The sequence below is a fragment of the Chroicocephalus ridibundus genome, chromosome 1 (assembly GCF_963924245.1).
Source record: "Chroicocephalus ridibundus chromosome 1, bChrRid1.1, whole genome shotgun sequence".
Classification (NCBI taxonomy): domain Eukaryota; kingdom Metazoa; phylum Chordata; class Aves; order Charadriiformes; family Laridae; genus Chroicocephalus; species Chroicocephalus ridibundus.
Genome location: NC_086284.1, coordinates 212,132,182 through 212,183,392, shown reverse-complemented (window position 1 = coordinate 212,183,392; position 51,211 = coordinate 212,132,182). Strand labels below are relative to the sequence as shown.

The 51,211-nt window shown below is 44.5% G+C and overlaps 2 protein-coding genes across 3 annotated transcripts; one reads left to right on the top strand and one right to left on the bottom strand.

Moving 5' to 3' along the window:
- Positions 1-7,109: 7,109 nt before the first annotated feature.
- On the top strand, positions 7,110-17,658 carry TMEM243 (transmembrane protein 243). Its single transcript, XM_063323576.1, has 4 exons — positions 7,110-7,290; positions 14,769-14,819; positions 15,690-15,794; positions 17,032-17,658. Exons 1-4 carry the CDS (start codon positions 7,213-7,215, stop codon positions 17,152-17,154), a joined length of 357 nt encoding a protein of 118 aa, XP_063179646.1. The 5' UTR covers positions 7,110-7,212; the 3' UTR covers positions 17,155-17,658.
- Positions 17,659-17,908: 250 nt separating this feature from the next.
- DMTF1 (cyclin D binding myb like transcription factor 1) lies at positions 17,909-48,430 on the bottom strand. Of its 2 annotated transcripts, XM_063323573.1 has the most exons (17): positions 48,226-48,430; positions 42,120-42,236; positions 41,486-41,605; positions 40,423-40,517; positions 39,550-39,664; positions 36,416-36,492; positions 34,826-34,983; positions 33,974-34,006; positions 32,725-32,834; positions 31,640-31,868; positions 29,771-29,922; positions 27,088-27,303; positions 24,616-24,701; positions 23,789-23,947; positions 22,670-23,053; positions 19,720-19,867; positions 17,909-18,918 (listed from the first exon to the last, which is right to left on the bottom strand). In XM_063323573.1, the coding sequence occupies exons 2-17, from the start codon at positions 42,226-42,228 to the stop codon at positions 18,809-18,811; spliced, it is 2,301 nt and encodes a 766-aa protein (XP_063179643.1). In that variant the 5' UTR covers positions 42,229-42,236; positions 48,226-48,430; the 3' UTR covers positions 17,909-18,808. The 2 variants fall into 2 exon arrangements, with proteins under 2 accessions (XP_063179643.1, XP_063179645.1); XM_063323575.1 differs by lacking the exons at positions 42,120-42,236; positions 48,226-48,430 and adding an exon at positions 42,043-42,048 and having other exon boundaries at positions 41,486-41,606.
- Positions 48,431-51,211: the final 2,781 nt, after the last annotated feature.

Below are 51,211 nucleotides of genomic sequence, written 5' to 3'. Positions count from 1 at the left end.
ATGTGTGAATCCGTGTTTAAGGGAAAATCTCTGAAAGCTCTAAGGCAGAGACTCAAAAAAGTTGCTATAAGCTGAAAGCAGCAAGCAGGGACTCTTGCCTAGATCACTAGTTACAGCTGGAGTACGCTTGAAATATTTTTTGCTGAATTTTGATTTTGGTTTTTTTGTTGGTTTTTGGTTTTGTTTTGTTTTTTTTTTCAGTTTGAATACATCTGTAACACCACTTGGTATCAGTTTAAAAATCTCTGGGTCCTTACAGGCAGCTACCGAGTAAAACTGACCGTGGGAACTGCAAAACATAAAGGTTTTGGTTTCTCTTCTCTTTTCACACGCAATCCTCAGAGACCCCGTGACCCCGCAGCAGAGCACGTTCCCCTGGCACAGGCAAGCAACGTCCAATCTCAGCATTGCAGGATTAATTGGAAAAAATCACGCCCCTTGCTCTGGAATGGAGAAGCAATGCTGGAAGTCCACAAGCTGGTTTCCCATTGAGGGTCTGCCAGGGTCGGGTGACTCTTTCCGTAGAGGATGACAAACACAACTCTTCTGGGAGGACAGAGAGGGATCTCAGTGTTGTATAAATATCTTGTCAATTTTTTTCCTATTCCAGAGCATTTCCTCAGGTTGGGAGCTGTTTGATGATTTGTTAGGACAGCGATGAGTTTAAAGTCCGTCGTAACGAAGCAAGTTTGTTAATCAGTCTCCCTTTGGACTTAAAAATGCAGGTGAAAATAGCTCCTGGGTCTTCCAGGAACTTGGGCTGTGGAAGCTTTGTTAGGAAGCTCCGAAGAAAATCGTACCCTTTCAAAATAAACCATGCCAAATAGAATAGCCAAAGGGCCATCACACTGGGGGCTGAAGGCTGACTTAATGGTGCAAAAACCAATTACCAGGCTGTAATCACTAACGGCTGTGTTGGGAAGCTGAAATCGCTACAGGGAAGGAGACAGGAGAGCAGCGGCTGCCGTTGCTGGAGCTGCGACTAAGATAAATTGCAGCAGAAAGGCAGCACTAACAAAGAGTTACGGAATAAATTGATGCATTAGAAAACCCGGCGCATTAGATCACTTGAAAGGACACGCAGAGCATCGGGGAGCCGGGTCGGTGGAGAGGTAAAGACAGCGTTGCCTGCACAGATGAGTTACTGACCTCCACCGTGGGACTTGGACAGCCAGCTGATGAGTTATGGAGGCAGCGGCATCAGTGACAATGATATATAATTAGCCTTGGGATATATTAAAATTTTCATATATGTGCTGAATTAAATCTTCGCCCAGAGTACAGGAAAAACCACATGATGGCCTTTAGAATAAATAAAATATTAGACAGGAGAGAGCATATATTTTTTTTACGAGTCTACGGTGCTGACGTTCTGAAGAGACTCCAAAGCTCTCTGCAATTTATGGGCCAAATCTATTTCTCGGAAGCAGTGCCAGGACTATTTTTTGAGAAAGGAGAGCTCAAGCTCAGCATGTAAACCTTGGAACTGCTCTAACACTTAGAGGCAGCCAGCTATGATAAATGTACAGTGCGCTAAACAAGAACAAGGGAAGGCAAGTTGCGTCCCACCTGAGCAGAACAAACCTTTGCAGTGTTAAGCCACCTGAGATTTCTTTTTATATTATTTCCCCCACTAAAAAACAGGTTGTTTTTTATTTCAGACCTGAAAAGCATACGTACTTTTCACTGAAGGTTGATATACACACTTTAAATTGTAGAAAGAAGCGAGTCAGTGTTATGGGGCATCAAAATTATGGCAGTCATGGATGCTGACATCAAGTTCGTAACAAGCGCATCCATGTGATGACTGAAAAGTTTGAGACGTATATTTTGAGTACTAACATAATATTTCTCAGGGGAGATTTCAGAGGTTTGATGAGCTCTGAAATATGAACTCAGTGGATCCTGTATCCTGAGTCCTGTGTATCAGCCTCTTGATGTCAGCAGGGTTTCTGCTGGAGCTCTGGCTGCAGGAGAGGGACTGCACCATAGAATCATAGAATGGTTTGGGTTGGAAGGGACCTTAAAGACCATTTAATCCAACCCCCGGCCACAGGCATGGTCTTCCACTAGACCAGGTTGCCCAAAGTCCCATCCAGCCTGGCCTTGAACACCTCCAGGGATGGGGCAGCCACAGCTTCTCTGGGCAACCTGGGCCAGTGTCTCACCACCCTCACAGTAAAGAATTTCTTCCTGATATCTCATCTAAGTCTTCCCTCCTTCAGTTTAATACCATTCCCCCTCGTCCTGTCACTCCACTCCCTGATCAAGAGTCCCTCCCCATCTCTCCTGTAGCCCCTTTAGGTACTGGGAGGGGCTCTAAGGTCTCCCCGGAGCCTTCTCTTCTCCAGGCTGAACAACCCCAACTCTCTCAGCCTGTCCTCACAGCAGAGGGGCTCCAGCCCTCTGAGCATCAAAATGCATCCTAGTCCATGGACGGAGTAGGATCTGCTGCCAAATTGAAAAAGAAATGGGAAAAAAATGGAAAAAGGACTTCAGCTTGGAAAGGATGGCTGATTTCCAGCGCCAACCCCCTTCCCCCACTTTATACTGTTTTTCACAAGTTGATCAAACTCCATCTGTAAAGCAGTGTGATTCTCTGCTCCCCAGAACCCTGCCTGAAATGTTGTCCTAGAGCTGCTCTCCTTCCATTAACTGAAATCCCCCAGCCAGGACGGGATGCTACAGGTGGATCTTTCGGAGCCATTTGCTCTCATGCCAACATAACCCATTATCTTAAACATTTTGTCTCCCTCCTTAGCATTTATTCCTTCCCAAAACCTGCAGTTTTCCTTCTTGGCCTCCCTTTTGCGGGACTAACCAAGCCAAGCTTTTCAGTTTTCTCTTGGAGGATGGGCCCTTGTGCTGATCATCCCACCGCCGAGTTCCTCCCAGTGCCTGCTGCAGAGCAGAATGGTCTCTCCCGAGCCAAAACGACGAGCAGACTCCAGATGGGATCTCACTGGTACCTGGTACCGTGGCAGAAATCACTCCTTTTTCCTGTAGAAATTCCTCTCCCTTGATCACATGAGCCTGCGCTGCTGTTACACCACATTGGTTCATGGATATCGTATGACCGGCACCAAAAGCTTTCTTCTCCTTCTCCATTTCTGATGGAGGAAATCCCAGCTTAGGGCAGAAATTCCTGTTTGTCTCCAAGCGACCCGTGAGTCTTGACACATCCGCACCCCGCTCGCTGCTGTTGTTCCTGTATAACCTCCGACAAATGATCTCTCAGAGAAACTTTTCTCTTAGCTTGTTTCTTCCCTTCCCTGAGGACTACTGCTACAAAGAGTTATTCATTCCCATGCTCTGAAGGAATTCAGCTGCACCGTGCGCTGACAGGGAGAACGAAACTCGTGGCCGGGACCACGTGCACAAGCAGCGGTCTGGCTGAGATACTTGCTGCCGGGGACCATCATCTCTCGGATGAAGTGGACCGCCTCCCACAGGACGTTTCTCACCTAATGATCCAAGCGTGTCTCCTACGGAGAAAGAGGACTCAGCTCCACTAGACACACCATGTGCTGAACAAACGTTGTCATCCACTGGAGGAGACACGATTGGTCACACCATTTGTAAACTGACAACAGACGCTTGGACAAGTCAGCTGCTAAATCCGCGACGTTGTCTCTTGCGTCCGATACGTTAATGGCTCAATCAGGTTCTCACTCATCAAATTAGAGTTGGCGCCTACTCACTGAACCTGTCACCCAGAGAAGCACTTGGACGCACAAGCAAGTGGTCCAGGCAGGAGATGCAGATCGGTTAAATGGAGAAGACATGTAGCATTTAAAAAATGAGATACTGCAGCAAAGCATGGGCTGAGTTAACTCCCCCATTCTGCTCTCAGCATGGACACCCAAGCACTTTGTCCCCTCCAAGATGTGTTTGGCTGGTCCCAGGGCCAGGAGACAGCCCGCAGGGGCCAGGTTGTCCCACACCGCCACCGAGGCCCAGCTGTGATCTCAGTGCTGCCATGGCACCAGCTCACTGGGGCTGTGACCCATCTCTGAAGACCACAGGCCCCTGCATCCTGGAGGTCAAACTAATGGCTATTGTCTAGTGAAATTCAAGAACAGAAAATATTATTCTAGAGATCTAAGGATGAAGTCTGGTCTTTTTACTCCTGGGCAGTCTAAGAGACACCTTTTGTACCAGAGCTTCAAGTGTTGGAGGTGCTTCTGATGGAGAAGGAAGGAAGCAATAGAAAGGGAGTTTTTGTCAGTTGATGTCCTAAAGAGGTTGAGACAAGCACAACCCACCCTCCTTGGCCAGAAAGACGAAAGGAGTCTCGAAATGAGCTACGCAAGTGAAACTCCTGGTGAAACAACAGATAAATCATAGAATCATAGAATGGTTTAGGTTGGAAGGGACCTTAAAGATCATCTAGTTCCAACTCCTCTCACTAGACCAGGTTGCTCAAAGCCCCATCCAGCCTGGCCTTGAACACCTCCAGGGATGGGGATGGGGCATCCACAGCTTCTCTGGGCAGAGTGGATAAATAAATGGTTTTTATTTGTCTTAAGAAACCCACCTAGCACTGGTTGGCATCTTCATCTCATCTATTAACTGTTTATTGGTGCTATTTATGTTCAAGTAATGGGTTTTCATCAGGTTTTGCCTGTGTTTTGCATCTGTTCTTAATTACTGGTAATTAGGCAATAGCTGCTGAAGCAGGTTGTGTCCCTTTGTCCCATTTGAGACCTAACTCCAAGCACAATCGCAGTACGCGACGCAGGGGACTCCCACAGTAGCTCCCCTCCAGCTCCCCTGGCCCCCACCAGACCCAACGCAACCCTCAGGATTTAACTTGGGCAGAGCCCGAGCCCACTCAGGAGTAAAATATATAAAGGCTGAAAAACAAACGTGAAACTGGCTGTAAGGTCTCTGTAGGTCAAGAGCACCTGTGTGTCAGGAAGCCACGTCCTTCACCCCATGGGATTTTTTTATTCCGAGCGGCTCAAGATGCCATGAAGAGTCTTTCCACTGAGTCCTGGAGACCCTTCTTCACCAAGCAGCAAGCGTGGGAACAAATGCTGGAGGGTTCCAGGAGGTTTTCCCAACTTTCCACCCGGTACTTCAGCTCAGGACAAAGTCAAGCTCGTCAAAAGCTTGATAATTTTCTGGCCTTGCTTGAATTTAACGCCTTTCATCTTTGAAGTTGCGGTGCTTTGGTCTTCAAGCGCTTCGACCGCGGAGGCCAAGTGGAGATCAAGTGGACCTGGAGCCCTGTGTACACAGCACCTGCCCCGAGGCCAAGCCAATTCCCCCACCGCTTTTCACTTGAAACGACCCAAATGTTTCTCAAGAAAAGTGACTGGTTTTACTGGACTTGTTCAAGAGTTGGGGTGCTCCTGGGCGCCGTGGGCAAGGGCCTGAAGGTGGGGCCTGGGGGTGAGCAGGAACCGACCCCCAACCGAACAACCGCACAGACAATGAGTATTTACAGCTGGTTTTCTTCTTTCTGGTCTTTTTTCGCTGCAGATCAGGCCTCTAAAGCTTTTCTGTCCAGCAAGAAGGAAATGCCCATCGTATTTCTACTAGATTTCATTGGTATTTACTGGAATTTCTCGTTCAGGGCAAGAAACCTCCTGGGAAGTTGTGGGGAGGTGTGTGATGGGGGAGAACAGGGTTGGGAGGAAACATCAGAACCAGTTTGAACAAAAAAAACTAAAATCTGTCCTGGGAGATGTGACATTTAGTGCATCTTCAGTGGTATCTATTCATCCCGAAATGCACTTGGAGGAACGTTGTAGCTACGAGGGGCTGGGGACATCCGCGAGGAGAGATACTTTGTGAGACCAAGTGCTGGGGTTAGAAAAAGTGAAATTAAGAAAAAGTAAAATATAAAGTAAATTAATAAAAATAAACTAATAAAAAGAAATAAATAAAAAAATCAATCAAATAAAAATAATAAAAATGTCAATTAATAAAAACAAGAGTAATTAAAAGGAATAAAAATTAATTATAAATCACCAGGCTTTCACGCATGCTAAACCCACCTTGGGCTCTGACAAAGCAGCAGCAGCTTTCGGCAACGCGGAGGCAGCGCAGGGGGTGTCCCTTGGTGAAGCCGAGCGAAACCTTCGGCTCTTGTACAGGGCAAAAATACTGCACCGCCGCCGGTCCCAGCTCCGGGGATAATCGCTCCCTTTTGTCTGATTTATGTAGGTGACAGATGCAGGCGACTGGGAAGACTGTGCAAGTTCATTTTTCAGCTCTGCCAGTGTCAGGTGTATAAAGTAAATTAAAATAACCTAAAATAAAAAAAACCACAATAGAAAATAAAATAAAATGAAATAAACAAACTAAATAAAAAATAAAGTGAAAAATAAAACAAAAAATAAAATAAAAATAAAAAATTAAAAAATTAAAAAATAAACAAAACTAAACTAATAAAATAAAAACCAAAATAAAAAATAACATAGAATAAATAAAAGAAATAAAAATAAAATACAAAAAGTAAAATAAAAATAAAATAGAAAAAGTAAAATAAAAATAAAAAATAAAATAATAAATAAAACTCCAAGTAAACTAGAAAATAAAATACAATAAACGAATTAAATAAAAATGAAATAAAAATAAAAAAGTAAAAGAAAAATAAAAAATAAAAAACCCCAAATAAAACAGAAAATAAAATCTAAAATAAAATAACAAAAACAAAATAACAAAAAAAACCCCAGAAAACCCCCAAAATAAACTAACAATCCCCCACGCAAAATAACAAGCAAACAAAAAAATAACTAAAAATAAAACAAACAAAAATAAAAGCTTGATGTCTCCAAACCCCAATATCGCCATCAATAATGAGATTTGTTTAAATAACAGCTTTGTTGGATAACAAATAAATATAACAACTAATAGACACGGTGACCGCAACTCCTCTCCCACCCCCCGACCCCCCCCTGCCCCCCACCCGACCCCGGGCCGGCGCTGGCGACTCTGTAGCCGCGCAGTTCCCGCGGATCCGCTCCGCGCCCGCGTAATTCCCGGCACCACCACCCCCCCGTGCGCCGACAGACACGCGTATAACCTCCCCCCCCCCATCCATCCCCTCCGCAGCCCCCCCGGGGGCGGGGCGGGGCGGGGCGTGCCGGGGGGGCGGGGGGGGGCGTGTCGGGTCGCGGAGCGGCGCGGCGGGTCGCGGAGCGGCGCGGAGCGGGGGCGCAGCATGAGGGCGAGCCCCCCCGTCCCCGCCGGCCCCGCGCCATGGAGGGATTCGCCGCCCGCGGGTACGGCACCGGCGGGGCCGACAACCGGCCGCTCTTCGGGGAGACCTCGGCCAGGGTAAGGGCGGCGGGGGGGGGCGGGGGGGGGGAAACACCGCCCGGAGCCCGCATGGGGACCCCCAACACCCCCCGCAACGGCAAAATTAACCCCCGCCAAGAAAACGCTGCTGAAACCAACCCCAACGAAAATACCCCCCCCAGGAACGAAGGATTCCCTCCCCTCCTCTTCCCCCCCCCCCCCCCCCCCCCGAGTAACGGCAGCTCCCGGGCTCGGGAGAAGCAGCACCGGGTACCGCAGGCAGGAGAACGCCGGGCGGGAACCTGCCCAAATCCGGCGAATAATAACAATAATAATTAAAAAAAAAAAAATAAAAAAAAATTCATATTTCTCCCCCCCCGCAAAAAAAACCCCAAACAAAACCAGCAGTAAAAATTAGTAGAGCAACAACAACAAAGCTGCGGCCCAAGGGGAAAATATAAAAGGAGCGCCCCCCCCCCCCAAAAAAAAAAAAAAAAAAATTGCAAAAGAAAGCAAGCCTGTCAAATTAGCAGGAAAAAAAAAATATATATAACACCGTAAAAAAATATAAACCAAAAAATAAATAAAAAAATAAAAACAAACCCCTCCTCATCAGCGCCTCAAAACAAAAATAATCCATCAAAAACACCCCAAACAAGCAAAAAAAAAACCACCCCCAAATTTAAAAAAAAAACCCAAATTTAAAAAAAACAACCCAGACCAACGCAATCCCCCAAAGCCAGAGCCCCTCCCCGAGTAAACTCCCAAAACAGCCCCCTGTCAAAGAAATAAACTTCCAAATGACACCCCCCCCCCCCCCCCCCGCCGTGGCGGGGAGCGGGGGCTCGGGGTGCAGAGACCCCCGGGGTCGGGGGGACCCTCTGGTTTGGGCACGGGGGGGTGGTGGTGTCATCCCAGCCAGGGTGCCCCAACCAGCCACGCGTGGCCCCGCAGCCCCCCCAAAATGGGGTTCAGGGCTGCAGCCCCCCCCAGCCCTGAGCTGCATCCCGCCCGGTTTTGGGGGGGGTCTTTGCTGGGGATGGGGATGGGGGGGAGCCGCTTTTGGGAGTTTCGTTTTAATTACCCTCCTGGGAATTAATTTTTTTCCCCGTGGTGGTGACTCTTCAGGTGTCAATCCCCCGTAGTGCCGCTCGGCTTTTGGGGGATGGGGGGGGGGAGCTGCGCTGGGGAGGGGGCTCCCCGGCATTGGGATCCCTCGGGAATGGCCAGAACCCGGCGCTGCCCACCCGTTTCCAGCTGGGTGGGGGGCGGTTGGGGGCTTAGGGTTTGTCCCCTGGTAGGACCCATCGACGTGGGTTTGGAGGGGTGAAATCGTGCGGAGTTAGTCACAAAAGTGTATGAAATTCATCAGCCCCCCGCCCCCCCCCCTTAATACTTGGAAATGCTGCTGAAATTATAACGATTAATGACAATATAAATAAAGTGATAGCAGCTAAATTTTGGGGGGAAAAAAGAATGGTATGGGATAGGAGGAGGACATCGAAGAGGGGGGACATGAGTGGAGGACATCCATGAATTGAGGGGGGATGGGTCGTCTCCCCCCCCCGCGCCCGCCAGCGGGCGCCAGCCTTGATGGGGAGCGCTGGCGACGAGGGGACCGTCACCACTGTGCCCTGCGCGGGGTCGCGGTGGATGGTCCTTGGCCGGGGATTTTGGGAAGCCTCCAGAGGTGGGGGCTTCTGGGGACTGGGCTGTGCCGTTGGAGCCAGGCAGTGATCCCGGTGGGCAAACCCCGAATTTTCCAGCCCAGGCCAAGCCTTCCATCCCTGACCCCCGCGTCTCCTTCTGGTTGAGGCTCCACTCGCGGTAAATCATCAACACGGGGTGCTAATTGCAGTTCCTGGGCTTGAACGGGGGTCCAGTGTCCTGCACATCACCCCCCGCCCATCTCCTGTGGCTGTTTTTGTGATCCATCCTATGGGACCGGCGGTGGCTCATGGTGTCTCGCTGCCGTAGCCATGTCTGACGGACACAGGATCGCTGGACTGGGCTGGGGTGGTTTCCTCCGTGATTCTGGGGTTGCTGGTGAAGTCCGGAGCTGGAAATGTTCTGTCTTGGAAACGGTGAAGCTAAAGTTTGCCTTAAAATGGGAGCAAGTCTGCCGGGAGAAGCGCATCTGCCCATGCCCTGGTTCTGCTTTTGGATCTCCAAGTGATGGCTGGTTCCAGCAAACTGGGACCTTCTGCTCGGACTGGACATGAGGCCTCAGGGAGGGACAACGCTTGTGCCCCAGGAAGCCCCATGCGCAAATCAGGGGCCTTGCACCCTTGCCGGCGGTTGGCGATGGATGTGGAGGTGGGGATGGGGATGCCCTCTTCTTATGCTTTCCTGGTCTCCAAGCTGGTGGCTTTGAGGCTAAAGCCACCCTGTGGGGACGAGAGAGCTGAGCAGCAGCGTTGGTCTTTTTCCCCTGCCGTGGTCCAGCTGCTCCTGCCACGCTTGCCCTCCTGTGTCAGCTGCTGAGCAGAGGCTGGGGACAAGCTGGTACCAAAGAGGTCTCTGGTGGGAAGGGCGAGCAGAGCAAGACAAGGCTGGTGGATTGAGCTGTGGTTCCTGGGGATGCAGCGCTGGCAGCCAGCGGGTAGGAGATGATGCAAAGCAAAGGCATGAGCAGTCAGGTGATGAAGAGGAGACAGAGCCTCACAGATGCAGGACTTCTTGGGTAGGAAGTTGAAAGTAGAAGCTGCTCGGGTTCCTCCGCCATGGGAGCGTTTCAGTACAAGCGCGTGAGCGTTAACTGCTGTGGGTTGGAAGCAGAAGGCAGGGGAAGGAGGCTGAGCACCCCAAGACGGGAACGAGGAGCTGCTGAGGGCACAACAGCCTTTCTCTCTGTCTTGAAGTGGGAGGGTGGCCAGCGTGGCAGTGAGCACAGCTCTTCTCGTGTACTGCGATATACTGTCCGCTGCTCCGCGTAGTTTAATCCGGCACTAGGCTGAGGTGTCCCCTCCGGCCGCAACGGGCTGCAATTGCTGCGACCATCTGGACTTGCTGATGTAAGGCATAAAAATGGCTTTTCTGTCATGCCTGCAGAGATGCCACCAGCTACCCACCCTCCGGGGGACCAGCCTGTTCCCCCGTCCTGGCCAAGCCTCTGCCGGGAGCTTGTTCCCCATGGGCTCAGCCCAAAAGCCCCTGACTTGGAGGACCGAAGCATAGAATAGAAAATCATAGAATCGTCTAGGTTGGAAGGGACCTTTAAGATCATCGAGTCCAACCATCAACCTCACAGAGCCAAACCCACCACTAACCCATGTCCCTCAGCACCAAGTCTACCCATCTTTTAAATACCTCCAGGGATGGCGATTCCACCACTTCCCTGGGCAGCCTCTTCCAATCTTTGATAACCCTTTTGGTGAAGAAATTTTTCCTAATATCCAATCTATGCAAGGTGCCAAGCTGGAATGGGGTGAAGAGCAAGGCTGTCACTCTGTCAAAGCCCGTGCTGCGGATACACCGTCAGTCCTGCCTCAGTTTCCCTCTTGCTCGAAGTAACCCTGACCCAAACCCTGAAGGATCTTGGATTGTGCTCTCCTGCTTTGAAAGGACTTGATCCTTCCTCACCTCATCTCCTGACGCAGAGGCAGCTGGAGGGAGACCTCTGTGCCGCAGCAGCTCCCTGGGGCCGGCTGGGTGCCTCCAGGCCCTGCAGCACCCTCCCCGGAGTCGGAGGAGAGGCCAGAAACCCTCCTGTTTTGAAATGCAGCTTGTGCAGTGCCGAACTGTGGGATTCATTGCCCTTCTGGGGAACCAGCTGCTGGCTGAACGGGGAGCAGCCACGAGGAGAAGGATTTGGGGGTGCTGGTGGATGAGAAGCTCAACACCCACCAGCAACGTGCGCCCACAGCCCAGAAAGCCACCCGCATCCTGGGCTGCATCCCCGGCAGCGTGGCCAGCAGGGCCAGGGGGGGATTCTGCCCCTCTGCTCCGCTCTGGTGAGACCCCACCTGCAGTGCTGCCTCCAGCTCTGGAGCCCTCAGCACAGGAAGGACATGGACCTGTTGGAGCAGGTCCAGAGGAGGCCACAAAGATGCTCAGAGGGCTGGAGCCCCTCTGCTGTGAGGACAGGCTGAGAGAGTTGGGGTTGTTCAGCCTGGAGAAGAGAAGGCTCCAGGGAGACCTTACAGCCCCTTCCAGTACCTAAAGGGGCTCCAGGAGAGATGGGGAGGGACTCTTGATCAGGGAGTGGAGTGATAGGACGATAGGTAGTGGTTTTAAACTGAAAGAGGGAGATTTAGATGAGATATCAGGAAGAAATTCTTTACTGTGAGGGTGGTGAGACACTGGCCCAGGTTGCCCAGAGAAGCTGTGGCTGCCCCATCCCTGGAGGTGTTCAAGGCCAGGCTGGATGGGGCTTTGAGCAGCCTGGTCTAGTGGGAGGTGTCCCTGCCCATGGCAGGGGGGTGGAACTAGATGGTCTTTAAGGTTCCTTCCAACCCAAACCCCTCAGTGATTCTATGATTCTATCACACGCTGCTGAGCTGTCTCAGGAGTTAGTGTCCGTGTCCAAGTGCCCTGTGCCGGTGCAGGTGCCCTCCCAGCAGCGCCGGCCAGGCAGGGAGCAGCACACGTGCTCATCCTCTTTTTGTTTTGTTTTGTTTTTTTTTTTCTTTGTAATCTTTTTACTCCAGCCGCTCTCAGAGCCAGGGAATACATAGTGATGCGGGAGAAAAATCCTCCCTGCCTCAGCCGTGCTGGTGGCAGGAGCTGGCTGTGTCACCTGGCTGCCGCGGCTTGTGGGACACAGGGCTCATTCCAGCCCGTTTCTGCCGTGCCCGGTCGGTGTCCACCAGCGGCTGCGCGCTCGGACGCGGCGTGGAGGTGAAAGGCTCCGTCATCCCCAATCCCTTTAGCCGTCTCGGCCTCTGCTTGTGTATTTTTAACCTTTTTGCTGTGCTAAGCTGCCTGGGGCTGAGGTGTCAGCGGGCACCGGGGAATACAGCCTCTCGCCGCTTTGCCAAGCCTGGGATTTCAGGATCAGTGGCTGTAATCCGCGGATCCTGAAATACCTTCTTCTGCCGGTGTCGCATTTGGAAAATTTTAGTGACCGCGGGTTTGACCGTGGGGAAGGGGATGCCCTGACCCGCAGGGAATGGCTGCCACGTGGCAAAGCCGCTCCGCTGCCGGCGTCCGTACCGGATCTGGCTGTCGCTGTGATGTCCGTCACTCGGTGGCGTGAGATGAGAGATCCCTGTGCTGGGGGGACGCTGTCTCCTGCACCCCGTACAACAGGCGGAGAGAAATGCTCCGTGGTCACCGCCGAGGCCGACCCCCTCGTTTTCTCCCGGCAGAACAGTCTCTGTCCTGGCAAAACGGGTGAATTCTTCCCATCTGGAAATTGCCGCCCTCCAAGTCTGTAGTTAATTAGGAGAAAACTAATCATGCCTGAGTTTCTGGATGGCGTCTCCTGTCCGCAGGTGTGTGGCCGTGTGTCCGTCCCTGCCGGGCTGTCTGCAGGGAGCAGGCTGTGGCTGTGCCCTTGCTGGGGTAGCTGTATGGGATGGCTCCGCAGCCGGCCCCTCGGCTTTCCCGTCCCTGTTCGAAACCCATCTCCCCACGGCACAAAGGGAGAAGGGATCCAGCTGCTCGCCTCCGGCCACCCCTTTGGTCCATGGGGAGCTGAGCCCAAATGCAAGCTCCGGTCCCCCTCTGTAAAACCACCTTGGTGGGCTCAGATGGGTCTGCAGGGCCAGGCAGAGCAAAACCGCCGTCCTCTCCCGGCAGGGCCCGATACCGGAGCTGCTGTGGGGGTAGGGACCCCTCCGCGTACCATCTACCTTAAATCAGCTAAAGAACTCAACACTACCTTTAGCTTGGGTGGAGGAGCCCAGCCGAGGCGCCGCAGTGTGCTCTCCTGGAGGGAGCGCGCTTGCATTCCGCCCTCTCGCTTATTTACCTGGAGTTATTTCTCTTGGCTCCGTTTTCGGGTGGGTGGTGGGTACCTCGTGGATGGCTCCCAGAGGCTGCCGTCGCGTCGCCGACACCGCGTGGGTGAACGCCGGTGAGGAGAAGGGGTTTGTGCCTGGTTGGAGGAGGACCTTTGTGCAGAGGGTGCTGGTGACCATGCCCTGTGGAGGTGGGTCACCTCCCGCTGCCGCAGCCACCGCCATGCCCCCAGGGTTGGCACCTCTGAGCTGTAGGAGCACAACGGGGCTGGTTTTACATTGAGGAGCCAGGGGCTAATAGAAGGTTTTAAAACTCATCTTGCTGTGGCCTTTTCCCTCGGGGCTTGGAGGGACCCAACAGCCACCGGCCAGGCACCGGCACCCGAGCTCCACCGAGCCTCGGGTCAGGGCTGGTGGTCTTCTGCCTTCTCCTCTGCGTGCTCTGCTCTCTCCTCCTGCCCCGCTGCTGCCACGCGGTACTTCTTCACAACCTGGGCCTTCTCCCTGAACAGATCAGCTTCCAAAATTTAATGCCAGGAGCGGAAGGAAGGGTGCAAGACCAGGTGGAGGGAAACCTGGGTTGTCCTGCCCGCTGGCTGGGATGTCTTTGGACAAGATGCTGCCTCAGCTCTCACCAGTGACTCTCCTTTTCTCACTTTCTTTTAATCGTACCTGTTTAATGACTCTCAGTATAATTAATTGAATTTTGGGTTTTTCCTCTGCGCATCTTTCCTGCTGCTCTTCCAGCATTTACCCGGGGAGCCAGCCCTAGGGGGGGGTTACCCCTGGCTGCACACAACCCAGTCCGACTTGGGCGATAGACGTTTATACTCAGAGCAGCGCCCTGAAGAAAGGGGGGAGGCAGCTATCCCGGCGGGGATGGGAACGGTCTCCTTTTGCATCAAATCGTTTCTTCCTCCAGCGAGCGCGTCAGTACCGGGGTGCTGCCCTGGGCGCTCCCCTGAGCCCGGCGTCACTGCTGGTCCTTGCCCTGATGCCATCTGGGGTGGGATTGTGATGCTGACACCGAGGGATACCTCTTCCCAGGTGCCACAGGGTTGCCCCCTCCCAGCCAAGCGTTTGATACGGATGGGGAGTAGCAGAAAGAAGTGGGGGGGAATATCTGTCCATCCAAGCAGAGCCGCCCCCAGGCGTGCTCAGGTCTGGTGGTGTCTGGGGGGCAGGGCTGGGGCGGGGGGGGACACTTCACCTCCTTGCCAGAACGAAGACACCATTGAGTTCACTCTCAGGCGCTGAGGCTAAACCAAGCTTTTTCTGACAACCTCCGCCGGCGCACTCCCACTTCTTAAAATGTTTTTTAAAAGGATTTGCACAACTGTAACCGATGCGGCTGTAGCGAAGGAACCAGCGGCAGGGGAGCAAACCCGCTGCCCAAGGACGCAGCCGGTACAACCTCCCTGAGGTCCGTGGACTCAGGGAGAGCCCTCCCGCCTGGCAGAGCTGGCCCGGGAGCCTCGATGGCGCTGCTGGGGATGACGTGGGGCCTGGCCGATGTGCTGCTCTCGGCAGTCTCCAGTACCGTTCTGTTTTATGTGGGTTTTGAGGTATTTTTTTTGGCAAGGCGTGCGTGTAACTGTCCTCTCTCTTCTGCAGGACAGAGTCATCAATCTAGTCGTTGGCGGCTTAACGTCCTTGCTGCTTGTAGTAAGTATCCCCTGTTCGATCCCGCGGTTCGCACCTCCCTTAGGTGACGGGGTGAAAACCAGAATTTTTCCCCAAAACGGGTGGTGAAGCTTCACTGACCGAACAGGCTGCAGTTTGGGGCCCAGGTAGTCACTTTGGGGCGCATCTGTCTTTCAAAACTCTTTGAGGAGAGGGGAAGGAGAATACCTTTCTTCAAGCCATCTTTTAAGTTCCGGTTGTGCAATAAAAAGCCCCAAGTCCGTGGGCAGATTGTCCCTCCCGGCTGAGCGTGAGGCTGGGTGAGATGACAATGTGCTTGTGATCCAGGAGAACGTGTTCGCCTCTCTTTATTTCCTTCTATTTATGATTTATTTCCCTCTATTTATGGCTTATAGGAGTTTTACCAAAGTTTTCATTTTGTCTCGAGCTATGCCTTCCCCAAGCTTTAAAGATGAACCCAACGCCATCACGACTGGAGAGCATCAGTCCTGTGGTGGCACCATCGTCGGCAAGGCGAGGTGCAGGGAGGCGTTAGGGACAGCCAAGGTTCCAGCTGGTGGAAAGCTTGGCTGAAGGGATGGTCCTACACGGGCAGCGTGTCCCCCCGCGCCTGCTGGCTCTCCGGGTATCTGGAGGATGGTTTCCAGCAACAAGCCAGAGGAGCAAAGCTTTCATTTTTTCCCCACCCCTTAAGTCTGCAGTTGTGTCAAAGCAGTTTTCCTCCAGAATTTTACATTTCCCTCCACCTCTCCTCACCGTGGGAGCGGAAGAGCAGGGAGGGGCGTGCGGAGGTGGGCGCGAGCGCTGCGGTTCACCGGCTGCCAGGGAGAGCCTCTTCTCCTGGCAGCTCTGGAGAGAGCGAAGTCTTCACCTTTGTTTTCCTCCATACAGGTCACACTAATCAGTGCTTTTGTCTTCCCGCAACTACCTCCAAAACCTGTGAATATATTTTTCGCTTTCTGCATCTCCTTGTGTTGCATTTCTGCCGGCATACTTGTAAGTACCGCCACGGCTGCCGTGCAAGCTTTTGAGTGCGTGACTGAGGGTGAAATCCGAGTAAAATCTGCTTTACGTGGCGCCGCCTCCTTTTTTACGCTCTCCTAGAGAAGCTTTCCTGCCTCCATAGAACAAGTTGACAATGAAGGAGTGGTGAGCAGTTTCGCGTTCACGGCAGAGCAAGCGTGTGAACTAAGCCAACGCCTGCAGACCAGCTGTGATGCCAGACTTGTCACCTCTGTGACAGTGTCACCTGTAGCTGCCAGTGGAGACATAAAGTAGGAACCCGGAGAGCAGAGCAGTGAGATGGGAATGCAGAGATGGATTGCCCTGCAGAAGACTAGGGGTGGAGCAAAACGCTCCCCACTCAACGGTGGGGACAGCTGGGCACTTGTAGAAGTCAGTGGCCTTTCAGGCACAGGGGATGAGTTGGTGAGAAGCAAGAGGTGGTGAGAAGCTACAGCAGGTGGCATTTCATCTGGGTAGTGGCAGAGGTTTCTCTACTCAACAGCTGCAGCATCCCAAGAGAGCTGGTCCCAAGCGTTGGCCAAGGGAAGGGGCAGGTCGGAGTTCTCAGTGGCTCCCTCCTCTGCTGTAGCTTTTCTTACCCAGAGTGTTCTCCTTCCTCCAGCTGTGACCTGAACGGTCCCGGCCCCTCACTGCTGGGTAAGCTGGGAAGGTGCTCTGCGTTGCCCAGTCAGTACTAGTTTCTGATTCTACAGCTGGTAGCCATGACTCTGCCCAAGGTAGACCATGCAGTGCAAAACCTGACGTGTGTCGTCATCAACCAGCGTGTAGACAGTTTTGAATATTTAAAAGCAAAACCAACCAACCCACCCTCTTCAACAAAGCTGACAAGATAACCCATGTCTTCGTAGCCAATGTGGCACCCTAGTTTCACGAACAGCCTTGTTTGGTTGGACGAGATGACCTTTAAAGGTCTCTTCCAACCCAAACTATGCTATGGTTTTGGGTAGGAAACACCTTGCCAAATTCGTGTTTGTGTATTCCACAAGCATGTTAAGAAAACGTAGGTGGTATTTCTTAATTGTTAAGAAAATTCGCTGGACTCTACACCCAAGTCTTCTCTAATCAGATGAAGCTGGGCTGTTTTACCGAAAAAGAAATAATCCCCAAACCACAAACCAACTTCTGGAAGCTGGTGTTTCAGTTACTATAGAAAGTTTCCTCAGAAGAAGGACCTGGCCTTTTAATACAAACTCCTCCTCTTTTCTAGATCTACTGGTATCGACAAGGAGACCTGGAACCTAAATTTAGGAACCTAATTTACTATATATTATTTTCTATCGTCATGTTATGTATATGTGCCAACCTGTACTTCCATGAAGTGGGCAAATGATGGACATTGGGAATACCCAGCAACGATGCTGCTGTGTCAGACTGCTTTCAGCTCAGCTCTCAGCGCTACCCAAGACGTTTAAGTGAGGACAATCAGCCTGAGAGGAGAGAAGCGGGTTGTGCAAGGAGAAATCAGTACATGATTTTCATGTAAATGTATATGTAATGTCCCTCTTGTTGGGGAGAATTATTGCCATAAGACGTGACATTCTGCTTTTTTTTGAAGAGCTACTGTTGCACTTAATGAACATTCCAGTTGTACTGATGTTTCAGAATGGCACAAGCTTTTTCATTTTGGAAAAAACTGCATTTTTTTATTACTGTACAAATAAACTGCAGCATTGCAAGGATCTGTAGCAGTATAAATAAATGGCATCTTACAGTTACGTAAGACAAATACTCTTTATTTCGTTTAAACTGAATATACAATTATTTCTGTTCCCTAGGCAACCATTTGAAACTACAACTTATTTTTCACATTAACAAAAACCACAGACTGAAAAAGACCAACTCTTGATTATGAAGAGCTAATTACAGAAATAAATAAAATAATTTATACATGAGTCTTTAGTTTCTATAGCTTTTTCTCTCAATCCCTAGCTAACAGGCTGCTGCTCAGCCTAGTGTCTGTTTCAACCCTTGAATGTAGGAATTAATTGGCTTCCTTTGCCTCGGGGCGCTGTGCCCAAATTCTCACAGAGCTTTTTTTTTTTCCAAGACTTTGCCACCTCCACACCCACCCACCCCCCCCCCCATTTACTGACTTGCTGCATAAATCACCTCTGGAGAGGTGGCTGGTAGTGTCGTGTAAACAGTGAGAGAGTCAAATGTTCCCGCCTTACTCACAACAATCAAAGAAGTTACGAGCTTGTGGGGGCGAGGCTGGCGGGTCCCAGTAGCTTCCCTTTCTCATAGCCCTTCCCTTTTTATTAGCTTGCTGTAGTGATGAAAGAAAAGAAAATAAAAAATAAAAAAAGAATTCCACAAGTGATCTTTCTGAGCTCCATCCGTTGCCAGCAACGGACTCCTCAGGAATGAGCAGACCAGGCAAGTCCCATAAACATCTGTGTCTTCTTCCTATGCTGTAGACGTACTAACAAGCCAGATGAGATGGGAACACAGGCCATTCCTCCATGATGCTGCCCACGCTCCCTGAAGTCTTTGATGGAATACATTTCTTCCTGAAATGTAACAGTCTCTTACTCCATGTATTACAAGAGTCAGTAAGTGCAGAAATCCTCACCCATTCTTCATGAAACATGTGCAAACTCGTTCTTGCTGCGGCACTAAGAGGCTACGGTCCACAATCCTTGACTTCTGCCCAGTTTTTCCAGATGTGCGGTTCTGCACACCAGTAACAAGTCAGATCAGAGTTGACCACGTGGATCCCAGCAGTGAGCACTGCAACAGATTTCTTTAAAACACTGAAACACCCTGGCTGAGACGCGGTACGTCAGGCTTCGGTTGGCTGCTCTGTAACCCTTTACAAATGAGGTAAATAGCCTGAGCAGAGAAAGTGCACCGTACTCATTTCAAACTGAAAGTTTCTGGTTAAAAACACGGACCGACTGCTTTCTTTGGAAATGTGGCACAGGGGTTGTACTAATTTTACAATGCAAACATGGTCAATAGAAAACGGACACGATGACTGCTTCTCAGTGACAGCTCACTAAATCTTCAACATCCTTTGAATCTTCTGAGTCGGGACTGCCCAACGATGAGCCGATAATGTGTGACCCGTCTCCGTGATGCTGCAGGATGGGATCTGTCAAGAGACATAGCACGTTAGAGCTATTACTTACTGTGCCATTATAACAAGACATAAAATACTGAGGAGACAGAAAGTGCAGTCTGGAATTTTAACCAATTTTAAGCGATGTTGCTCAAATGAAACTAGTCATTTCTCAATTTCTAGTTTCAAGGTAGGCTATGACTATGACTCGCAACTGGCACGAGTCACATTTGTATTCATCAGGTATTCCTGTATCGGGCCCAGTGCTGACCCTCAGATGGCTTGGCTCTGCAAGGAGATCCCTTCCTCTGGAAAGGAGTACTTGTTAGGTGCAGCAGTGAGAGAATATCTCTGTGCTGCTTCCAAGTCCGAGATGACTCTTGGCACTGGGAAGCGTGGCACAAGCTAGCGAGCCTTTCTAGGCGAGTGCTGTGCAAACACGCCCCTAAACAGCCCAGCCCCTCACCATGAGAGGCATCGAGTACATTTCTGATGCTTCTGGTTTTCTCTCAAATAACAAATTTCATTCAAGCACCAGGCACGAAGAAATGCACACTAAAGAAAGAGTTACTTATTAGCCTATGTGTACTAATTCAAGGCTCAAGGGTGATGGAAACAGTTCAGAAGTGATGAAGCAGCTGCTGTTCTAATGCTTTTCCCACAAGATTAAGTGGGACTTTCTTCCACTTCTACTGATATGAGTGTGGAAACCAACTTGCTTCAAGTTTCATAGCAATGACCTGGAAAATTATTTAAGAGAAAGCGAGGATCTATGAAGTGGTGTTTACAGGAACTCAAAAGTGCAGCCTCAACCGTATGAAGGGACTGATGTACCTGTTAGAGTTGTCAGGGGCAAGACTGATTCGCTGTCTATATCATCCGTTGTCTGGATGAAACCATGAGAAGAAGGAACAATAAGCACAGTCTCATCATCTATTGTAGGCTGATCAACTTCTTCTTCTATCGTTGGAGAACCCAGGTCCTGCACAACACAGAAGAACAGGACGCGATGCTGTATTCTTGGTAGCATAAACAGAAAAACCTGCTTTGGTCAGCCATCCTCCATAATATGCAGTAGACTCCCTGGATGGGTTTTATCTCATTAAATTGAAATGTCAGCATCTGAGCTAGTTTACTTACGCATTTATAGGGCACGTTTCATCCTAGTGCAGGCATCTGAAAACGAGATGAGAAGAATTCTACCCTGTGAGGAGTATGAGGGCAGGGGGAGAGGAAGGAGAGACTGCAAGGTGGTGATAAAATGTTCTCTTGTGCATCAAGCATTTTGTCTATAAAGAGGAATAATTAAGCTTTTTCACTACTTGCTGTCTAGATGTTCTGAGACACTGAAGCAATACCTTTACAGTACTTACGAGCCCCACAAACACAATAGCTTTACCTGAACTTAATACTTAGTTTCACATCTCCTGCTTCTGTGTCAAGTTTTAACTACTGGACACAAAGCTCAAAAGACCCATTTTAATGCTATGCCTTGCTTGCCCTGTAACTTGCTGACTGTAGGGTGGCTCCAAACTTTATTAGCTGCGTGTCATTATACCAACAACTTGGCAACACACTGATTCCTGCCAGGTGTCAATTCCCCCACCCTCTTTCAGTTCCATAACAGCTGCTGCTGCCGCCTCTTCGCTGGCTCTTGCAGTGCTAGCACTGAAATGGCAGTAATACATCTGGCTTACTCACTGTCACAACACACTCCAGCAGAGTGAAAAGACATCCGAAATAGTACTGCCAGAATAAGCAGAGATATCTGGATTCCAGTTTGTGTGTGTAACATGCATAAGGTTTGTTCAAGCTTCAGGAATCACTGATGCAGAATGCTAGGCAAATGTCGCTGCCAGAATGGAAGGTACCTGGATTTATCCCTGTTTTCAGAGGGAGCAGGAAATGTTTGGGAGAGGTTACAGCTCTCTCTGTTCAAGAAAATCGTGAAGTTCCTCCACCTAGGTTTTCAGGAAAACTTGCTTCCCTACATAGTTTCACAATGTTTTTTTGCAAAGGCAACTGCCTGAAAACCCCTTCCCTGGTGCTGCTGAAGAGAAGCTGACTACCTGTGCTGCAGCTCAGTGAATGAGACTTGGTCCACGCGTGTACCCGTTCCTGCAAAGCACGGTACACCTCATCTGCAAAAGCAGCTTTCTGCAGAGATCACGGCTGAACCTGCCCGTGATAAGCAGTATGTCGCAAGGCTTGAAACTGGGAAAAGGAGGCGTGAAAAAACTAAAGAAACCATTGTGGCAAATGGGCACCTTTCCCAGCCAGAAATAATAAAACCCTGCAGCATGACTGCCTGCTTCTCACTACCCACACCCACACCGACAATACAATACTGGCAAATGCATAAAAATAACACTGACTTAAAGAAAGCAAAATTTAGGGATGTCTTTCTAGATTTAAGAATCATTCACAGACAGTTCACTATTTCCTAGAATTTAAATACACGTCAAACTTGAATCTGACTGGAAGTGTAAGGCAAATTAGAATTACAAACTCAGTTTGTTTTTCTGTACAGAAAAAAAGTTTAGTACCTCTTTATATCCTGCTACCCATAAGTGATTTCTACAAAGTTTAATTAGGAACTAGGTTTGTATCAAAGGTTTACTAACTCTACCTTGAGAAGCTGAAATTTTAAACAGAGTAGAAAGCTGATGGGCTGCCTAAACTGTTGAGAATCTTATCACAACCACGTCAACCATGAGACAAGAAGAATAATTCCGAGCTTCAGATGTGTTCAGAATCCAAATACTTCTGCAGTAGCAGACTGTTAATACGTACAAAGATCCTCCTCTTAGGAAGAGCATAATGGATAAGCACTGTCTATTAACTTTTTCAAAGACAAAGCCTAACAAAGTCCAAGCATATCAACAATGGATTTGCAAGACTGACAAAGCAGAATTACAGCAACTGCAGACCACGGTGTTTTAGAGAACAGGATGGGGTATTTGAATCTAACTCATTATCCTTCCACAGTCTAGCCTAATCAAGCTTCTAAGGAAAGAGGTATTTTCTACCCACTGAAGAGAACTGTCTTCTTTTTAACATCTGTCTTCTTTGACTTACTCATCATGATAGCTCCAGGAACTGAAAGATGGAGGACTTTAGTATAAACAATCCAAATGCCTGAAATGATTTGGATAAACTAATTTCTGCATCTCAGCTGTTGGAGCTGCACAAAACTGAGGCCAGAGACAGCGATGGCTTAAACACTTCAAATTCCAATTTAACAGATACTTAACAGGAGTACTATGTTTAATAGAAGTCCTCAAAAATAGAAACTGTGGTGCTCCTAGAAATATGTTATTAGAACCATAGAGCAAAAGCTAAATACTCTACCTCACCTCCCTTGCTCAGCAGCCTATCAAACTATCAACATAAAGTATGCGTGTTGGACAATTAACAGCCTAGTTTAAAGCAACAACATCAAATAGTAATCAGATGAAGGTAATCGTTTGGTTCCACTAATATTCCTGCTTTCTACAGTCATCATGCAAAAGTACCCTGAGCAGTGAAGCAGCTAGTGAGGTATTCAATGCTCCAGATGAAGCCAAATACACTCAGTTCCAAATTAAATCCTAACACTTTTACACCCATAACATATTAACAAAGCTCAAGGATAGAGGATCTCAACAAAATGCTCTACAAACTATGATATAGATGAAATCACAGATATATTCATACAAATAGCTTAACATAAAGGTGAAAGATGCCATGAAATCTTTCTCCTTGCAGCAATGTGGAAAACACCAAGTATCATGCACACCCTTACCTCGGTAACGTAAGTGCTGGGTAAATCAGAGTGAGAATCCTCTTCCTGTTTCAGGCTGGCATCTGAAATCTCCTCCTCGGTTCTTACCATAACTCCATCCATCAGTTCACTACTATTCCTGCTGCTGAATTTGGAGGCATCTTCATTGTAGGTTGACTGCTCTTCGTCACTCAGCTTGGACTGATGGATATCATCTGGAAAAGTATTTGTTCCAAGGGTATCAGGAGGATCCGTCAGGTCGGCCGACTGAATGTCTGAATCAACGGTAAGTTCTGTCTGAGTGACAGAGGAGGAGATGTCTTCAGCAGCAACGGTGCGGATTATGACACTTGGCGTGTGGCACTGCACTGTAACATTGTCGCTTGTGTTTAACAAGTGCTCTGGCTGCAAGCAGCATTTGCAAAAACAGACACAAACAAAAAACGTGAGACACTTTCTTCCAAGTATCTTCAAATCTTTCAGCAAACAAAAGCAAAAGGATTCAAAGAACTCATTACTAAGTGTAATTTAGAGTCTTACGTATATAGTGTGTCAGCCCAGATCATCTGTTGACCTTTCCTGTCCTTAAATGATGAATTACTAGGCTGAATTTGGTGCCAACTGTTCTGTAATTCACAAATGAAGTAAGTATGTAATATGAAACAGAAGCAACTGTTCAGGTGAGGATTGCTGTAGATTCAAAAGATCAGAGTGGTTTTTCCTTAATTTTGCATCACTTTTGTTATTCAGTCTCCAGTTGGCTTCCCCTTTCCTCCCTCTAATAAGAAGTAGTACTTTCACTACTACAAAAGTTTTGTGAACACCAGCATTCATCTGTGAGAATAACATCAGGAAACCATAGTGTTTTGTTTTGGTGGGACAAGCCACTAGATGGAGACATCATGTTCAGCCACAGTAAGAACTAAGTTGCTTACTAAGCCGTTTTCAACCAAGTTGAAGCTGCTTTTTGGAACAGCACAGAAAAATAAATTCTCACTCTCAGTATTTTAAGCAAAGTAACATGGCTATGACCTAAGAACTGCTTTACAAATTTAACATGCACATATAGGGGCCTGCATTATTATGCTCCCCTACCCCAACTGCCCAAACTCCAGGCTTTTCATTGCTCAAAATACATACTGATAAGGCATGAACTATGATCTGTTCTGGGGAGGCTGGAGCAGCAGCAGCTGTCAGGGTCATGGTAGGACTAGTCGTCAGCGTTAAAGGAAGGCCTTGGCTTGAGCTTGTCTGTAGTAAGTACGTGCCCGGTGTTCCGGTCGGCTGGAGATGGAAAGACTACAAAAGACAACACCAGTTTAATACCCAAATTCACTGCCTTCCTGGTCCACACCGAGCGCTCAGAGCATCCTTAATTACATGAACTAGCCTAACTGTAACTCCCCTGGAAAACAGACAAACAAATCCAATCTCTGCTGTACCGATTGCTGTACTGCACTCAAGAAGTAGAAAGAAACTTATCTACAGCCTTAGGCTACCACGACAAGTATTAAGGCTAAGAGTCAAGCAGGACTGTATTATGCTGTACAACAGCAGCTAAAAAAGGAACAAATTCAACTTACTCTTAGCATTGAGACGAAAAAGAAAATGTTCTATAAATTACAGTACAATGGAACTGGGAGAATCTTTATTTGCTGGGAGCTTCCTCTGGTTCCGTTATGTCAGATTTCAACAAAAAAAAAAAAAAAAAACCAAGCACAAAGGAAGACTTGATAACACTAAGGCACTAAGACAGATTTAAAGCATTTAACTGTAATTCACATTTTACTCCACAGCCCTAATGAATTACACCTTGAGAAATACAGTTTACTTTGAACTTTTAAGTTTTAGATCTCTTAACTTCCTCTTTCCACTTGGGAACTGTTTTTCTGGGAAATGCACAGTTGCATAGTCTAAGAAGTGCTTAAAAAAAAAGTGGTAACAAATAACAGTTCTCTGTTACTTACTGGAAGAATCTCAAAGGTCTGTAGTGTTCCACTGTTTAGTGTTATTGTCTCAGAGTCAACAGTAGCAGCAGGGGAATCGGTTGAGGCTGCAAAAGGAAGAAAAGAAGAAAAAAATAACTATGTAAACCAAAATGTTTCAGTCCTGCAGAGAGCATAACATACTATAATTACTACATGGTGGGGTACTGTTAATTCCAATAATAAGAAAAAGAAAACTGGCTGGAATCCTAATGACAAGGTTCTCTAATTGGTACCCAAGATCTGATACTATTTAAAGAGGGCATTCTATAATCCAAAAGAGCAAAAGAAAGGAAGTATGGGTTTAGTGTACAGGGATAAAAGTAGACAAATAAAAGTTATCTGACGTGATCTAATTGCTTTTTGTAATGAGATTTATAAGAGCTTCTGACATAGCAATATCATTTGGATCACGTATTACTTGCTTTAAAGTGGTGTCAGGTTTAATATTCTTATGTTTCCCACAGATCTCTTTTTTTTGGGTATTTTTAACCTTTTCTGCCCTCCACAGTATGTCCACCACTGATGAAACATCACATGTTCCCCGAGATATTTGCCTACCTTGTGTGTTATGACTGCAGTGTATAAAAGCTGAAAGTATTGTTACAAGCGTGTAATTATTTATCCAATTATCTCCATTAATTCTACAAGTAACGAACAGAAGCACTGAAAACAGTTTATGTATCAGACACTTCAAGATCACCACGTCCAAACAGCTTGTACCCAAAGCTTTATAAGATACCAAAGAACCTATTCAGAACCATAATTATGATTTTTACTTAATCTTAAAAAACTCACAAGTTCCAGGAAGCTGGAGGCAAACTAATACTTTGCCTGGGATTATCCAGTAATTCCATAAATACCAAAAGGGCAAAAGACCCACATGATGACAGCAGTGCTCCAAGCACTGGAAACTTGGCCATCTCAGACCCTGTGGCTTCAAAGTAGAGTAATTTTGGTCTCTTAAGAAGATACAAGCTCCGATTTTGAAGCTTTTATTGTTGTAGTGGCATGTTCAAGATTGCCTGCTGCAGATTTCCTGGCACCTAGCAGCAGACAGCTGTAAAGTGAGGCCTGTCTCTTACCTAGCCAGTTCTGTTCATAAAGCTTACAGGAATTACCCATTTGAAACCCTGAGCCTTCTATCAGATGTAGCTGTAAGTGGCTAATAGGTTCAGTTCTCAGGGGACTGGGAAACAGACAGAAAAGACACAATACAAAACTCATTTGGATTACACAAACAGAAATTCTTCAGGAAAGCAGACTAAAATGGGGAAAAATGCTTGTTAGGCAGACGGGGCAAGTGACATCACAAAATAACCACTACAGGATTCAATTCAGAAAGGACTAAAGGCTACAGAATACCAGCACATCTTGCCTGCTCATCAAAACCCAATAGCTTTGACCAAGCTTGGTTCAAAGTATGTGGCCGCTGATGTATTACTAGAGGTAAAAAGTTCTTGGCTTGGTGTTGTGTGACATTTTAATTAAGAAATAAACCAGAAAAAAAAAATGAAGATGGCACTTAAGTAGATTAAGATAGGCTAATATAATGAAATTATAATCAAAAAATTGTCTACAAAATGCCTTTCTGGTCAGTTTGAATAAACAGTTCTTAGCCTGATTAACTGATTTTGTAATGACCGAGACTGAAGCACTAAATTTTCCTAAGAAAATTCACAAATAACAAACAGTGCAAAACAGTAGACAATGGAGACACGATGCATATGGGGTGGCTGGATTGGAGTGACTGGAGTCACTTAATAAATTAAGTTACAAAAACAAACAATAAGCACTACAATCAAAGTAGACCTGGTAATAAATGTTTGATAATGAGCAAGATTCATCCTTAAGAGGATGGGAATCACCAACTTAAAAAAAACAACCCACAGCGGTTAGAGAAGATCATCAGCTGAACATCAGTGTGACTCAGCAACTGATGCTTTCGTGTGTTTGTGCCCGGAAGTAACTGTGTAATACAAAGCAGGACTAGAAAAAAATATTATATACACCTTCCTGCTTGAGTGCTCTTCATCAGAACTTGGGCACAGCAGTGTATATATTATACAAAGAGAGATATTATACATGATGGCCGTTGCTCTAGATAAGAGCTACCAGAAGAAATTTAAGGAATAAACATATATTCTGCATCTCCATTAAGAAGCCTGTGTACTGAAGCCTGACACATACAGCCAGCCAGCTACAACGCCTATGTCCGTCCAGGCACTCCAACTGCAGCTTCTTGTTACTACTGACACAGTAATACCTACATTTGCCTACTCAAGTTAGAAACAGGCAAATGGAATCCAGAAAACTTTAGTCTGAAATTACAAGAAGACCAAAGCAGAATTAATAAAATTCTTTAAGACACGCCCACTCCTCCTTCACCATCTTAACATAAGAAAGCTTTAGGTTTCATTAGAGGACAGAGTGTCATTCGTTTCAGCTACTTACAGACATGCGTAATCTGGACTGGAATCTGCAAAGCTGCCATAGGGCTTGGTGCGTTGCTTGCGTTCTCCTCTAAGCGAGCCACTCGGATCTGCACGTGCTGAACTCCCGAACTGGAATTAGTGTTTGGTAATCCACTTCCAGATTTGTTTTCCGAAAGCTGGTGCCCTGGATTGTTTTTTTGGTTCTCATGGAGTTGTTTAAGACCCTTTATCAGCACTGAGAGAAAGAATACTCATGCTAAAGCATGCTGGAGAAGCACATTTGGAATGCGGCATGTGAGATTTATCCGAGATGAAAAAAGGAAACAAAATCCTTCTGAATTTGGAACCTAAATAATTTGTAGAGATATATCAACTAGAAATTTAGCACATACATAAAACACATTTATAGTCAACTAATGGAGTGAACTTGATTTTCTCAAGGAACCAAGAAATTTTAGGTTGCCTGGGGAAAAAAAAAAAAAAGCTCATAAAATTTTGGACCTCTCTAAAAACATGTATGGTACATCCCAAAGCTACAATAAAGTGCCAGTACCACAAGCTGTGTAATGCTGCTATCAGAAATAAACCCTGCAATCTTAAAACACATGTAAGCAGATTTGTTCAAGAGGCTGACAGAAGCGTCACTGGAAATAGGAAGCAAGAGAGAATTAAACTCGCAGTGGCCATACTACAACTCTTCATCTGTGCATGAAGTGGCCCGTTACTCCAATAAAACTGCCCACCTTTCTTCCCGATGATCACTTTGATCCCACTGAGGGAGAGGGTGACATATATGAGGTTACAAAAGCTAAGGCCTCTGCTTTTGTAGCATCCAATACAGCAAACTGCTTAAACATCTCCCCCTCTTGACAGCATGACATTTTGTCTAGGAAAAGAGAGTGAATCCTGTTGATTCAGTGGCGTATTGATATTATGAACTAATTGATGCAACAACTGTCTATTAGCATATGGTTTATACCATATTAAGCGTAACAGGGCTACCCTCTCAATTGCAGCCTCCAGGCATGACTAATATATACCTACAGTGATGACCACAGCAAAAGGGTCCATTAAATTACACCTTCAATTATAACATGACTAGTCGCTCTCATTTTTTTTTTTTCCTATCCCCAAAAGAAAAGGAGGACTGAATGAAAGGTCACGGAGACTTAAATACCCTTTGGCTCAGATGATAGTTTCTCCGACCAAGAATGAGAGCTGTAAGAGAGACATGTTTGGGAAGTTTTATACTCCTGTTTCCTCCCCTCCTCCTCACTGCGCAGCTAGTAGTAGATCTCTGCAAGTTTGCTGATGGCACCAAGCTGTATGGTGCCGTTGACATGCTGGAGGGAAGGGATGCCACCCAGACGGACCTGGACAGGCATGAGAGATGGGCCTGTGCAAACCTCATGAAGTTCAACAAGGCCAAGCACAAGGTCCTGCATGTGGGTCAGGGCAACCCCAAACACAAATACAGTCTGGGTGGAGAATGGATTGAGAGCAGCCCTGAGGAGAAGGACTTGGGGGTGTTGGTGGATGAGAAGCTCAACATGAGCTGACAATGTGTGCTCACAGCCCAGAAAGCCAACCACATCCTGGGCTGCATCAAAAAAAATATGGCTATCATGCCGAGGGAGGTGATTCTACCCCCCTCCTCTGCTCTGGTGAGACCCCACCTGGAGTACTGCATCCAGCTCTGGAGTGCTCAGCGCAAGAAGGACATGGACCTGTTGGAGTGGGTCCAGAGGAGACCACAAAGATTATCAGAGGGCTGGAGCACCTCTCCTATGAAGACAGGCTGAGAAAGTTGGGGTTGTTCAGCCTGGAGAAAAGAAGGCTCCAGGGAGACCTTATAGACCCTTCCAGTACCTAAAAGGGGCCTACAGGAAAAACGGGGAGGGACTCTGAATCAGGCAGTGGAGTGACAGGACAAGGGGTAATGGTTCTAAACTGAAAGAGAGGAGATTTAGATTGGATATCAGGAAGAAATTCTTTACTGTGAGGGTGGTGAGGCACTGGCCCAGGGTGCCCAGAGAAGCTGTGGCTGCCCCATCCCTGGAGGTGTTCAAGGCCAGGCTGGAGGGGGCTTTGAGCAGCCTGGTCTAGTGGGAGGTGTCCCTGCCCATGGCAGGGGGGTGGAACTAGGTGATCTTTAAGGTCCCTTCCAACCCAAACCATTCTATGATCTCTGTTCCGTCTATTGCCTGAACTATTGACGGCTGGACTTGATGATCCCAAGGGTCTTTTCCAACCTAAATGATTCTATGATCAGTAAGTTTTGGCACCTCACAGACATTACATTTTAAAGGTAACAGATCTAACCTGGGGTGACACTGTTAGGCTGCAGATACATATCCTTTTCCACCTGAAGAGGTCGCTGCCTTCGTTACCAAAGAACATATCATCTGAGATCTGCCAGCTGAGCGGCTTATATACATGCTCTCACTTTAGCCAAAGTGAGGGGAACTGGCAAAATCTACTGTTTAGTTGTATACATCAGTTTGGCTTGTTTCAACTGAAACAGTTAAGGATTGCTTGTGGGAGCAACTCAGCCAGCAGATCCGAGTGGGCAGTAAATTCCAGCAAAGGAGCATTGTGCTCTTTGGCCAGCAATGCTGTAGGTAGACAACAAAATGCAGCCTTATTCCTTTGACATTTGTGAAAGGAGCTTTCAGAAAACAAGTGTGCAAGTAGTACATTACCAGGGAATGAAACATCTTTGTGGTTTGCAATCTGTCTTTTAATGGTCCACCATTTACTCCGAAGCCACTGTGGTGAGCGGACACTACTCCATCCTTCAGCTAGTAAATCCCAATTGATGTCATTTTCATCAGAAACTTCAAGTTCCGCTATCCTGACAGGATATAGAAAATACGTACCAGTTAGAAACAACCCTCCAGACTGGAAGGGGTGTTGCACATCTCTGGTCTTATCACACGTAACAGCAGCAAAATGGCATGCTAGTGAATAGTCCACCAGAGCTCATGAATCGACATAGGCTTCCAAGGCTCCACGCTGCCAGAGGTCAAGCAGAATCATAAACAACAGAAGATGGACTCGACCTGTTAAGATGATCCAGTCCATCTCCTTGCCATGCAGAATTATTCTCCTTATTTACATCTACATTAGGAGTTTGATCAGATTGTTGTGAAGCATTCCAAATGATGGTACTTGCATCTTTTCTCTTTGGAAAACCATTCCCCAAACACATCTCCAAGGCAGGAAATACTTCCTGAGATTCACTCTGAACTTCTACTTAATTAATTTCATGTTACGATATTTACTTCTGTTTTTTCCTAAATAACACTCATCCGTCCTTAACATAGATTTTTGCCTCCTCTCAGATGCTTCTTAGCCAAAGTAGATGAAGTTAACTACAGTATTAAACAGCTCCTCATAAATTAATCCCATCAGGCTCTCCAGGTGAGAGACAGTCTTCACATAATTTTGGCAGATGTTATGCACACACTGGATTCTACCAGAATCTGTTTGAATGCTACAAATACCTCTGAATTGCCTCCAGCTCATCTGTACCTGGAGCATATGAAAGAAAGGTGAACAGTGACAGGGTAAAGACTTTTGTGGAAGATAAGAAAAGTTTGCTTCACAAAGAAATAAATAGCACTGAATACTCTTGCTAGCTAAAATAAAAAAACACCACCAAAAAGCAAACAAACAAAAACCAAAAAGGGAAAAAAGAAAAAAGCTACCAAAACCAACCAAACAACCCTGTAGGATGAGTTAAGGATATACGGACAGACCAAAACAGATACCATTTGTATACAAATATTAATAATTATAACCACATAACCAGCACATTCTGAAATGTGGAATCACGTTCCTCATTTTAAGTTCAAGTCAAACAGGTTCAGCAAATTAGTGAATATTGCTCTGTAAATAATGTTTAGATTCCCTATATGTCTTTGCTTTTTATTCCCACCCAAAACTATCAACCCATAAAAATCCACTGGCTAAAAAGCCTGAGTTAAAGGCATTCAAAATGGGAGGAGGACCGGAGAGAGTAAAAGATTGCCAAAGTTGCTACCAGGTTGCCAGTTCCAATGTAGTCAAAGATGCTAATATCCAATCAGTGTTTGGTGGCCTACATGAAATTAATTTGCAGTTTCGGTTTAGTTTTTTGTAGACAAGACGTCCACATCACAGAAACCACCACCACACTTGACCCTTGTTGGTCATCTCAGCAGAGAGGCCAAGGACTGAACGGGCAGGGAGACTGAACTACCCTCCAGTTAAGGGTTAAAGCGCATTGGTGGGGCCACGTGTGGGAAGCTTGCACGGTCGCTGCCTGTGCTGTACCTTTTCTGTGGAATAAAGAAGACTTCAGTCTCCCGGGTTTTCAATCTGACACCTTTCACGAACACTAACATTCACTAAAAAAACAAAAAACAAAAAATATGTTCAATAATAAATCTCTGTGACCTGTAAACACAGCAGTGATTTTTGGAGGGTTCTAGAGTTTTTAGTGTCTAAGAAACCAGCAAAAGGGACCCCAATGGAATCCTGCCAGCGTCATGTATTACGAACCTTGAAAAGTAACTAAAATAACAAACCTCAAGATCAGATTTATTTCATCTTCCTTGGTCCACTCAGTGCCCCCACTTTGTTTCCAGTTGAGATAGTTGAGCCATTTAGAGCGGCACTGCTTTTCAGAGCGTGTCCCGACCCGTTCTGCTACGGCAGCCCATGATACACCTTGTGTGACAATGTCACCTGGTTCTGTGCTAGTTAGCTCATGCACTACTTCTGCTAGTCTTTTTTCTTCTTTCTCTGTCCACTTTCCTGAAAAAGAGAAAAGCCCTCCAACTTAACTAACAGCAGAGGCCCTCTGTTCTGATCTGTAACATGTCAACAGACATTTATCTTTGGTGCCTAACACCTTATTCCAGATGCAAATATTGACTTGTGAAGATGATATAACTGTTCTTCTTTACTAACAATTTATATTATACCCATTCTTGATTAATAAATGCATAATCCTGACCTAGTTGAAGATGTCCCTGCTCATCGCAGGGAGGTTGGCCTAGATGACCTTTAAAGGTCCCCTCCAACCCAAACTATTCTATGACGCTATAATTCCATTGTTTTGGCTGCCAAGTTTCTTTCTCTTCTCTTCCTCTCGCAGATAAATGAAGCCACATAGAACTTAATCAAAATACTGACCCAAAGCAAACTGGTCCAACCTACCTGAATTAGATTAGTTGAAGTAAATTAACCACGCAACAGTTTAGTATACAGTAATTACATGAGGTCTGACTCGATCTTCCTTCCACTGGAATATATACACTACAAGATAAACATACTTTACTCCTGAAGCGCATCTGTCTCTTAACTCACACCAAGTATGCAGTGTGTGTTTACAAACATTAAACACCAGGGAAAGTAATTTTAAATTCACCTCAATAAAATATGCTCCAGTGGCATACACATACGTACTGCAAAAATAAACTGCGTGTTCTGATCTTTAAGAAGTGAAACTGGAGAAACCTATAACAAGTATGTGCTAAAAATGTCCCCAGATTTCACATTGGCAGTTCCTCAGTTCAGAGTTACACATCTCTGAAAACACCATTGACAAAAGCAAAGGTGACAGAGTTTTAACTAGAGTATCCCTTACTGGCAGCAGCATTTACCTCACCTGTGTTGCAGGTATCCTTCATCAATCTACAGCGATCTTTTACAGATGAAGCACTTCTCCCCAGTGCAGCTCCTATTGTGGCCCAATCATTACCATGCTTTATTCTCAGCCTAAATAGAAACATGCTCATTAACACTATATCCAGTTAACAGATTACCGAAGTACCAATTATGCTCTAATAAAAACAGGATAAATGTGCAGTTTACAGGCTTAAAGACAGAATGGGGAATCACTTTGATACTACAGCATTAACATATTTTCTGTCATCACTCCTAATTTTTCTATGTGTTTTTAGAAGCCTTTTGGGCCAGCGAAGCCACAGGATACTCACTTATAAAACATTTAATATCTAACTGTATTGCAGGAATGCTGTGAGGCTTAATTACTGTGTTAAATACAACATGGATGTTTAAATAAACACCCAACATCCATTCAAATTCCTCAAGGATTTTCAGCTGGTATAGAGATCACTTGAGAAATCTAAATTGTGCCCAATGAAAACCCAGGCATCCTACAATTTAAATGAGGCAAAATGCTGCATCATCATGTTCATAATTTTAACTTTTATTTTCCTCCCACACATGACAACAGGTTGCTTAACATGTGGAGCCATGACCACTTTTGACACATCTGGAGCAACAGGCACCTTGCGAATGACACAAACCAGCTAAATTGATCCAAGCATATCCATCAACACAATGAAACAGACTCCCTTCCTTCCTTCAGCCCAACATGGTTTCTTCAAACTGCTCAACCCTGGAAAGCTGCACGAGGAGATAAAGTCTGCAGCGCCTCCTCGATCTATCAGGTTCATAGTCAAAATCAAAGAGCCTGACTGACAATTTATGTATCTCTAACACTTCATAGGGGAGATCCTACCCTTGACCTGCCACTTTCTTTAGAAATAACCTTTGCTCAGGTTTCCTAAAGAAAAGGATTTTCTGGTTTTCACAAATGTAACTGCAAACGTTGACCATGCTTGTAAAAATCTGAAACATTTCAAGTTTCAACAGAAGGCTTGCTTTGGAACTTTGTTTCATATTGCTAATGTCCTGAATATGTATTAGAAAACACATTAAAAATAATCCAAATGTAGTAGTTTCATTTCTCTTCAGATTAATTTAGTAACCACTATTTTCTGATCGAGTTGGAGCAGTCAAATTTACTTGCAACTTTTCAGTGATTTCATATAACAAAACCTCAAGCTACTAAACATAAACAAGGTAGCCTTGTTAATAAAAATACTTACTCTTTAAGCTTTTCAATTTCCTCAGGAGTATACCTAAGCAACAGGTAAATAAAAAGACATTATTTTAAACAGAAAGCGTACAGCATACATATTTTCGTTCTACTAGCCACACAGTACACATTTAGTTACAACAAGAGATTAAGGAATTTCAGCTGTAAGAAACAAACTGATTGAATGCTTCAAAAGAAGAACAAATGCCATTTTCCACATTAGTACATTTCTAAGGTTATCTGGTTTAACATTCCTCTCATTTGCCAGTAAATTTCTCATTCTTGGTGATCTTACTACTAAGAACAGAATTAGAATTTTGTGTATTGTCTGTCAAATAAGCAGCTATTTTTTCCTTCCTGTCTCAGTTCACAATCACAGTAAGGCTGCTTAAGGCTGACTTTCCTGTAAAAAAAAAAATAAAAATCACCATTGAGATGGTATTTTAAATTTTCAACTACCTTTAAAAAACTAAAATCTAACATACTTTTCGGCTCTTCTGGACGGTGCCGCACCCACTGCTCTACAGATGGGCAAACTAAGGGCACAAGGATGAAAATCAATTAGCTCAAGGTCACAGCTCTAGAAAGAAACTACATCTCAGCAGATCCATGCTTGTGTCAGTCTTCTATTCATATCAGAATCCTCTCTCCACTTTTTTTTTTTTTTAATTTTTAAATTTTTGTTTGAAGTTCTGGATACCATCAACTATTGTCAAGGCTGATGTCCCAGAATTCAGCAGAGCTGACGTATGATTAGGAAGAGCGAGGTGTGTTTGGCTGGACTCGTCCATCTCACATATAATGTTAAATACATGACCCCACTCATACCAATAAAACCATGCAGCATTAGAGGTTTTCATACTTTCCAACATGGTTTCTGTCATCATACATGCGAAGAACTCTTCTATAGACAGCAAAGAGAGGCCGATTCAGACCCCAAGCTATTGTCCTGTAGAAATCTTTTCTTTCATCTTTTGACATTTCAAATATAATTTCAGTGGCATCTTTTATTCCACGGGCCTAGAAGAAAGCATTTAAAAAAAAACAACAAAACAAACCACAAACAAAACACCTTAAATAAAGTCTCCTAGAAATGAAGAAGTAGAACACTTGAGAACTAAAGCGTAGCACACTATTAAGCAACATTCTATGTATCTCAAGTACTACAGTCCAAAAGTTACACTGAATATTTATAAATTAGCTACCTTAAATACAAACCCTTGAATGCGATTTTTTTTAATTATTTTTTTACACTGGAGTCCAGGTAGACATGGAAACTTTAACTTTCATCTACCTTTAAAAAAAATCTGTCCAATGTATATTTTAAGATCAAATATTGAAGTGTTATTTAGAATATCATGGAAAATAAACTCTGGCGGAATTACCCTGGGGTTATACAGCAGAAGGCTGTCAAAAAGTGCTATGTAAATTTATTCAATAATTTTAGATATTTTTTATCTGAAAGCATTTTTTTCAGTTAAACTCCTCTTCTTGTTCTGATGGAAACTATAAACAAATTTGATACAAAAACACTGGAGCTACGTACAAAAGGAAAACTTTAACTTCGGCTTAAACTAAAAATCACTACATTTCAACTATTTGAAGCAGTACAAGAAAACAGATAAACGGGAAAATAATCAATCAAATGAGTTACCAGTAACTCAAAAAGTTATTTAGCTAGATAAAAAAAGCTTCTCTAGATTTAAAAAATAAGATTACCTACGAATGGTTTTGTGGCAGAAATTCTACTACATGTGTGGGCAGGCACACTTTCTACCACTAATACTGGGGATTTTTATACCAGTGCAGACTAAATTCAAGGCTTTTTTTGATTCACAAATGAAGGCTGGTGAAGCTGTAATATCCAGGCTATGTATTCTCAGCTGTAAGTACTCAGCTCAAATACTCTCAGCTGTAAGCCTACCACCAATATGACTTCTGGGCAATTATCACTGTCAGCGTGTTAACTGCATGCCTATTTTTACACTGAACTCTGACAACAGTATATTAAGGGGAATAAAGCTGATACAGGCATCCTGTTAGTGTAGTAAACAAATACAAATACATCATCAAAGAAGTCTGGAAGCTGCATTTGATGCTTTGTAAGGAAAATTATCTCTATTCCTAGGGCAATTTTTTCCTCTGTCTTCACCAAAGATTTCATGAGTGATGTATATTCAGGGAAAGAGATTAAGCCACTTGAGCTCTCTGACATGAAACTTTAAAATGGGTTATATTAAGTACACAAATTATAAGCAATTTTACATTCCGTACTCTTCAATCCTGTGTATTGTTATAATTATCTTATGTATTTCAAGTGGGTAATCACCATTTCTACTACAAACTGATCAGAATCACTTATTGCACATTCTGGGAAGTACTAAAGAAAGCTGGTCTCTAGCAGGAGTTGCATCACCACACCAACTAGCAGGTAACATATTCTAACACATACCTTTAAATAACGCTCAATGTTACTCATCAATATGTCAATTTCTTCCTTCGACCACATCCCTTGCTTCCACTTGTGGCCTGAAAATAGAAACGACAAACTAATTACTGAAGTGAAAGTCAGCAAAACAACAACAAAAGTATCATAAACACATGACCCTCATTATTGCAATTAACAAATAAGAGAGTAGTAATTTTAGCTACTTAAACTCAGTGGAATGAATTTTAAACAGATGTTATTTCAGAACTGATAAACAATCCTTAGTAACTGTCAACTAATATTTAAATAATGTGAGTCAGACCCCTCTTCAAAAACATCAATTTTTTAAAAACAGAACATGGATTCCTCTATGCGCTGTCAAGTCACATTTTCAGGCTTTCTCTTCAGCCACAACTAGAAAATTTCCATCTTCAAACCGACAGCTGAAATTTCCATGCACTCAAATGATTCCATAAGCACAGACTTATAATGTGACTCAAAATATAACTTGAGGAATTGGCAACAACTGGGGGTTCTCTTATACGCCTTATCACTTCCCAACATGCGAGCAGTGATACCTACCGTGGGTGCTTTCCATAGACATAAATGCTGTACCTAGTCGATTTTGACAAGCTGCTCCCTCTCTCTCTCTTTTTTTGCATTGGAAATAATGCCCAGTGGTCACAGTCAAGATAAAGACTCGTGCTGAGTGTTTTATTTCTCAAATAAAAGTGGCAAACCAATAGAAACAAACATTATGATTTGTCTCTATGCCCTTAGTAACTACAATGCCAGCTAAGCTTTAAAAGCAAACCAAATCAACTTTATTCAGAGACAAAGTTTCAAACCTGAGGTTTATCAATAAAACGTTAAAACGCTCCTACCCTGAATTTATATATAGATTCATCTTTTTTCCGCTCATGCTCATACCATACTTAATATTAACAATGACTTATAATTAAGATTATGCTGGTGACCCAGTTTACATACTGGTGTGTGCTGGCTACCTGCCCATCTCTGCTCAGAAAAATCAGGGTACTTCCTTCTCAGCCTGCTAATTACCAGAGCTGAGAGGCAGAACACACCAAAGAGACTGTTTACTCAAATCCAATTATAATGAAAAGTACAGGCATTATTACTAATTCCGTCGGAACCGATGAGAGAAAACTCTTCCCTTGGTCCCGCTGGCTTCAATCTCTTCTTCCAAAGCTACAGAGACAGAACAATAACCTGCTACTGTAGCTGTGATTCGCACCTCTATCCAAGCATCTGAGCTGACTTAAAAGGGACATCGCTACTCTTTACATGGAGTAATCTTTAACAGCCAACTATTTGAGGAAAGGAAGTATATTTTGCACTTCACATATCTGTGTATTTGGTGCCAAGATTATTATAACCTGCACACAGGTCTTCAAAGAAAGCATTATCGGGTGGAGACTGCTATAAAATAATGAGCTCAGGCAACACATGTCAAACTCCGAGCTACGGTAAAAGGAGACACACAACTTTCACAGTTGATCTCTGTGACAGAGCATGGAGACCCCAAGAAAACTTCAGCTAGTGTGGATTCTCAAATATATTTCTAGATATATTTTATTGGAAACGTCTTCCCCAAATTATTTATGTCTTTATTAGTATCGCCATACTTAGTGCCCTCATTCATTCACAACTGTAAATGCCACTTGTGATTTACGGTCACTTGATACTCCTGGGAGACAGTTACAAAAGGAACAAATCCAGTAAATTTCTACTATGTTTAACAAGACACACATTAAACATGAGGCCACCAAGTCACATGAAAACATTCATTTCTCTGCCAAATCACCAGTACATGATCCTCCAATCACAGCTGAGAACGTGCCGCTTCCAAAGCCCTTCACCACTGGCTACTGGGAAGATCATAAACTCCATGCTTTCTCTCACCCTAGAGCACAGCAACTGCTGCAACATGATTTCTCACTACTTCTACCCAGGTGCCTCAGTGCCGTGATGCAAAGGGATCTCTTTGCCATCTCATCTCTGCCCCCGTCCTCGGAGTGAACAATCAATAGCTTTGAAGCCCTATAAATCTAATAAAGAATGGCAGAGATAACGGGAAGAAATTAATTATTGGCTGTTAGAAGCAACTGTTAGCACACACTTGGGATCAGTGAGTGAAATGGTTGTTGACTGAGTTGGTCAGCTCCCTTTCTCTGAATTTTCCGTATCCAACACCGAGGTACTACGTGTCTCACCCATATTTTTTCACTGACTCATCAGGACACGCAGCTCTCTGGAGTAGAACTCACTGGGTAAGAGGTGATTTGTTTCTGTGAGAGAAAACCATTACTTTTTTCCCTAAAGTTTTCTAATAAAAAAGGGAGTTGCTTTGGACTGACTGAAAAAGATATTTTTTTTTCCCCTAAGAAGAGGTAAATTCAGTCTGAGAAAAACAGCAGAGAGACTGAGGAAATTGGAGAGACAACATGTCTTCATCTGACGCTAAGCTGCTTCTCTAGGTTTAGAAAGGCATTTCCCTGGGGGAAAAAAAAGAAAGCTCTAAAGTACAGCAACTACTACGTGATTGCACAGATGCACTTTGAAAGGGAGAAATGCCAGTGGGGCGGCAATTTTAGGAGTAGCGGTGATTATTTCAGTAGATCCTCGTCTGCATAATCCCTCTTCTTCTGAAGCAACTCCATTCCAAAAACCGTTTAATATAAATCACACCACCGTAGCCAGACTAATAAGCCTTATTTGGAGGAAGATGTATTAACCTGAGGCACATAGGAATTTTTTTCCTGTTGTACCCTCCTCTGACTCTAGCTTCCCACTTCCTAGCCAGGCAGAAGCAGACACAACTGCCTGCACCATCTGTGCTGACACACAGAAGTCCTCTACCATGGCCACTAGAATCACTGTCACCACTGCAAGCATGGCACCTCTTCCTCTCCAACTGCATCTGCAGTTCCAACTTTCTTCTTGCATACAATGTGCAAGAGGAATGGTGAAGATTTAATGCATTGCATCTCTCAACATTTTTAGAATCAGTTCTCTCAAACATCTTCACTAAAGAAGGCAGACCAGAGATTACTTTATGCAACCTGCAAAATGTTCTGAGACATTTCGAATAGCTTACCTTTCTAGAGCGTGGGAGAATTGCGTTTGAAATATCCTACCTTTATTTGTTAGAGAATCCTTATCCTCTTTGGTTGTGAACCAGGCTTGACTGACAGCTGACACTTCTTCATTGCCCATTGGGGTGATTTCATCCAGCTGTTCATTCTGAAGAATCTTTAAAAGACCAATATGAAATCCAGTAAGATCTTCAGTTCTTTCTATCACCTTGTATTTAATATGGAGGCATAACATGATGGAAAACAAAACCAGTACACCCAGTTACCTTGCTGACTGCTGAGAAAGTGCCACTTTTTAGATATGGCATTAAAAGTACATTCACCTTTCTTAACACACGAGTAAGATTTAACATCTTAACATAGAGATGCTCTGAGAATTAATTAAATAATGTTCTTCATCCTGTTTCATGTACAGTGAATAGGAAGAGTCTCACTGGCTTTGGTGGAAAGAGCACTATGTCCAGTATCTCCAATCTGGAACTTTTAAACATGGCACACCCACAATGAGAACTGTATCTAACTGTTTGGACTGGTGACAAGACAAAACATATTTAGGCCTGTTATAAAGCTTAATTTATAATCAAAGAATGACAGAAATAACAGATAAACTTGTCTTCTAAGCAGATGACCACAGAGCAAGTAACTATCAGTGGAGGGTTACATCTATCACTGTTTACCGTGTTGCTCTTTGGGCAGGAAGTTAAACTACTAATAACCTTTTTCATATATAAAATGATTCAATTGCACTTTTATAGAAGAACATTTTACAAACAAGATCCGTGCTCGAATACATTAGTTTCATCCTAAAAATAATCTTATGACTTTAATAAGCCCTTTTTGATACTTATTTTTCTTTTCTTATCAATTCAAAGAAAAATGTACATCAAATAGGTCAGTTTTGAAATTTTACTGTACCTGAATCTGAGTAACAGTTCCTTCGTTAATCTCATCTTCAGCTACCTCAGTGGTAGCAGTCATGGTCACCTCAAAGCTCTGATCATTTTCTGAAACTTCAGAATGGATAAGTTAGTTGTATGCCTTACTCCTGTAGCATTTTTTTATGCATGCTACATGCATATTATTATAAATTGCTACCTTTGCATTGAAAATTTTAAAGAGGCCTTAATCGGTATTTATTTGTTGACACAGTAAAATCATCAAGATGATTATCAACTGTTCCTCTTCGTAAAATTTAAATATGGATTTTTAAACTTTCAGTTTTGTACTTGACTATAACTGAGACTGAATGTGAAACATATAAATAAAATGTGTTTTATTTGGTGGAAACATTTGGTACTGTATTAATGCTTCCTTTCCAGCCCTATCTTCAGCGTTTTCCAATTACTAAAGGACAACACTAAAATCTTTCAGCCGCATTCTTTTTTACCCAGTTTTCCTTCAGCATGGTAATGCCTTTACTTCTAAGGAGTTTCTACTAAGTTCCACCAAATAAACATCCACCCTAGGTATTGTAAATCAGTATTTTAACTTGCTAGATCTGGTTTTGCCTCCCTTTGGGAGATTATATTGAACTCTCTAATATTCAACCAACTTCCTTAAGACCAATTCAGTACTCAGACTACCTTTTGTACAACAATCTCTACCTTAAAACGACCACACATTTCCATATTACAAAACATGGAAATATTAACTATAGTGTTTGATCATTAAAAAAACCCTAGTCACTCTTTGCAGGAGGACAGTATGTAATTTGTTGTTCATTCACTTATCCTTCAACTTATTCAGTGCACCTGTGCCTGCACTCCTCTATCTCTAAGGCAGGTTCATTTTGCCAGTACTGTACAGATAACAATTGCTGCAAAACCATCCAAGGCTCTGAGAGGTAAAGATGATACCTAAGTATATTAATAAAATTTGAAAATAAAACATGCGAAATATACTAATGTGATCCAAAAAGTCCACTTTTAACCTTTACCAACAGAAACATTTGCTACAAGAGAACATAAACTTAACTTACTTGGAACTGCAACAACAGAAATGCAAGGAGTGGAATCATCAAGGCTTTGATCATCCTCCGATAAGCAAAGCCTCTTGTGTGGAGGTTCAGTGCTGTCTTCAGAGTCTACTTCATCAGTTTCTAACAACAAAAAACGTATGCAGGTTACCTTCTGTTAATAAAGTGGAGCCTCGGACTAAGTTCTGTTAACAAAAGAGGACTGACAGAAAAGGTAGAAGCAGATGCGATAGGTTGGTTCGGTGTTTTACTACTGCCCAGGAACTCGGTCTGAGTTATGGGCAGTAACAGTTCACATGCTTTATTCAACATACATTTTCTGTGAGATTTTCTTTGTAAATTCCATCCACAGTCCACTACACACAAACCAACCCCTTAGGTCTACAGAAATTTGGGTACATGCTTGGTTCTTAGAATCCATTTCCACTGAAATGAATCAGAACAGTTGGGCATGTACATACAGACTTTTGTGATTTACACTGAATTTGACACTTTATCCTTCTTTAAACTGAAACAGAACAAACTGCAGCACAGTAAGCTGAATCCAAGTAGCTCACAGAATTTTGAGGGCAAGGAAGTATGATGGTTGGATCAATGAAAAAAGAAGAAAAAAATACTATGCAATACAATTCTATACCATTTTGAGGGCAATGAAGTATAAGGTTCCCTTCAGTGTCCTGAGTCAAAGTCACAGAGTTCACGGTTTCTACTGTCACTGTGTCAGACTCTTCTTCAACTGTGCTCATACTCAAACCTGAAACAGCAACACACAGATTACTTTTCTTGACACAGACTGCCTCTTCGACCATAATGCTGCTTCCTTTATCTCAAAAAAACAGCATAAATTGCCACAGAGAATGAGGAACGTCTGTCCTTTCACATGAACAATTCCATGGTTTAAGACATTCATCTGCCTTCCCTTTTCCTGCACAATTACACATTGCAGAGGGTAACATCACACAGTTTCATTTTCCAGTTAAAAATAGTACCTAAACTCCCTATTCAGGAGCATTTGCAATCTACTACTAAATTTTTCTTTTAAACACCAACCTAGGCTACTACTTTTCCACATCTGCTATTTTTTGTCTCACTAGTATTTGTTACACTGCTCATTTAATAATTTTACTATTCTATAACCTAACTCTAGTCAGGACTAAGAAATATTTTTATAGTGTCGTACTACTCATAGCTGCACTATTTATAGATTGCTAAATTGCAAAGTTTTATTCTCCTTCCACGCATAGAACTAACTCGTGAAGCTTGTATTTTTCCTTTACCATTGAAACAGGAGCAACAGAAAAACCGGCTGCAAGCAATCACTAGTATAAAAAACTTACTCAAAAAAAAAAGTTATCCAGGATAAGCAGTATACACTGAAGCCAGTGAACTACAGCAATACAAAGTGCTTTGATAATCTCATTTCCACTAAAAAAGTGCTACGAAGAAACCCAAAGCTTATGAAAATTTCAATGTAAACTAGCACTATTACTAATTTTCAAATAAAACAAAACCCCACAAAAAGAGTTCTAATCCTTCAAATACAAAGAAACATACCCTTTTCTGCTGCAGAAGCTCAATGAAATTACATCTAAAATATTCAGAAGCTCTGCAATGATTTCATGAGATTTGAACACCTGGGGTTGGTGACTGCCTTTGGCAGAGATTTATAAAAAGAAAATATCATCTACTTCTCCTTGAAGTGCTCAGTTCTTATGGCGTTTTCTCATGTATCAACAACAGAAAAAAAAATCACTAACTATAGCTTAAAAAAAAAATAATCACAATTACATTACAAAGCTTTCATGTACCAGGCAGGGATACCCATGTACCCATACGTAAGTGGAATTCACAACCTGGATTTTAAATCCTCGGCACAATGTTAACAATATTGGTTCATCAAGAAATGATTTAAATTTTAATCAAACATGTTCTTTGGTATTGAAGATTCCCAGGAGCAGTGTTTTCTTGGAAGGATAAAACTGCTACTAGTCTTTCAATAAAATTACTTATTACCTTTCAAGTTTGATGAAGATTTGGCACATCTATAAGCACATGTAGTGACTGATTCCTGGAATGAAGTGATATTACCCTTCTGAACATGTCAAATATTTCAGATACCATTGACATTTTAAATCAGAGGGTTCTCAAATTTACTTTCATATCTACCATCAGCAACAGCTCCTTGCTACATGCAAGTGTAGGAGGCAGTAGCTTCCTTGGGATTAATCTGCTTCTGAGTTCTACAGCCTCTGCCCTATGCTGTACTAGAAGTGATGTTTGCTGCACGGCTACAGTACTGATTTTTAAGAACAAAAAGAGGCATCCTTAACTCTAAAACATGAAGAAAGAAATACAAAATGTTATAACTAAGTTAGGAGACTGTAACTTCTTCAACTCCGTTTTGAGTTATTCATTTAACTTCTTAGGAAGGAACAAACTGGATAATTCTGGACGGCCAAAAGAAATATGTAAGATTCTCTTTTCCATGTTCATATGCACAGTAAATGCAGGCTCTCCAGAAAAAAACCAACAATGTCCTGTGTCAGATACTTGAGATTTAGCATATCTCAAGTTTTCTGAGTAAAGGTAATAATCATAACCAAGCCTCAGTAAAAACTTAGGAAGAGCCAAATCCTTGATCTGACTGGAAAAAATTGCATGAACTTTAATGGCTTCGGACCTCAACTGAAAACTAACTGCAAAAAAACATGAGGAGTCAAGTCAAAGTCAAATACATGTTTTGGACAGTATTTTTTATTCATTAGACTATACAAATAAAAGAAAACTGAAGGAAACAAACTAACTTACTCTTTCAAGATATATTTACACCAGGACAGGAGCGCTAACCCATGAAGACATGAATTAGTGACAGAAAGGTGAGAAAAAAAATCTTGAGTAAATGTGGTGGTTCTTCTGTGTGAATAGGCAATAATCTTCAGATCTTATAAAAATCACTGCTTCACGCTGCAATAATGATGGAACTACCACATAGGCTGAAGATAGACCAAATACGACATGTGATGGGACCTCTTGGAGTTTACAGGGAGCTCCTTGGAGAAAGCACAGTGCTGCTGCAGGAGACAACGCCCTCTGATGCAGCTTTCTTTGATACTGGCTGCAGGCACACTGTACTCGCCCGATGTCCTTGATTTATCACGGGATGACAGCTGAAGCCATGCTAAACAACGCCATACCACCGCAGGGGTCTTTTAGGATGTGCCATGCAAATTCTGTTTAATACAGACACCTGCAAATTCCCTACACATCCACTCTTGGAAAAATTAAATACAAAGTTAATGACAGCGAAGGTTTCTTAATTAGTGAGAATTATGACATGTACAGTCTCGTCACCTCCAAATTATCACCTTCTTTTCATAACTTACACTAAGTATGCTTTTGAAAATGCATTGCTTTCTATTTAAAACTAAAAGCTTGCTTTAATTTTAAATGCATGACCCAAGACTTTTTTTTAATCCTTGATTCAAACACAATCTTTACAGAAATACCTATCTACCACTAATATTTTACGTTCTGAAGGAGGGTGTTAACTTGTGGGGGAAGGGAACACTGTGGGATGCACATACACTACCAGCACAGATGCGTATTACGAAATGCAGTGAAGATAGCATAATCTTAAATTTCTAAGATAGCAGCTTATAAATCACTGTAAATTTAATAAGCACTTTTTGACTTGTTAGATTTTTGGGTGCATTTACCAAATGCAACATTTTTAAGAATTGCATTACAGTTTTAAACAGGTTTCAACATGCAATCAAACAGATAGTTCTTGTAGGCATAGTATTTTCCTATTTAATACAGAAATTCAATATAAATTTTCCACTAAAGCTACATAATAGAGCAGTTCTTATTTATTTGGGAAACATGCAGCAGATTTAGGTAGGAAAAAACCCACAAAGCTGATTTTATACTGAGTTACAAAAAAAATTTAACATTTTTATGCCACATCCCTGTAATTGTAAATCATCTTCATCAGGCAGATGGGGGTCAATTATTCTGTGGGCTGTAAAAATTAAGCAGTTCTATAAAACAGTATTCCCACCCTTGCAGACAGACTTCTGTCATTAAGCCTCCTTATTAATGGAATGTTATGTCTACTATTCTGTAGACTGGTGTAAATCTCTTAAATTTTCTACATGAAATTGTATTAAAGGCTGTGTTCTCTGCACTGGGCAAAAAGTAATGTATATTTCACTAAATCCTGTGAGAAGCAAAAATTGAAGTTTATTAAGGGAGGCTTCTGGCTATTGAGGCATTTAACTGGAACAATCACATGGGATGCACTGGGATTTCAAGGGTTCAAGAGTAACACAAAGGAAACAAAGTCATGACAGGAACCCATATACCTCATATTTAAGGAAGCCTGAATGCTTAGGGTATTCCATACCATGGCTCTTATGTAGTCAGTTCTTACAATACATAATAAGGAGTTTTTACTCTTCAACTAGTGCCAATTCTCTTATGCTATTATTCAACAAAAAACCTTTTTCCCACACCAGATGGGTTCCACCCAAATCTAAAAAATCCACCACAAAGAAATTGTCTTTAACATCTGCAGCAATGGACATAAGAGAGGAGCGAACCGGACAGGTAACAAACACAAGGACCCAAAGACCTGAGTTCGAGACACACAAAGGTTTATTAAAGCGTATCAGCACAAGATTACAGTCCTTTAGGAACAGCTACATTCTACTCATCAGTGGTATTTAGAGAAATGGGCCATCACAGAAACCGAATGGGAGACACAATGGGACAAACTGTTCTCATTTGCATTGATCCAAATTTGGCAGAACTCCATGAGTTCTAGCCTATCCATTGATATTTTAATAAAAAGCACCGAACATGCTTTAAATGTCACACAACGAGGTGGCGGTCGAGGAGATAAGTCCTAGCTCCTCCAAAAGAAAAAAAAAAAAAAACAACACAGAAAGTTCTAAGTTTTCTTTTTCAGTAACAGAAAATGTCTCTCAGGCACAAAGTTATGACCATCAATAAAAATCTTTGTAAGTATGGTATGTGCTAAAATAAATATTCTTTTTATATCAATCAAGTTTAATTTAAGCACTGCAGTAACTTCTTCACCTTACAAACAACAGGCAGAATTTTTGCATGCAATACAATTTGAAAAGTTGATTGTTATCCTAACCGTACAAGGCGTAAGATCGATAAGCAAAGCCACACCTCTGTTGCTTTCTGACAAGACAAGCACAGAATTAACGCTCATAAATAAGGGACTATTAGAATATGTAAAATACAGTAGGGACACATGGAGGTTTTTATTCCTTATATACCCATCTTTTATAATTTTGAGTGGTTAAGACAAAAATCAGTATATTTAGGCATTCTATTTAAGAAGTTTTAATTAATGTTTAATCTTTTCGGTAAGTCAGAAAACATTACCTAGAAAGTTTCAGTAAGCGTCCAGAAAACAAGCATGAAGTTGTTGCCATTATTATATTCACATGGATTGACGGAAATGAGGATTTGAATGAGATGCGTTCATCTCATTGCAAAGCCTACATACATCTCCTGGTTTTTCAAAGGATTTTAACTATGTTGCCAAGAAGCCAATTTACATCTATGGTCCGAGCAGCGCTGGCAAACAAAAAGCATTTTCTAGATTACTTCAATACATAACTCACAGTGGCCAGGTGGGGCTAAGCAATGGTAACTTTTTGTGAATAAATACACAGGAATACTATCTGTCAGCTAAACAGGCAGGTAGGAGAAGCGTAATAAGCTTCACCGTGCCCAAGTGCACAACCAAGAATAAAAAGACCTCAAAAAGAATTTAAAAAAAAGGAAGAAAAAAAGGCTTGTCCGACCAGAATCCTTTATTTTAGCAAAACAGAGGGCATAAGTCTAGTGCAGAAAAGCCTGGTACCGCTTTTAGATGAAACGCCTGATCTTGGCGGAGTTACACATTTCAGACTCCACTTAAAAATAAAGCCCCAAGCAACCTCAAATCACAAGTCTCGCTGGAGGGGGGGGGGGGGGAAAGATTAGGAAACCAAACAGATAAAAGCCACAAGCTCAGGACACCCCAAACGCAGACCCAGCAAGGGGAAATCGGGAGATTTAAGCGCATGGTGGCTTTTTATTACAGGTGGCTTTTTATTACAGACATCAAGGTAAGGGGAAGGGAATCTAAAACAGAAACATCAAACAAAAGAACCCCCGCACGCCACCCTCCCCCTTCTCCTGCCCTCACAAGGGAGCCGAGGTTTGGTAATTTCCAAGTTTTCCCCCGTTTTGCCGCGCCTCTTCCCGAATTTCTTCCTGCGCAGCGGTCCTGGCGCCCGGCGGCACCCCGGGAAGGCGGGGACACAACGGCCCGGGGGAGAGAGCCGGCGGCAGGCAGTGGCCCTGCCAGCCGCCTTGCCAGCCCTGCCCCGGCCCCCGGCACTGCCCCCGGGGCGGCGGCTCCGCGCCTCAGGGCCCGCCTCAGCCCCCCGCTGCCCCCCGGCCGCCAGCGCCGCCATTTGGTCCCGGGCGGCCGCCGCCATTTTCCCGTGCTCTCGGCGGGCGGCGGCGCTGACCGAAACCGCTGCCAGCTCCGTTGCCAGCCCAACCCGGCCCTGCCCAGCCCTGTCCGGCCGCGGCTGAGGCGCGGGGCCGGACATGGCCGCCTCCCCCTCACGATCCCCCTTTCGGCCCCACCGCGCTCCGCCGCCGCTGCCCGGCCGCTGCCGGCCCTGTCAGCCCGCAGGCCCCCGCGCACTTACTTCCTGTTTTGGGTCCGGGCACTTGAGAAACCAGGATGGAGACTCCCAAGTACCAGGATGGAGGCGCCGAGCGGCAGCGAGCGGCGAGGGGGGGGGAGAGGAGGCGGAGGCGGAGGCGGCGGCGGGACGCGGCGCAGGCAGCCCGCCGGAAGGGCCCGCCGCCCGCCCGGGGCCGTCGCTTCCGCCCCGCCGGCCGCGCCACAAAGCGCACGGCGCCGGGGCTGCCGCGGCGGCGGCGCCACAAAGCGCACGGAGCCTCCGCCGCTGGTGGGGGCGGGAAGGGCCCCCCTCAGTGTCCGGCCCTGAGGAAAAGCGTGTCGTTGCAGCCGCGCTTCTTTCATGGCTCGGTCGTCGTTGTCCTCCTGCCTGATGACCTGAAAAAAAAATTGTTAAAAAAAATGGTATACTATCAAAAACGAGCCGTAAAAACGAGAATAAACAAACTCCTGGCTGTGTGTGGCTTGTGGTGCTCGTTGCCTCATGGTGTGAGTGCCAGCTGGCACCCTGAGCCGTGGGGAAAAGAAGCGACCTGCTGAGCCCCCTCACAGACAAACCGGGTAGATCAGGGCAAGAGGGTGAGCAGAATCCCCTGCCTGCAGTTTTATGTGTAAAAACCTTATTGCACATTGAGAATCATAGAATGGTTTGGGTTGCAAGGGACCTTAAAGACCATCTAGTCCAAGCCCTGCCATGGGTATGGTCTTCTCTTAGACCAGGTTGCCCAAAGCCCCATCCTGCCTGGCCTTGAATACCTCCAGGGATGGGGCAGCCACAGCTTCTCTGGGCAACCTGGGCCAGTGCCTCACCACCCTCACAGCAAAGAATTTCTTCCTCATATCTAATCTAAATCTCCCCTATTTAAGTTTAAAACTGTTACCCCTCATCCTATCACTCCACTCGCTGATAAAGAGTCCCTCCCCATCTCTCCTGTAGCCCCTTTAGGTACTGGAAGCGGCTATAGGGTCTCCCCAGAGCCTTCTCTTCTCCAGGCTGAACAACCCCAACTCTCTCAGCCTGTCCTCATAGGGGATTCTACCACAAAGCCCCTTTTTGGCTACTTCCCTTATGTGGTGGACCTCCAGCCACGTCCTCCCCCAAACCTTGGGAGCTTTAAAATGTGCCTATGCCCTCTCTAAACAGCTTTTCTGCAAACCTTCTTCACAGGCTGTAGGCATCCCAAAGCCTCAGGAGAGGCTTGAAGAATCTGTTCGCCAGGCAGGATTCAGTTATCTTAAACATCTGGTGCCTTTTAATACCTTAAAATGCCAAGTGTCGAAAGATGCCTGCGGGGGACTGGTCAGCATGACCAGGGGAGACCTGTGTCCTTCTGAAACAGCAACTGGAGGGAGGCAAGGCAGGACAGATGCCTCATCTGGTCTAGGATATCTTAAATGGGGCTAAATGGCTACAGTGAGGCAACTGCATCTTAGCCATAAGGTTTCAGGTCACTCTTGTTGCCCTGAGCATGCTACACCTTGGAATACTGGGGCGATCAGGGTCCTCCCTGCATTGCTCTTCCCAGGGGGTTTCTGTGGAAGGGAGCATACCAAAGCTTGGTTTCCCTGTCTCTTATTGTAGCTTAAAACATAGTAATGAGGAAAAAAACAGCATTTGCGCCTGTAAAACAAATGCTTGTAGCTGGGACATGGAAGCAGAGAGGCTAAGACTCAGAACTGTATTGGGGAGACAAGGCAGGGTAGGGAGGAGACATTGCACACAAAATTATGGTGTTGAAAGAATGGAGATGAAATGCATGGCTGGGACCATGGAGAAGGTAGCTGGGATGATGAGCTGAAAGCAGGATCTATAGCATCTGTTTCATTCGAAGTGCACTTAAATTAAGTCTGGTGTCTGTGTATTTGGTCTTTCTGGACATCAGACCTTGTGGATCTCAAATTCCATGTCCAGTGGTTGACTTCCAGGGAAAAGCTTAAGTGCCCAGTGGCCTTAGGCACTCCTTGGCCAAAGTAGAGGTATAATTCGCTTTTCTAGGGTTGCATACAGCTGTTTGATTCACCCACCCATGATCTCTTGCAGGTCTCTGATTTTTTTTTCACCAATTCTTGCAGCAAGTGAAGCAGGGACCCTATGTTTGCCTTTTTGGAAGTAGATCTTTGTTTTGCTTTTTTTTTTTTTTCCCCAAAGTGGCTGTGGTCTTGCTTTAAAAATAACAGGATATTACTTAGTTGAGCTGTACCAAAAGGCATAATCAGGAGGCTGAGTACAGACTATATAGGAAGCAATAATTTTGACATTGCATATATGTCTTCATCACATGAAAATTTCTAGAAAGACCTCGTGTAGTAAGCTGCAAATACAAAGAGGACTCCTTCCATACCGTGCTTCTTTTCCCCATATTTTATCTCCTCTGTTACGAACATTTTTCATGCTGGGTATAAAGTCTTTCTCCTTATTGTCTTTTTATCTTATTTATCTGGATGTACCTTGTAGAAAACAATATTTTAACTGCAAAATCTGTACCTCCTTTTTACGTAGTGGTGGTGTCCTGGGATGTGTCATAGTGAGATATGAAGATGGTAAGATGCTGCTGCCCGATCATGTGGCAGGACTTTGTGGGCTGGAGCAAAACGAACTGAATGTGACCGTCCTGTGTCTTGGTCACAGGTGTGCAAGACTTTTTGCAGTTTTGGGATTATGACATCCATTTGTGCCACATTCCCTGTTTGTGCAATGGAAATAATATCACTTTCCTGACAGATGCACAATATAATCACACTCAGGAACATTTACTTTATATCGAGTTCAAGGTATATGTAGAAAAAGTGAGTTCTCTGGCGTTCCATGAACAGGATGAAACCTTACTCTATTAACGGACTCTTGTTCCGTGAAGCAGATGATATTCATGGATCCTGAGTTGTCTCGTGTTAAGGGAAAAATTACGTGCATATATCCCTACTTAAGTTGATGAAAGTATCAAACACAGAGTTTGCTATGGACCTAACAATCCCCTTCTTAAAGTAGCAGT

What these genes read in the sequence shown, in the direction of transcription:
- DMTF1 (XM_063323573.1), bottom strand. Translation starts at nt 42,228, where the DNA reads ATGAGCACAGTTGAAGAAGAGTCTGACACAGTGACAGTAGAAACCGTG. An exon ending in GAAGGATACCTGCAACACAG is followed by an intron (nt 31,869 to 32,724) that starts GTGAGGTAAATG and finishes TCTCTTTTTCAG; the next exon opens with GAAAGTGGACAGAGAAAGAA. An exon ending in AGACCTTTGAGATTCTTCCA is followed by an intron (nt 23,948 to 24,615) that starts GTAAGTAACAGA and finishes TGTCTTTTGTAG; the next exon opens with TCTTTCCATCTCCAGCCGAC.
- TMEM243 (XM_063323576.1), top strand. Translation starts at nt 7,213, where the DNA reads ATGGAGGGATTCGCCGCCCGCGGGTACGGCACCGGCGGGGCCGACAAC. An exon ending in TAACGTCCTTGCTGCTTGTA is followed by an intron (nt 14,820 to 15,689) that starts GTAAGTATCCCC and finishes TCCTCCATACAG; the next exon opens with GTCACACTAATCAGTGCTTT. An exon ending in GCATTTCTGCCGGCATACTT is followed by an intron (nt 15,795 to 17,031) that starts GTAAGTACCGCC and finishes CCTCTTTTCTAG; the next exon opens with ATCTACTGGTATCGACAAGG.